The 60,888-nt window shown below is 40.2% G+C and overlaps 1 protein-coding gene across 1 annotated transcript; it reads right to left on the minus strand.

The window, feature by feature from the left end:
- Nucleotides 1-607: 607 nt before the first annotated feature.
- LOC307021186 (uncharacterized protein) lies at nucleotides 608-51,480 on the minus strand. Its single transcript, XM_079653055.1, has 3 exons — nucleotides 51,351-51,480; nucleotides 47,696-47,732; nucleotides 608-2,175 (listed from the first exon to the last, which is right to left on the minus strand). Exons 2-3 carry the CDS (start codon nucleotides 47,726-47,728, stop codon nucleotides 721-723), a joined length of 1,488 nt encoding a protein of 495 aa, XP_079509181.1. The 5' UTR covers nucleotides 47,729-47,732; nucleotides 51,351-51,480; the 3' UTR covers nucleotides 608-720.
- Nucleotides 51,481-60,888: the final 9,408 nt, after the last annotated feature.

Genomic DNA, 60,888 nt, shown 5'->3' on the forward strand with positions numbered 1-60,888 from the left:
CATCTTATTTGTATCCACTCAAGCTTTTTTACCTGTGTTTACCTTAGTTTATGCTGTTGCCATCATTTATACTGAATCAATTAAATATTTTGCCAGAAGGGTCAAACTTTAGGAATACAGAGCAGTTCTTATCATACCATAACCATAGCCGTGGAGGCAGTGCAAACTAAAATATAATATTGGTGACAAAAAACACAGAGCCATCAGTGCAATTGTTACACTCTAATTTCATTGATATTGTAGGCGTTTTATATGTAAATACTTGTATGTACATATTGTGTTTATAATTGTACATAATTTAACTGTAACACTATGGTGTTTTCAATTGAATGCACTTTATACAATAAAGTGGTCAGTGCTAAAGTAACAGTGAGTCGTGAAATATGAATTATTAAATGCAATAATGGGGATTAATTTGTTTATCTAAATATAGGGACAAAGGTAGAGTGCCAGATTACTTGCACAGTACACAATGTTCAGATGACTTCGCCCAAAAACAAACATTTAAGTTGCTTGAGTCAGACTCAGAAATATTAAACCACTTTTAAAATCAGACTCTCAAGTCATAAGGAAATCCATAAAGATATCTCACTGAAGAAAAGACACATTTGAATGCAATAAGCTTTATTTCAATGAGACTATATAACTACAGCTGTCAGGAAATCAGGAGGAGGAAACAGCTAGCTTAGCTCTCATAGTTTTCCCACACTCTTAAAACCACTATGGTTTTTCTCCTGTGTGAACACGCAGATGTGATTTGAGAGCATCTGATCTAATGAACGTTTTTCCACACTCTTCACACCAGTACGGTTTCTCTCCCGTGTGAATACGGTGATGTATTTTGAGAGAACCTGATGAAGTGAAAGTTGTCCCACACTCTTCACAGCTGTAAGGTTTTTCTCCCTTGTGAATACGGTGATGTCTTTTGAGAGCACCTGATGAAGTGAAAGTTTTCCCACACTCTTCACAGCTGTAAGGTTTTTCTCCCGTGTGAATACGGTGATGTATTTTGAGATCACCTGATGAAGTGAAAGTTGTCCCACAGTCTTCACAGCTGTATGGTTTTTCTCCAGTGTGAATACGTTGATGTGTTTTGAGATTACTTGATTTAGTGAAAGTTGTCCCACACTCTTCACAGCTGTACGGTTTTTCTCCAGTGTGAATACGTTGATGTATTTTGAGAGCCCCTGGTGTGGTGAAAGTTGTCCCACACTCTTCACACCAGTACGGTTTCTCTCCCGTGTGAATACGGTGATGTATTTTGAGAGAACCTGATGAAGCGAAAGTTGTCCCACACTCTTCACAGCTGTAAGGTTTTTCTCCCGTGTGAATACGGTGATGTCTTTTGAGAGCACCTGATGAAGTGAAAGTTGTCCCACACTCTTCACAGCTGTAAGGTTTTTCTCCCGTGTGAATACGGTGATGTATTCTGAGATCACCTGATGAAGTGAAAGTTGTCCCACAGTCTTCACAGCAGTATGGTTTTTCTCCAGTGTGAATACGTTGATGTGTTTTGAGATTACTTGAATTAGCGAAACTTGTCCCACACTCTTCACAGCTGTACGGTTTTTCTCCAGTGTGAATACGTTGATGTATTTTGAGAGACCCTGGTGTGGCGAAAGTTGTCCCACACTCTTCACACCAGTACGGTTTCTCTCCCGTGTGAATACGGTGATGTATTTGGAGAGAACCTAATGAAGCGAAAGTTGTCCCACACTCTTCACAGCTGTAAGGTTTTTCTCCCGTGTGAATACGGTGATGTCTTTTGAGAGCACCTGATGAAGTGAAAGTTGTCCCACACTCTTCACAGCTGTAAGGTTTTTCTCCAGTGTGAATACGTTGATGTATTTTGAGAGCCCCTGCTGTGGTGAAAGTTGTCCCACACTCTTCACAGCTGTATGGTTTTTCTCCCGTGTGAATACGTTGATGTTTTTTGAGATGACTTGATGTAGTGAAAGTTGTCCCACACTCTTCACAGCTGTACGGTTTTTCTCCCCTGTGAATACGTTGATGTTTTTTGAGAGAATCTGATCGAGTGAAAGTTGTCCCACACTCTTCACAGTTGTACGGTTTTTCTCCTGTGTGAATATGCAGGTGGCGCTTTAAATTTAAAGATGTTGAAAAGGATTTGTCACATTGCTGACAGCTGTGACGTCTCTCTCTTCCTTTCGGTTTCTAGAACAGACGGACAGAAAAAGAGAGAAAGTCAATCTAAAAAGCATGAATACACAAGTTAACACAATAAAAACTCACTTAATATAAACCTTGAGTTAACAAAATACTACTTATCAACTGTTTGGGTTTATTATATTTGTATTATATTTGATACAGTAATACAGCAACATTCTAACCACAGTATATACCAGAGGTGGGGGACTCGAGTCACATGACTTGACTCGCATATTTTTTGACTTGCATTGATAAAAGACTCGACTTGTGTAGAGGTGTAGAGTTATTTGTTCAAGCACCGGATCGGCAAAACAGGAGAGTCTGTGAACCAGTCTGCCTTGACCTATGTAGTCATGTCTGTGACTCTCACAGTATCTGCTGCCCGGAGGTGTTTTATAGAAGGACAACCTCCTTCACTTCATGACATCTCTGCAGCACCAGGAGGAGTAACGTGTAACTCAGCAGAATCTGAGAAGAGCAGCACCAGCACCAGCTGCAAAGAGCTGTGCCTTTTACTGTTTACTTCACTGTTTACCTTCATTAGAACAGCTAAAGAGCGACCGCAGGCTGCTACGTTTTAACCACACGCACCTCTACACACACACACACATGCCCAATTATTCCCCCTATTACCTGTTTTATGATTTCAGAGTTTTATTTTCCACATTAACAACAAATAACTCTACACCCCTACACAAGTCAAGTCGAGTCTTTTATCAATGTTAGTCAAGCAAGTCTCAAGTAAAAAAATATGCGACTCGAGTCAAGTCATGTGACTGACTTAAATAGGGAAACTGGGGTTATTCATCAGGATTTCGTATGACTTGACTTGCTTGACTCTCACCCAAGTAACTTGGGACTTGCACATGTATGACTTACTCCCACCTCTGGTATACAGGAGACAGAGGGAGATGGCATCCTGTCACCGCGAGTCTCAGTATGCTCCGTTCGTCTTGTGTTTTGTTTTAGTTTTTTTGGTCTAATTATTGTCTAAACTTTGTCGTGTCTTTATAAAACGTTATTTTTGAGAGACCATGCTTTTGATCCTGTGGATTACATTTGCCTTCTGCAGACCATGTCTGGCCATACAACTTTCCAAGACACACCTGAGTTACAGCACGAACAGGTATGCTGCTGCAGCCGCGAGGCTATGCTAGAGCTGCAATGCGATCGGCCTCCTACAAATACACCAAGCCATCTGTGCTCTTCGTTATTGGATGACATCCCTCGGGAGCCGCTTAGAAACACCAGGAAAAAGAGACGAGGAAGGAGGGGAGGCGTTCAGAAGAGATTCAGCCGGTCACCACTTCCATCCATCATTCTCACAAACCTGCGCTCATTGAGCAACAACGCGGACCAGGGCTGAGAGGGCGTCCACCCTGAGAGCGCGGGGGGAGGGGGCTCCATCCCTTATAGGTACTATCTATTGCGTTCCAAGAATGCAGGGTTGCTAGTTGTTCCTAGAGTCTCTAAAAGTACAATGGGAGCCAGAGCCTTTTCTTATCAAGCTCCACATTTGTGGAATCAGCTTCCAGTTTGTGTGCGGGTGGCAGACAGCCTATCCGTTTTTAAGAGTACGCTTAAGACCTTCCTTTTTTATAAAGCTTATAGTGATAAAATAATCTAATAAGAGTGCATTGACGTAGATACGTTGTGCCTCTTCACCTATACATTTTAGTTCTTACTCTTTCACTTAAATCCTAAAAACGTAGTTCTTATATTTAAAACTTCATCCAAAAACCTTTCCCCTCTCTGACCTTTCGAGGTTTATTAGAGGGTAACAGGATGCAGAGAAGGCCTAGCCCGGCCCGGGAGTGTGGAATGTAGCCACTGACCTACTCCTTACCTCTAACCAATTCAGGTTCCAGTGGGTACCTTTCTCCCTGTGTGTGCCTTTCCCCCTCTGTTTCCTACTTCTTACTTGCTACCCTTTTCCCTCAACCTATCCTAAGGGAGTGCATGTATGTAGACACGTTAGTTTAGCTGCTATAGGCTTGGACTGTTGGTGGGGGGGGGGCACCTTACTCCGTCTTTCTGTTTGTACCTGTGTACTCTCATGTTCCGATTAACCCAGCTTCCCCCAAATATTTTTTTTGTGTCCATATATATGCCGGGATCCTGAGTCGAGGCTAATCATTTTGCTGTGGTCGTGTGTCCTGGATCCTGAGTTCTGGATCTGAGTCCTGGAATTCGAGCCGTGGCTGAACCTGTCTCTGCGGTCCTGCCAGACTCTCACCATACTACTTCCCTGATGGCTCCCACAGGATTGCTGACATCCTCGTGGACGTCAGCATTTCTAAACATTTGGTCTACCTAAGTTGTAGATGTATTATCTTTTTGATTTACACACGGTATCTATTGCACGTCTGTCCGTCCTGGGAGAGGGATCCCTACTCTGTTGCTCTCCCATGTTCCCCTTTAAACTGTGGGTTTTCTCTGGAAGTTTTTCCTTATACGATGTGAGGGTCTAAGGACAGAGGGTGTCGTGTTGTCATACTGATATTCTGTACAAACTGTGAAGACCACTGAGACAAATGTAACATTTGTGATATTGGGCTATATAAATAAACATTGATTGACTATCTCTTTACGTTAGTGATGGGAATTCCGGCTCTTTTTAGTGAGTCATTTTACCAGAGTTTACCAAGGAAACTTAGTTCACACGCGTGCTCCACTAGCACCCCCGCGCTCATCGCGTCCCAATCGCCTACGTTCCGTGTTGTCCTGTGGCAGGCACCGCCGATGTCGGGGAAACGATCTTCAATACTCCGAAAAGAATCCCACCAGACTACTTTGCATACTGTGAGTGCTCACAGCCTGGCCATAGAAACATGCAGGTACAGAGACAGAGACACAGACATGTGAGTGACAGAGAGATAGAGGGAGACAGGTGAGAGACAGAGAGAGAGAGACACAGCCTGGCCATAGAAACAGGGAGGTACAAGAAAACATGGCTGCCAAAAGATCAGCGATCATGCCAACAGTGAGGAGGAACTGCTGTGGAGACAGAGCAGCACTTCCTCACACAATGCCCAACCTTTGAACCTATACGGAAACAATTATTCCCAAAACTCAACCATAAGCATCCTCAAATATTTAAAAATGAAAAACAAAAAATACTCCAGGGGGGATATAAAGAGAGCTGCATTGTTGCAGGACAGTTTTTCTCTGCCTGCCACAGTTTGAGGGAATCGGACTGACCTGATACACCAGCTCTCACATTTATATATCTTATGTATATATATATATATATTTATATCATATTTTATTTTGTATTAATGTATTATATTAATTAAATGAATCTGTATTCCTCGTAAAAAACAAAAAAAACATGTTCTTAGCAGTTTGTTTATAACTGTTTATTTGTGTGTATTTTTGTATAGATGTTGCAACTATACAGAGCATGCTAATAAAGCTATTGAATTGACTTCCCTTTGTACATGTAGCTGTGGCTGACAACAAATAATGTTATTATTACGGCTGCTGCCTTCCTGGTCCTCTTAACTGTGTTAATCTGTGTGATATGTAAATGAGCTGTGCGGTTGCCCTAACGTCATTGGCTGCCATCTCCTGGTCCGCCCCATGAAGATTGAGATTGGAGCACGCCGGGCCCGACGCACTCCAATCGCAGCGCACAGCCGGCGCACACCTGCTGGAGATGACTACAAAGCCTGGGGACATTTTTTTTTAAAGAAAAATGTACTTGTCCACATTGCTTGCCGAAAGGGCAGATCTGTTGGCACTAACAATGTCTCCTGCTGTGGAGAACACCCTCTCGCTAGGGACAGAGGTAGCAGATACAGCCAGGTAGCGCTTTGCTAACATGGCAACATAAGGATATTTGGCGTTTGTAATAGCTTTGGCTCGGTCTGAACTTTTTGCGAGTGGTGGAGGCTTAAATGGTAGTGGGAGTTGGGTTTGCACTTCAGTCTTTTTTCTTTTGGTACCGATTATATTCACGTTCGGGTGATGCCTTTTCAAATGAGTGCAAGTTTGATGTGTTGCCTGCCGCGTAACCAATTTTAGTTGAACAATGCCGACAAACAGCTTTGGTTCGGTCCACCTGTCTTTGTCCGTTATCCTTGTACGTAACTGCGAAACCAAAATGTTCTGAAACCGGAGACTTCAATGATGCTGGAGAATTTTCGAGCTCAACTTTATCTGCGTTCGCCATTTCGACAGTTCCTCACATTACTGACTACTAGGGATGCACGATATTGTTTTTTTGAAACCGATACCGATAACTTCCGGCTTCTCAAGACCGATACCGATAACCGATAATAATATAATATATATATATATATATTAAATGTACCTGTAGTTTTTGCACACCTGGTGGTAAAAAAAAGACTAGTAGTGAGCAAATGACATGAGCATTACACTATGAACAAAACAAAGCCAAGACTCTTCAAAGTGACCATATTTATTTTCCCAAATAAATATAATTGAGTCAATCAGCCTCGTCGATAGGTAAAAGCCCCGGTGCCTTTGCAGCTGGCTTTGGATTCGCCGCTAGTTTAGCAGCGCAGGCGTCTTCGTACGCTTTTAACACACCATCGTAGCGATGGCGATGTTTCAGGTGACTAATCAGGTTGGAAGTATTATAGCTCGTTGCCTTTTTCCCTCCTCGTGGAACTTCTGCATTGCATTTGTTAATACAAATAGCAAAATAACTATCTAACTCTGAAACTTTGAAAGAGTCCCATACTACCGACGACATGTTTGTTTACTGTCCTGGCTTCACAGCCGCACACCATTTACGTCACAGCCAGGCATGAGTTAGGGAGCGCTGGATTTGTGAAAAACTCCCCTCCTCCTAAACCACTAATACCAGAGTACTGGCAAAAAGGGAGGAGCCGAGTGAAAAACAAGCACCCCTCATCCCAATCCACCCACACCGCAGTATTTTTTTTTATTTTTTTTTATCCAAAAAAGATATTTTATATTATCGGGGCTATTAATACTTTTATCGGGTTTATCCGGATGACGTCATAATTCCTAATATCGGACCGATAATTATCGGCCCGATAATTATCGTTTATCACTACTGACTACATTTGAACGCATCCCTGCTCTCATAGTATACCTCTCGTCCAATGAAATGACTTGCTCGCTCTATGACGCGTTGAACCCAATTTGAGCAAATTACTCTGAATGCTGCGACGCAGCACCTGAGATTACAACCAAAAAGTTTTTCACGTTCTAAAATGTTTACGTTTAACGTTATATTCGTTCGGTACACTTGTGTACCGAACCGAAGGGCCCGTACCGAATAATTTCAGTACGGGTACGTGTACCGTTACATCCCTAATACATATGTATATATACACCTTTGTATTTAAGTATTCTCACTTATTAGAGTCCTCCCTTTGTTTGGTTGCACATTTAAACTTGCGCCCTTGTGGCCACTTTTGGTTGTTATTTAAACCGGTGTTTTTGTGGCACTTTGTTTGTTTCAGGCTGCTTGCCTGCCATTTTGTCTACCTGTTATACATTAAAACTATTCATAACTGGTGTTTGTTGCATTTCCTCATCCCTAGTGGGGACGTAACAGTTATTATGAATACATGTGCCTCAGAGTCCTGCATGAACTGTGCAGACTGTATTTTAACATTGGTCATACGGTGGTATTGGAGAACCAACTATTTTCTCAGGTGGTACTTGGTGTAACGGCCCGTCTACACTACAGGAATCAAAAAATCTTGAAGCTGGGCGTGTCTGAAGCTTGGCGATTTCTCACGCCCAAGGCGACCAACAACCATTCAGGAATCTCCCGCCCGCCCCCGGCATACAAAGCGAAAAAAAAGCCTGCTTCTTCTCCACTATTGCCAAAATGGATGCCGGTTTTGTAGCAAGGGTAGCGTTGGTTTATGCAATGTCTCGCAGGAGGCCACGTATTGTGCGTCGCTATTGGGTACATCCGATACTCAGAAAACGTCTGCAACGGGAGGAATACAACGTTCTTGTCCAAGAGCTCCGCCTGGATGGTGTACTGTTTCAGCAGTACTTCAGGATGAGCAAAGACGTGTTCAACGAGTTGCTCGGAAAAGTGGGTCCACTGATTGCAAAGGCAGACACCCGTATGCGTTTGTCAATCCGACCTGCAGAGCGACTCGCCATCTGCCTACGGTACGTTTTGTGTATTTCTACTTCTTTAATATGACTCTGTATATAAAGAGAGAGAATGCATGCAATGGATGAATGATGAATGAAGTCTGTGATTTAGTTCAGATGAATGACATTAATTAAGATAGCTAGGTAAACACAGTATTGCTCCCCTGTGTGTGTGTGTGTGTGTGTGTGTGTGTGTGTGTGTGTGTGTGTGTGTGTGTGTGTGTGGTCTCTGTGTGTGTGTGTCTGGGGTATATGTGTGTGTGTGTCTGTGTGTCTGTGGTGTGTTTGTGTGTGTGTCTGTGGTCTGTGTGTGTGTCTGTGGTCTGTGTGTGTGTCTGTGGTCTGTGTGTGTGTCTGTGTGTGTGTGTGTCTGTGGTGTGTGTGTGTGTGTGTCTGGGGTGTGTGTCTGTGTGGGGGGGGATCTGTGTCTGCGTGGCGTATGACTTTTTTTTTTTTTAAATCATGTATATTACTTTTTTCTCAGGTACCTGGCAACCGGTGACTCGTACAGGACCATAGCATTCAGCTATCGGGTCGGGCATGCAACAGTGGCTGTCATCGTGAAGGAGGTTGCGAGTGCCATCTGGACCGCGCTGGTCGAGGAGACCATGCCGGTACCACAGACGGAGGACTGGAGAGCCATCGCTGCTGGGTTCCAGGAGCGCTGGAACTTTCCGAATTGCGTTGGTGCCATTGATGGGAAGCACGTGGTGATCCAGGCTCCGGCAAATTCTGCGTCCCTCTACTTCAACTACAAGTCCACCCACTCCTTGGTACTACTGGCTGTAGTGGATGCCCAGTACCTCTTCAGGGTAGTGGATGTCGGAGGTTTTGGAAGGAGCAGCGACGGTGGGAGCCTGCAAAATTCCGCTTTTGGAGAGGGCCTCCGAGATGGCAGTCTGCAGCTACCACCTGACAGCGTCATCCCAGGAGCAGAGCGGCTGGGCCTTCTTCCCCATGTGTTTGTTGGGGATGAGGCTTTTCCGCTGCTGGACAACCTGCTGCGTCCATTCCCTGGACGTCAGCTCACGCGTGAAAGGAGGCTGTTCAATTACCGCCTCAGCCGGGCCAGGTTGGTTGTTGAATGTGTGTTTGGCGTCCTCGCATCACAGTGGAGAATGTTCCGGCGTGTCATCAGCACCAGCCCGGAGGTAACAGCCCGGAGGTAACAGAGAGGTGTGTGAAGGCCACCTGTGTGTTGCACAACTTCCTCCGCAGGAAGACAATAGGAAGGCCATGACGCACACCTGTCGTCCCTGTCGTCGCAGAGTCGAGTGATGACGCTCCAACCTTGCGCGATGCACCTAGGATGGGCTCAAACGACGCCACACGCCGATCCATCCAACTGTGGGAGACCTTCTGCTCCTATTTGAATGAGGAGGGTGTAGTGTCATGGAAGCATAAAGTGGTGTAGGGTCACCATGGCTCCTCCAAACCAAAAGCTCTTTTAAGAGCTACCCATTTTCTTTAAAGAGCAAATATTCCAAATGAGCCATTTTAAAGTCAAAAATTCCTAATAAACATGTTTCTTGAATTGATATTATTATATTATGATATGACTAACAACCTTTTTCTTTCAGCCCTGTTTTTACTGATAAACCACTCATAATTTCAATAGGTTTTCACATGAACAATTACAGAAGAAAGCACATTATATATACCGACATACATGAAGCTTCTGGTATGTTGCAACTGACAAACCACATGAACAAGTGAAGACACAGTATAGCCATAACATACTTTAATGTTTTATATGGTAATGTTGTGAGTGAAGTGTGTGTGATGAGTGATGAGTGTAAAAAAATGTAATGTTGTATGTGTGAAAAAATTATTAAATTATAAATTGTCCTGGTCCACGTAAAAAATTAACTGGTGTATCCCGAGGCGGACTCTTGCCCTCTGTCCCCTTGTCATCAGCCTCATGGTGGGCAAGAGGCTCTTAAAAAACTGCAAGTCCTCGTCCTCCTCCACCACTGGTGGGGTTGGCTGGGCAATTGCTGGGTAATTGCTGACAGCAGACAGCAGACTTCGTTCGAACGAGGACATCTCCCTCCTCCGTTTTTTGCCCCGGACCTCAGCATTCTCCTCCTGGCTGGCTGCTGCTGGCTGACTGGCGGGCTGACTGGCGGGCTGACTGGTGGACTGGCTGGCTGGCTCACTCTCTACCTGGCTCTCTTCCTCTGCCACCAGGGTGGATGGAGGCAGGGTCTGCCGGGGGACATTGCTGGACGTCGCACGGTCTATGAGGAATGGGGTTAAAAACCCCATCACTGCCATGAAACGCCAGGGCTTGTACCCCCCTGCAGACCCTGCCCCGCTTCTTTTTGCCTCCTTTTCCATATTCTTCTCCTTGCGGAACCTGTCCCTCAGAGTCTTCCATCTCTTTTTGCACACATCCTCTAATAAAATGAAATAAAATAATAAAGTTAATAAATAATAGTTAATTTCTTGAATTTACTAAATTATTCCTCCAATAATGAATGCTATTTTTATGCTACATGCTGGCTAAATATACTGTCTATGCTTGATAGCTGTGCATGTATTATATGTTATGTTATATATTATGCTTATACTTATTATATTATATATTATATTTTTATTTTTTTATTATTATATTAATATATATTATATGTTATGCTACATTACTAGCTGTCCATTCAATGTTAAAACGAAGTAAACTGGATATAAACTCCCCAAACAGTTGAAAACCTACCAGTTTCACCAACTGTCTCTGCCACCTCCCGCCATGCCTGGTTCCTCCGGTTTAGGTCCCGGTAGGTGAACAGAGTACAGTCATACAGGACTGGGACACTTGCCACGGCAATGATTAATTTATCCTCCATTTTATGACATATGGAAAACAGTCAAGACCTGCGGTATCAGCATACACGCGGTTTGATTGGCTAGCGCTTGTACTGGCGGGAATTGCATAAACGGGATTTGATTGGCTGATGCCAAGCATCGAGCCTCAAAAGTTGAACTCAAAAGTTGAACATTGAACATTGTTCAAAAGTTGAACATTGTTCAACTTTTGATGTTGAACATTGTTCAACTTTTGATGCCGATAGATGTTCGTGATGCTTGCAAAGCCATGCCATGCTCCCCACAATGCAGTTCGGCGAAGATTAAAAATCTTCTACGTCACCCCATTCAAGTGAATGGGCGAAGCGTTGAAAGCATTTTTCGATGCCTGTAGTGTAGACGGGCCGTAAAAAGGTTGAGAACTACTGGCCGAGAGAATTTGGGTGTATTTTACTGTTTCTTGTTCACGTGCCTCCCAGCAGCAGAGCGTCACTGGCGGCCGGCTCCATTGCTGACTGTGTTCACGAGCTGCAACTCAGCCACCCCGATGCACCAGCAATAGTGCTCGGGGACATGAAGCAATGTCGCTTGGAGACTTTGTTACCTGGTTTCAAGCAGTATGTTAGGGATACCAGCAGGAAAGACAATATCCTGGACAAATGCTTTGTTAACGATAAAGGAGCCTATGTGTCTACATACAGACCACCAATACTGAACTCAAGATCATAATGTTGTGAATATGATACCAGTGTATAAGACCAAACTGAAGGGAAGTCAACCAGAAAAGAAAGTAATAAGGACATGGACAAATGAAAGTAGGGAACAGTTGAAAGCCTGTTTTGATTGGACAGATTGGGACATTTTTCAGAAAGGTTCACAAGATGAAATAACTACTGTTACCAAAGACTATATTAACTTCTGTGTTCCCACTAAAGAAATACAAATCTATCCAAGTAATAAATCATATGTGACTAAGGACATTAACAAAAAGTTATAAAAACCAGGAAAATAGCTTTCAAAAACAAAGAGTATGGAGCACTTAGACAGACAGAGAGAGAACTGAAAGTCAAATTGAGGGAATCAAAACAGGCACACAGAGAGCTTTTGGGAAATTCTTTTAAAGCCAAAGACCCCAAAAAAGTGTTGGACACCATGACAGGAATGACCTCTTCAGCTAAACCTATTGTGACGGACAAGACATACTTGATCCATACCAATTTGCCTATAAGCAAGGGGGTGGTACTGTTGCTACTCTGGTTCATACTAAACATTTAGATAAACGTCACACCTATGCAAGAGCCCTCTTCCTAGAATTCTCAGCAGCATTCAACACAATACAAGCAGACATCTTGGTGTCAAAAATGGCCAAAATGGAAGTAAATCCATACCTGATTTACTGGTATGCCGCTTTCCTCACCAGTAGAGAGCAACTTGTGAAGGTTAACAAAACCCTGTCATCTGCCATCACAACCAATCTAGGGGCCCCCAGGGCTGTGGGAGTTCAGCTGTGCCCTTTACTAGCTTCTTTTAGCTTTTTTTGATGACTTTACTGAACTGCTGTCTATATTGTGTATTCACTTTGACCGTCAAGTCATTGTTTGTGATTTTAACATCCATGTTGACAACCCCCAGGACAGAGGGGCTAAAGAACTGTTTTGGTTTCTTGATAACTATGGACTGACTCAGCATGTGACGAGCCCACGCACAATAAGGGGCACACTCTGGACTTAATGATCTCAAAGGGTCTAAATATCTCTGAGGTTGTGGTGACTGATGTTGCACTCTCTGATCATTCCTTTGAGAGCTCTATTTCTGTCCACACAAATGTTCAAAAAGAGGTAACCACAAAGCGATATTTAACTGAAAACACTAGGGAAATGTTTACTCAGAAAGTTTCTTCCACACTTGCCCCTGCTAACATCTCAGTAAATGAGCTAGTAAAAAAAAAAAAAAAGTTATAGATGCCATTGCTCCAACTAAGGTAAAGGAAGTGACTGGCAAGAAAAGATCTCCATGGAGAAAGGCCATGACCGTGAGAACAGAAAAAAGAGAGCCAATCCTCTCAGTAAACACAGAGCTGAATCCAGATCAGATGCACGCTGAAGGCTCTTTGAGCAGCTCTCACTGATCCTGCTGTTATGTTACATGTTTGTTGTTTGTTTCTCATGTATTGGGTTTGTCTTATTTGTCTATGTTGATGTTACACATGGAGCTGCTGTGACGCAAGTCACATTTCAGACTTGATCTTACAATTAAAGTATTATCGTATTGTATACAACAACGTTCTAACCTATATCTAACCATATTGTGCATTCATATTGTATATTTCAAAACAGGTTGTGATCTTTCATTTGGGGGTAACAGTGTTAGGCATTTGTGAGGTGCAACAACATTAACATGAACCTTTCTGTTGGTCGCTTGTTAGCAAACCCTCCACGCGATAGAGCGAACAGGTACAGCAAGCGAGGGATCATTGTAAATCGATTGCAGATGGCGTCGTGCTCGCGGACGGATACAAACAAAATAATAATGAATGGGTCGTGAAATATACTTTGGTGGCCGTTAAACCTGGGCGGCCCAAGTAAAGTCTATGTGTGGGAAACCCTGGACTTGAATTTTTAATTGAGCCGTCCCTTATAGAGATACTATATCTTCACGCATTAGTGATGGGAATTCCGGCTCTTTTGGACGCCCTCGGCTCGAGTTCAGGGCGTTCCGAGCTGAATAAGGGCGTCAAATGACAGCAAGACGCCCGCCTGGCGGAAACGCTGGAGTTAGGAATATATTGTGAATGTGTCACATTGTTGTCATCCTAATTTGTTTGCCAATTGCTATTGTGCTATCTGTTTGTTTATAAAAAAAATAAAATGAAAAAGTTTTTTAGAAAAAAGGAATATATTGTGATGAAGTGCACACTGACCTGAGCTTCAGGGGCCTCCTTGTACTCCTCCATGCTGCTGAAAATGATAGAAAGGTCAGATAGTTATTAACGATAAAAAGTTATTATTATTAAATCATTATTAATATAATACAAATATTTTGATATAATTCTTCATAATCTGTGTAGCAACTTACATTCTAATTTACAGCTCACAGTTTGTTCACTTTAATTAAAATGACTTTTTTCACATAGAAAGTGACATTAATGGTTGTTTGAACCACGGTTATAACGCCATCTGTGTCATTAACTATCACTAAGTTAACACAGAAAGCAAACATTAGCTAGTGAGACTGTTTAATGTACTCCATGTATACAGTATTTTCTGCATATTGTGTATTCTTTAGATACTCTAGTGCAGGGGTAACTACAATTCAACGAGGTCCAGTTAGAGAAAATGTCCCCGTGCAAGGTCCGGAACTTCAAAATGTCTAACTTGCTTTATGAATTAGTGTGATATATATTGAATTAGCCTGTAGCTTTATCAACGTCTGCATGTAATCAGCAACTGACTGCCAATCAAATAAAGAAAGTAAAATTCAAAAACCACAATATTTATTGTAAATTAACATTGACCTAAACAGATATACAGTAAATAGTGTGGATATGTGTAATCAGGGTATATGCAGGAATCCTGAAGTCAAATTTAATACCTTTTTTAAGACCCTTTCCATACGTTTTAAGACCTCATCGCAACTTCGAGTTCAAACCGGTTACATTGGTAACACACTTTACCTCACATTTACTATATTGATTGTAAGATAGCAAAACTAAACAGAGTGCAGACAGACTACTGAAGCCTCCTCTCCACATGAACTTCAACCTCTCTGTGAAGGTCAGGTTTAATGCAGTATGCTGCTTTTTTGCTTCTGTAGACTCTGTGCTCTTTCATTCCAGTAAAACTCCTCAGAAACCATTAGAAACCAGTATTTGACCAATAAACAAAACAATTGACAAAACTTTGAACTATGAAATATATTAAACTTTGGTGAGCTTCAGCGGGGTAATGCCATATAGGAGCTCCCTCACAAATACCCAGGGGTTAAATTGGCCCTGCACATAGGACGATGCTCTGACGTCATCACCCTCACACATCAAAACAATAAATTAAATAGTCAGGCTGGAAAACAGAGCTCTCTCTCTCTCATATATTTATATATATAAATATATATATATATATATTATATATATATATATATATTTATATTTATAATTATATATATATATATTGAGCACACATTATCTCACAAGCAAAAAAAAACTCCTTAAAACAACAGTCAAGTGTACAGTGCAGTCCACTGTCAAAGACCCAGATGCCTCAACAGGCCATATCCAAATCTGTTTTTCTAAGTTTTCGAGCAAGGAACACCAACATGTTTGCATTGTCGGGCGGGGCGGTGGCTCTCCATCTCCAGTTGCCGTGTTTGCTCCCAGCTGGGAAAAGGGAATGGGGTGGTTGTGTTTTAGGTGGTTTAAAATGCGTGGTATTGCCTGCTTTTGTCGCTACCTTTTTTAAACCAATGCGACACACCGCCCGGCTCATTCAAGTCCGTAGGTTCGCCTCGTTGATTTGGTTTGAATCCAAAATACTGCCACACCGGAGAATCGAGATGTGTCGTTAGGTTTTGTAACCAATTCCATTTCACTTTAAATTCCCCGCGAGTAAGTCACACGTTGTCTCCCGCTTGTCGCTATATTATTAATTTGGCTGCTACGCTGCTGCACGTGCACGCGGAGTGTCCTGACCTGGCTGCTGTGTGTCAGCCCCGCCCCTCACAGCGCGCCTGGCAGCCACAGCGCTCCAGGCTAAAATGCTGGTCACATCTTTATGTAAACGGCAATTTATCGAGCTCAGAAAAGTTATCGAGTCCATTTGTATTTATCGTACGATAAGTCAATTTATCGATTATCGGGACAGGCCTACAACTGGCTACAAGAACTGGCGCCATGCTCTTATAGGCTACGTGATAAGGGACTGGGAAGGCATGAATCAAGCAAAGAGCACATAGATCTCTTAATTTTGCTCTCAAAGTGCACCAGATTGATGCTTTTAACTTCAATATTTTAAAAAAATCTTCCCGGGGGAGCATGCCCCCTCTCTAATCTCAGATGCACCCTGAGTCATTTTGTTCTGGAACCGGGCCTGGAGAGATTGAACAAAGAAAGAGTAGAGGACAGAGAGAGTAATGAACAGGAAGAGAGGCTGCAGGTTATGGAAAGGAGAGAGACATGGAAAATGAATGTTGACAATGTTTTGTGATCATGTTAGCCTCTTCTGCATGTCCAGATCATTAATAGTAACAATCAACTGATTCTTATGTATTACACTTTAAAAAATAATTTATGCTGCAGCCCACTGACATGGTTTGAAATCAATATATTATCCAATTTGTGACCCGTGACCCATGAAAAAGTTCATGCTGGACTCAAACCCGAGCCCCAACAGTAAAAATTAATCCTGCCCTGCGCGTTACGAGTGCGCCACAAATTATCACGTCTTAATAAGTCACCACAGCTCATTTTGTTACATTAACATTGTCAACAAGTTCTAGAAAAATGCAACCCGACATCATATTGATAATAATATATGATACAAATGTAAGACTGACAACAATAATAGTTAGTAAAGGATTTATTGATGTGAATGTTTTGAACAGTGAACACTTAACACAGAAATCGTAACAGTTTAACATGTGCGGGTCACAGTTTAATCTAGGCGGGTCACATTTTAACCTGGGCGGGTCCCAGTTCCCTGGGAGGATCGGTTTAACACAGATGAAGACTTCTCCATTCAACACGTCCTAACAGATCACCAGAGAACAATAAATCAAGTCGCTGTGTTGATGCCTGTTAGATCACATTACATTACCTTGCATTTAGCTGACGCTTTTATCCAAAGCGATTTACAATAAGTATTCACTGTTCAAAACATTCACATCAATAAATCCTTTACTAACTATTATTGTTGTCAGTCTTACATTTGTATCATATATTATTATCAATATGATGTCGGGTATCGCCATCGTAATCAAAACCTCACACACTGGTACTGGATGTGCATCAACGTGTTCCTAAGAAGCCAAATATACCAAAAGATGTATGTAAACGACAGAAGAAAGCGATCGAAATGTGTATTTCAGTCGAAAGCCACGCACCTCACTGAAACGAGTTGATCGGGAAACAAGTTGATCGGGAAATAAGTTAATCCGGAACACCGGTGTTACAGTATAAGTTGAGTCATGACAACTGGCGACATTCTATTATTTTCGTCATAGGAATCCGGGGCGTGTACATTGAGGACCCATTGTTGACTTACCAGGAAAGAAACATCGTTTGTCGTTTACGTTCATTTTTTGCCATATCTGCCTTCCTAAGATCACTTTGCTGCACATTCAGTACTCGTATGTGAGGTTGTGGGTGAGAGGCCGATATCGTGACGCTTACAGGGAGGTATCGAACATTACAAAGTAGGTGACTGTGTGGATGCCTGTTCAAAACATTGCAAACTTCAATAAATCATTTAAATTATATATTTGTGTCCGACTTTCATTTGTTCATTGTTCTTAATGTGATGTATAGTAGCTTTGATAGCTGTCCATACCTTCAGACAGCCTAAAAGTAAAACACAAGTTGTTTATTCACAGCCCGAACGCTCATCGAGATGACTGGATCAGTCATGACAACTTGTGATCAGCTCCGATTAAATTGTGATATCAATTCTGTAGCTAACCTCCAGGGAGCACGTTTATTTTATGAAATAAACGTTAAACGTATAGGCTTAAAGGCATAATAGAACTACCGTATTATATGTATTCAACTTGTGCCCCGCTGGACTTACTTTTCTGTGGTTTACCGTTACTGTGACATATCAGTATAGCCACGGAAGATAGTTTGTGTGTTTAATTCCCATGCATCAAGGTTATTTTCATGTATGTAATTGTTTTTCCTGCACAGTGTAGAGTCTTGTTGTGATGAGAGGGATACAGGTATTTCATAAAATAAACGTGCTCCCTGGAGGTTAGCTACAGAATTGATATCACAATTTAATCGGAGCTGATCACAAGTTTCATGACTGATCCAGTCATCTCGATGAGCGTTCGGGCTGTGAATAAACAACTTGTGTTTTACTTTTAGGCTGTCTGAAGGTATGGACAGCTATCAAAGCTACTATACATCACATTAAGAACGATGAACAAATAAAAGTCGGACACAAATATATAATTTAAATGATTTATTGAAGTTTGCAATGTTTTGAACAGGCATCCACACAGTCACCTACTTTGTAATGTTCGATACCTCCCTGTAAGCGTCACGATATCGGACTCTCACCCAGAACCTCACATACGAGTACTGAATGTGCAGCAAAGTGATCTTAGGAAGGCAGATATAGCAAAAGATGAACGTAAACGACAAACGATGTTTCTTTCCTGGTAAGTCAACAATGGGTCCTCAATGTACACGCCCCGGATTCCTATGACGAAAATAATAGAATGTCGCCAGTTGTCATGACTCAACTTATACTGTAACACCGGCCCTGGTTGTAGCCCCCTTGCCAGCGATTGTCTCTCTAGTTTAGCACACTCAGCCCAACTCAGCCCTGTGTCTTGGCCCCGATAGAACCACGATTTTGTCGGGCCAGAAAAAGTGGACGCGCCAGTCAACAACAACACTGACTGACCTAAAGTCTTACTTTGTAACAATTACACGGATACAATAGTTTAACTCACCTTGAATTATAGTGGTAGTCTCTCGAAACGTAGGTTTCAATCAGTCTTTCTTGGATGCAACAGCCTCTGATGATCCGAGATGAAAAGTGGTAGTTTTTTTGCGCGCTTCAGCCGGACAGTGAAAATGAGTGCACCGCTCTAATGGGTCCGACTAGAATGACGAATAACGTTAGTTCCGCCTATTCCTTCTTCTTCTTTATTGTTTATTGGCGGTTGGCAAACTAACTTGTAGGTGCATTACCGCAGCCAACTGGACTGGAGTGTGGACAAGAGGCTATGCAGAAAGCAATAAACAAAAGAAATCAAATAAAATAAAGAACCAAACTTCTAGATTATTTGAAATGTATCAATTCTCTTAGAAACGTAATAATCTCACAATACATATTGCCTGATGTTTTCCCTAACAGCCCTGATAGCGACAAGTCATGGAATTTTGCTTTCTTCAGTGTCTGGAAAAGCACATTTCTCTGAGTACTATATTTCCTGCAAAGCAGTAAAACATACTCAACAGTTTCTGGCTGGCTACAGTGTATACACTTTACGGCTATTGGGCCAACTCCACCAATCAGGAGGAGACAGCCACGGACATTGCCGTTCGAAAGCGCTGGAGATGCTGTAGCACGGGCGTCCCCCCCCCCAACTTTTTCAAATGATTAGTTTAGACCCCCCCCCCCCCACTTTTACCATGTGGAAAGTCCGTGAATCGGTCTATCCACTCGCCGCACTTTGTAGAGCAATGTGTCAGTGCTTCACTATCAAATCCATTCCACTTGCTTATTGAGAGAATGCCCAAATCAATGAAACTCCGTAACATGTTCTCCAGTAGGGCCTGGCTCATTTCGTGGCATCTGCAGGCAGTGGCAAGTACTTCCGGCATCTGCCACAGAGGCCGCTACTCCGTGGTATCTGTGGCAAGTATATGCCACAAATGTGGTATCTGTGGCAAGTATACAGTATGCCACAGATGCCACAACTTGCCGTGGAAAGTATATGCCACAACCATGCCACAACTTGCCGTGGCAAGTATATGCCACAACTTATATATGCCACGACTTGTCGTGGCAAGTATAGACAAGTTTACGCGCCAAAACACGGGTAGCGCCATAACCCTACACAAATGCACTTCATTTCCGCCGGAATTCTTTTGCACAGCGTCTGTCGGTGTAAACCGGTGTAAACAGTCAGACGGGCACTGGTGTAAACACAGCGATTTCGATGCTAACAGTGATGCTAGCTTGGGAACACGATTCTACTTCTTTGACTGGAGATGGCGTTACTCTCCCCCACCCGAATTCAGTGCAAAACTGGGAGGATAACATGACGACGTGGCCCAGCATAACGTACAGCAAAATTTGCTCCTACTTCGTTCAATCCATGGCAATAGATGGAAAAGCAATGGACAGTCTGAAGGCATATCATAAGGCTGCGCACATTCTACTTTGCCCACATGCTCCCGAAAATTGTTGACGATTTTGTTGAGGGAAGGTTACAGTTCTGCAGTAAATATCTCAGCATTTTAAAACCAAAATAAACTGCCTTATTTAGGTCATGCCCACAGGAGCCAACAGTTGTCTGTTGTTTACATAATGCACAATTTACATGATCTCTTTATGCTGTGCAATATATCATATGTGCCTGTACTGTTTGAGTGAAAATAAAGTTTGATGTAATTTAATTTCATTATTGCACTGTTATTGCATTATTGCATTTCATATGTTCCTTAGAGTGCTACAATTTCTTTTAACACAGTTCATCATTCATATTAAGCTCATACTGTACATAAATAACACTGAATTAATTAATTGTTGAGAGGAAACTAAAGAAATGGCTTCAACAAGAAAGATCACATGTTTAATCCTAACAGGTATTACAAATTAAAATATAAAAGCAGCCCACACAATTACATCACTATGAAAATATTCATATATAATATTAAAAAATACAATGCATGCAGTATTTGTTGTGTTTATCTGTATTTAATGAACAACATGGCTGGGTGCTGGGTGCTGGTTTGTGGTCGTAGCACTCTCTATCTAACCACTCGTTCAGGTGCTTTCTCGAGTGATTGCAACCAACTACCGCACACGTAGTTCCCGAACCACTTTTCTTCATGTTGTAATTGTTATATCCTCTTTGTCCCTGCGATATCAGTGCTTTGTCGGCACAACGGAGCTAGCTAGCAAAACAAACCCAGTCCGCCAAAACGGAAGTGCATTACATCGAAGGGAGGAGTTCAGGATGTAGAGCGGAAACGGCTCAATAACTTGTGTATATGCTACAACTTGCGTGGCAAGTAAATGCCACAAGTTAAGAGTTAAGAGAAGGTTTACGGTAGCTGCCACTCGCCTTCCGTGGCAAATGCTGATATTTAAACCCGTATTTATCGCGTAAAATGTCGCTGTTTTGGCATGACTTTATCGGACTGATCTGTACACAGGACTGAGGTGCGATCTCTATTTTTCAAAAAGAGAATAAATTATCATTTATATTCAATTTTACTTGGAATAGCCTACGTTGTTTGTTAAAATAAACAAACGTGCTATATCTATGATAGTAGGCTAAACATAGGCCTATATTGTAATAAAAAAAGAAATATTGACAAGTGAGCGTTGCAACGCAAGCCCTTGGCAATTGTCGCTTCTTGAGGGGAGTTTCCACTGCTTGCTACAATAACCAGGTGTATTGTTACTAGTAAAGACAAATAATTAAAAAATAAATATCTGTATTGACACAGCAACGTGTACAATGGTGTTATTAGACTTGGCTACAGACTTAGGGCAGCACCATGAGAATGATAAATACTTAAATAAACATGAAGAATGTTCTCTTAAGCATGATACTCCAAGCAATCCTCATTTAACCGTATAAAGTTGATTTAATATGTTGAGGAAAGAGGGTTACAATGTAATATAATTACACCCTTGTTAAAACTTTTTTTGTGCATCAGTAAAAAGGTTATATGTCATGCATGCAAATATCAAATCATTGTGTTGCTAATTAACATAAACAGATTTTGATATGATACGTTGTATTTACTTTATTTATCTAAAATGTTGAAATCTTTGCGTTACAGCAGTGATAAGGGATAGGAAACATAAAATAATAATAATAAAAAGAAACAGGAAATAATTTACACATTATTAGTAGATATTTATCTACAGAGTATCTAAAGAATAAACAATATAGCCTACTGAATATGTAAGAATACACTATAATAAATCATCTTATTAAAACCAATAGAAACATATATTTGTCTTTCTTAACCCTTTCATGCATGAATTATGAAATCCTCACTCAGGATTTTTTTACCAGGTGTTTTTATTGCTCTTGGGGCATGAAAAACAAGATTTTAACTTTAGTTTATTTTTATCTAGTTTTTTCAAATTTAGAACATTTAAAAATACATTTAAAAAAAGAATTTTAAGGATGATGTTTTATAATAATATATCTTGAGTATTATCATAAAAATAGCACGTTTATTTATTTTAACAAACCACGTTCTCCAAGTAAATTCTATAGAACATATAATGTTTAATCTTTTTGAAAAATATGATCGGACCATCAGTAACAGATCATCAGTCTTGTGTACAGATCAGTCCGATAAAGTCATGCCAAAACAGCGACATTTAAATATCAGCATTTGCCACGGAAGGCGAGTGGCAGCTACCGTAAACCTTCTCTTAACTCTTAACTTGTGGCATTTACTTGCCACAGCAAGTTGTGGCATACTTGCCACAGCAAGTTGTGGCATATATAAGTTGTGGCATATACTTGCCACGGCAAGTTGTGGCATGGTTGTGGCATATACTTGCCACGGCAAGTTGTGGGATCTGTGGCATATACTTGTCACAGATACCACATCTGTGGCATATACTTGCCACAGATACCACGGAGTAGCGGCCTCTGTGGCAGATGCCGGAAGTACTTGCCACTGCCCGCAGATGCCACGAAATGCGCTTGCTGTCTCTCATGTTTTCACTGCTACTTTGTAACAAGGCAGATTCTCCCATAGCGCGCCGCGCATGTTCAAGGAGTGTTGTCATAGTTGGACACCTCAGATCAGTTGTATGAAGCGATGCCCTAGCGGAGGTAAGGCACACACACCAAATGTTCAGGTCATTGTTAATACAGCGAAAATCAAAGCTGACGATCTCTTGGTTTGATATGTTTTCTCCCCCAGACAACATGGACATAAGAACATTTTTTTCAAAGAAGAGGAAAGTAAATCATCAGCTGGTAGCAGTTAATCAGTTAACAGTGATGGCGGCGGCGTCTCACTTCTGGAGAGGAGTTTCGTCTTTATGCCATTATAGAGAGATACAAATACTGAATAGTTTAGATGAGAAAAGGCCTCGAAATGCCAGGTTACTAGTATTTATCATGTAAACAGGGAACATGAATAACCCGATCTCTGTGCTCATGTAAACACCATGATGTAGGCTACTGTAGAGACGCAGTCAGTGTGTTTTACTGGAGCCTCAGTTCGATAAGAGATTATTTTTCTGAGTTCTTTAACTTAGGTACTCTCTCTCAAAATGGTAATGTACATTATGTTTTAATTATACTTCTTATCATTCAGAAGATTTTTGTGTGTGTTTATGTTTTACTGAGTGCTTATAGGCAATTTCCATCCCAGTATTCAGTTAACTATTTATTTTCTGTGCACATTACATAGACTAGCTAATATTCTACCTACTGCTTGGGACTTTGAGTCTTCAAAATGTCCAATGTCACAGACTGGGACTTACTTTAGAGCGAGTTGTATTTACATTCAGTATGACTTGTTATGATTCAATGTGAAAGAGTAGCCTATACTGCTCAATAAATAATGATCAGTTCACCACCATCTAGGCGCTTGAGAGTGAGTCAGAGGCAGAACAAAGGGACACTTGAGAGAGGTTCATTGCTGAGGTGAATGATGAAAGGGAAATGACAGTATAGAGTAAATTGTGATGTGGACTCTCATCCCAGAATTTTAAGGAAATCAGTGGGGATATTGAACAGGAAACATTTCAGTCAAGGGGCATCATATGACCAATATAGACAGAAGAGCAACATTTAAGTCAATGATACCATTCCTAGGTGAATTTAACATCTGTGTGGACTCAGATCAGTCTCAATATTAATAAATGCTCACAGAAGGATTCACAAATGTATTTTTGCGATTTATATATAAATGACTCTCCACAACAATATCTCTCAATGCACTCACAAATATTTATTGTTGTATATAAATGTACAAAAAATGGGCATTTAAACTGCTTTTTATTAATTCAAAGACGGCTCTGAATTAATAATCAAATATGTTTCCTTTCTTTACTTGAAGTATTATTTGAATTATTTGAAGGATTAAAGTAACGTGTTATGGCAGGAAAGTTCAATCTGGTATATTCATTTTAATGTCACCTCATATATAGAATGTGTGTTAAACTTGTGATTTCTGCATTGAGTGACTTCTGCCTAGCAGATACCAAGAAGAGGCCCCTAGGGTCTCTCTGTTAATTATCAATAGTCCTTGCAATCAACAGGGGAATTCCCGGATACATTTTCAGATATAAGGCAGTTAACAGCTTATCAATAAAATGTATTCATTCCTAGTAAGCTGACTTTGGGGTGAAGGGAAGTTCAGGGAAGCCATTAAGCGATAAGAACAATTAAACTTCTGTTAATCAACCAAAACTCATGACTGTCAGGGGACAGGACATTCGGACCTATAACAAGGGTCACTTCATAGAGAATATGTGTGTGTATTCCTTGATCATATGTCCTGTATAATCATTTATCAACTATTCCTGTATTGGTGTTTTATTTGATTCCTCTGTTTTTATTCTTTCATGTGTGGGTACTAGATGGCTACAAACATTGTGGAGAAATTAGCTTAAACATGTTTTAGGGGGGGGGGGGGACAGCCGCATAGCTCCTCCTGGGGTTTTTGGATATAAGCCTATGTTTTCTTTAGACCAGTCTCTTCTTTTCTTCAAACTGACCAGATCCGTAAGATTGGAGGAAGAGCAGGAAGTACTTCCTTTGTATCTGTATTGTTACTTTTTATCATTAAAACAAGATTATTGTTTAACTTGCATTCTGGTGTTTCTTAATCCCTTCCTTTTTTACGAATTTACCCAGCTTACCAAACGACACGTGGAGACGAGGTTGGTTTTAAACATCCTCCGATCTCCAACATACTACTGGATGAAATTACAAAATGTACCCATCATTTTCCTCATGCTAGTATAGCCACATAAAAGTATCAAACCACCTGTTAAAATGCACCAGAATACAGGAAATCTATTTATTTTTTTCGTGGGGGGGATCCCCAAACCCCCCGTTAAAAATGTCCCCCCCCACATTCAGGATGCTTTCTACGCCCATGCGCTGTAGTACATATGCCAGGCCTGTAGATGGTGCTGTTCTCACAGAATCAGCCCATGAAAAGACAGTGTTAAATTGAGCGAAATGAGGAATGGCTAAAATGCATGATCTGTTTGGTATTTTGAAAAAGAAAAAGTATAAATATGCCTTATATAGGTAATATAATATACACTATATTATTCAAATATAGCATGATAGGTCCACTTTAAAGTATGATTGAGACCTGTATGACCTATTCTCATCCGAGAAATTACATTTTCCTCCCTTCTTTTAAACCCCACCTTCCTTCCATCCCCCACATACCTTTGAATTGTGTAAAGATGTCTTCCTGTATAGGGGTGCGCAACAACTAATCGACTTAATCGGTTAAAATCGATGACCAAATTAGTTGCCAACTAATTCAGTCGTCGATTCGTTGGTGACGTCATCACGTGTGTTTTACGCGCCGTTAAGCTCCAACGTTATCGGTCTTTTTATCGGTATTGGAGACATTTAAAAAATATGTCATATGTATTATTGCTACATAATCCGTGTATCTACCGTCCAATAGTTTTTCTTTATTAAACACGTAAACGGAAGAGCGTTTTTACCTTACTAAATGGTCTAATGGTCATTGGAGCGATGGGCGGGGCGAAACTCACGGAAGTGATTTCAAAACAAAAGCGGTGATAATAACATAAACAAAGGGAAACAAGGTGAATTTAGCGATCACAACGAAAACGGCCAAGACACATATTGAGCCCAGAAAATGGATGTTACTAAGGGCTGTAAATATAATAAGCCTCTGTCTAAAATGGGACAACATTGTTCGGAGATTCAAACTACACAGCGATTCTGCACCGCGGTCAACTCAGCCGCCTCTCGCGTTTGTTTTTTCAAATCAGCTGCTCTTCATTATTCCTGCTATATTTGACGAGTGATACAAATATGTTTTACCACAAGTTCTTAAGAAAACTGACACTGTTGGACTCGGTTCTAGTTTGACTTCTACCAGAAATAAAATGAAGTACTTTTGCTGTGTACTTTGTGAGTAATCCTCTGTCAGAGTCCCCTCCATAGTAGCCTACATAATGCATGTTTTTCTGCTATCTGTGATGAATGATAAAAATATAATTTTACCATAAGTTCTTAATGAAATTGATACTGTTTGACTTTGTATTAGTTAGCCTACTACTTACAATACATTGAAGTACTTTTACTGTGTATTTTCTGAGAAATACTCTGCTGAGAACAAAATCAAGCCACTTCTGCTAAGTTTGAAGAGGGAATTATTTTTTGTTGCCATTATTTCTTCGTGAGATTGATCCTGTGGGACTCAGTACTAGTGAAACTACCCCCACAAGTACTCTTCCGTTTACGTGTTTAATAAAGAAAAACAATTGGACGGTAGATACAGTACACGGATTCTGACCTTACAGACTTTTTTTTATTAGGTTTTCTCGTTATCCGTCTTTTGATTCAGACAACACAAACGGGAAAAAAGGCTGGTATTTCCGTTTTTTGGCTTTTGGTTTAAACGAAAAATCAAACTGACAAAACGTACACGGACCCACCCCCCCTTCTGGGCTATATAAAAATCGCTGGCCCGCGATAGTGTCTATTGGATACATTTCGGCCCTTGGACAAATGTAGTTGGTGATCCCTGCAATATGGCGTACCGAGTACAGGTAATTAACGTCTTGTGGTTTTAGATATAATTACATACTATTTAGGTTCTCGGTTGTTTGTCGATTTGGCTGTTTAGCGCAGTGTAATTGTCTTTATTTAGCTAATTTGTATTTTAAATATTCAATTTAAAGGAATGGAATATATAAATAATATATATGTGTATGCAGTCTATTACTGCTTGTTGACTATTTCCAATATTAAACTCACTTAAATTGTATTCTATTTTATTCACCTATAGACTAACAAAACAACACTCCGAGATGGAGCATGCCCAGAGCTAAACAAATTGGACTCGGACACTCTCCAGTGTCCATTTTGTGAAAGGACCGGGTCATACCCTGCCCTGATGGCTCATTTGCAGAGCCACCAGAGGTCAATTGTAAAATATGGAGGTAAGTCCATCTATAATTCTATATCCCACAAAGCCCTGCCAACAATCCTTCCAACAAACTTGGCATCATTACAGTCATCAGAAGATATGCCAAGGCACTTGGTTCCACAAGAGAACTATTGCCACAAGTGTCCAGGCAATGTTCCTCTTTCTGAACCGATTGCCATCTCTAAAAAAGCCAAGATTGTCACAGTCACTGGAATTGTGGAGAGGGTAAGTTGCATTTCATGACAGTAAGTTATTGCTGAAGTGTTTAGTTCCATGCATGACCAATATGTGGTTTGTCATTCAGTAACCATCATAATACTGACACAAGTTCATCATCCTTTTTTACAGGCATTACAACATATTGTAAAACAGGTGTTCTTTGTGGCACATTTTACCGATACCAGGAGTGGACAAGGGGGCTGCATCATTTGAATGATCATGTCATTTTGACACATAATTTCTGCCTATTTTTCAGGAACTCTATACAGGTAGCCTACTACAAGTTTGATATGTTGTCGATTTTGAAGGAAATTAAAATACTGTATTGAGTTGGTTTCTTCTGTTTTGGAAGCCTTGTATTTCTTTTTGGTCTTGTTAGAAATACCCCATGGTGAAACTGTTCTAGCAGCAGTTCAAGAAGCTTAGTTTGCTATTTAGGCTGCTACATGTATTAAGATGGTTTGCTCTATCACAATGTACACATACAACCTAAATGTTCATCTGTTTATTGTTGTTCTTGCCTTTATAATCAAGCATGTTGATTGTATATTGCTATATCTTGACATTATGTTCATTTTATCATACTTGCCACATTTATTTTAATTGATGCGATTCCTTCAAAGGTTTTGTAATAGACCCCATAGTACTCTTAATTTATAAAGTAATAATAATACATGTGAATTATTGAGCTCATTAGTGGCCTAATTTGTTCTTAAAAAGTCAATGATCATTGATAAGGGGTGTCCAGGCCATATCAATGATACACCAAACTACAGGCTAATGTGAGATTCAGAAATTAGTTTTAAAAATCATGTTTTCATCTTATAGTGGGCCTACCTTACATTAACCCAGCTAATAAAACGGGTCCTCCTGAGCTACTTTTACTCCTCTTTTTTTGTTTTTTTGCACTGTATATATTTAGCACATTTGAACATTATTACATGCTTACCTTTAACCTTTGTGTGCTCAATGTTTACTAAAAGAAAAATGTATTCCATTTAATAATTTATTTTTATTTATGCATATTTTACTAATCACTCCCCTTTTAAACTTTTTTTTACTGTCCTATAATAGCACACATTGGAATGATTTCTTATACTTTATTTTTTACACCTAGGCTATATTAAATAGATAAATGTGTGCTCTCTGGCTCCCTCGCTCTGTCTCGCTCGCTCATAGAGGCTGTGTGTTCCTCCGTGGCGATGAGGGCTTGCGTTATAATAAACATAGGCCTATTTGTAAAGTGGGGGGACACAAACGGGATTTCGAAAAGTGTCACGGTTTAACTCCTTGTGAAGTGGTGAGGTGCCGCTCCACATTGCTTTTCTTCCCGACTGCAACGCTGTAAATGATTTTGGTTTCAGTTGTGTGTGTGTGAGCAGGCTCGGATTGGCCATCGGGAGATTCGGGACTTTTCCCGATGGGCCGCTGCCTTTGGTGGGCCGCTGGCTCTGACATAGGTGGGCCGTGGACTTTCACAGCGCCGCTGCGCCGGTACCGCACCCGCTGCAGCAAACACCCGCCGTTGCGAGGCTCCGGGGGATCCGGCGCTATGAAAGTCCACCGCCGTTTCGAGTCTCCGGCTGTAACAGTCCACTAACGCCCGCGAGGACCCAGGTTCGATTCCGGCCTGAGGTCCAAAAAATTAATTAAAAACAAAACAAAACAACGTTTATCGCGGCCATTCGCGACCCACCTATCACATCTCTGCGCCCCACCAGTGGGGGCGCCCCACACTTTGAGAAAAGCTGCGTTAACCTGTTTGAAACCTTAATGATCCCATGTGATTATGTATATCTTAAAACCTTTAATAACTACATGTGTAGCAGTTAGACAAACATAATTAATAGATCTCATTAATACGAATTTTATATGTACAGAAAAAAAAAAAAAGTTTACTAAGCCAATTTATTAATTAGACAAAATGATTTGTGCTTAAAGTCATATACTGTTGTGTCTCGGATAGACTAGTTTATAAATTAATTTGCCTAATAGTTGCTTAAAACGTTACAATAACATTTGCAATTCGTTTTTATTCTGCCATGTACGGTATCAATGTCTCTCAGCCACCGTAGTGTCGTGTTAGGTGGGCTTGTCGTGTAGGGGCCTTGTCGTGTAGTTCGTGTACTTGCTGCGGCTGCAGCTAGACCATATTGCTAGAGAGAGGTAAGGAACAATTAAGCTCCTCTCTCTCCCTTTTCTTCTTCGTTCAAAACAAATTCAATGTGCAAACCGCCACCTACTGTCCAATAGTGTTTTTTGTTTTGTTTTTCCTCTTAAACTGCAGAAACAGCAATAAACAACATTTGCATTAGAGGCATTTTATTATTTAGGTGAAACGTTTGTGCGTAAAGTTTTAAAAGATGCAGATAGTCTCTCCTTCATTGTGGCCCAATGATTATCGTTTCATGTGTTTTATAGATCTAATCTCATCCACCATCTTTGTTTGTGACGTAAAGGGTGAAAGTCACGTTTCTGAATCGGACACTGAGTGGATGTAGTCAGCCACTCGTAGTCTGATTCAGAGGGTTCCCTGTCAGTAATTTCCTATCTCTATCTTATTAATAATGATTATTACTATGTATTTATTTCAACAAGGACCATGCATGCATAGGTGTGTGTTGTACAGTGTGTGTAACATAGTAATCTCTAAAACTCTTCCAAATGGACCCAGTTAATACATTAGAAAGCACAATACTAGTATAGTAACACATTTTTATTAACATTTATAAAAATCAAAAAATTCTCTCTCTCTCTCTCTCTCTCTCTCTCTCTCTCTCTCTCTCTCTCTCTCTCTCTCTCTCTCTCTCTCTCTCTCTCTCTCTCTCTCTCTCTCTCTCTCTCTCTCTCTCTCTCTCTCTCTCTCTCTCTCTCTCTCTCTCTCTCTCTCTCTCTCTCTCTCTCTCTCTCTAAATAATTAAAGAGGACTTTTTTTCCCCCTCCACATTTAGGTGGAGTCCATCCCCTGTAAAATAATTTATAATAATCTGTCTTTGATTGAGAAACAGTTTCCCGGTAGGGAGGTGAATTGTGTCCCTCTTCCTCCGACACAATTCGTTGAACCTGCGGTTGGTGTCCCGCACCGTACCCATCGTCCTTTGGTTGTCCACCGGCCTGGGGAGAATGGAGCAGACGGCCACATAGAGAGGCTCTGCATGGCCGCGCTGGATCCGGTCAATGAGGGCCTCCATTTGTCCCACGATGGCTGCTAGGGACAGTCCGGAGGCCACCTCATCGGTTCCGATGTGCACGACCACCAGCGCCTCCCCGATCAAATTGCCAGGCGTGCTGCTCCAGGCTCCCCAGGAGGAATGTTCCTGGGTGGACATATGCAGCAGTCAGGTGTGGTATCTGCTCTTCAACACCCTGGCACATGGAGGCTGTGAGCAGGTACACTGGAAGCCCTACAAACACAGAACAACCGTGACTAAATAGCGTACACACAAAAACCAGAGCTTCCCTTAGAAAGGTTTTGTAGCCGGTTAACATCGACAAAATGAGAAAAAAGTGCAGGTCAAACATCTATGGTATTTATAGAGTTTTAAAATAAATTGATAACGACTCTATATTAAACAACCTAATTATGCTACATTATTAACTACATGATTCAAAAGTGTACAGTAACTTTGGATTATAAACAGAGCCTGTGTTTTCCTCTCTCCTGACAGCCCGTCAGTATCTCATGCAGCTCGCTGATCCAGAGTAATGACTGAGCCGACAGTGAAGAATAAACATATTTATAATTAGTTTAGCTAGTTCCAGAGGTAGATAGAATAGCTAAGTGTGTTACTTCTAACTTAAACAATATTAAAGCAGCCTACCTTTTCTCACAGCGAAGGTCTTCTCTGCTGCAGTGTAACGCACAAGTTCATCTGAAAAGATCATTTTCAACCATCAGTTTAATAAATTCAATCATATTCTAACAGGCAGCGCTAAAGCAAGCACACAGTGAATGAATAACAGTCGCATTAATCTAAATTCGGCCATTTACCATGGGAATCAATTTTTTCTCTGTCGCTCTTGTCTTTTTGAAGAATATGAGGCAGAAGATGCAAGTCCTGTTTAAATACTGCATCATTTTCAAATCGAGCACATCAGCCAACAAGTATTACAAAAAAAAAGCTTTTTTTTTTTAAACAACCACGAAGACAAACAGCCAATAAAAAACGGCTATTAAAACTGTGTTTTTTTCAAACTACTGTTCAAATCTATAGGCCTTTACCAGCCCTGAGCAGTTTACAACGCATCAAAAAGAAATACTGACGTTAATAAAATAAAATGTCAAAGCAATTTATTAATGAAAATGCAATAGTTCCTTAAGTTTATATGTAGGCAGATTTTTGAAGCAGTTATTGGAAGTTTTGGGCGAAAGACTGGCGTTTGAACGCTTCATAGCTTCACCTCCTGTGCACGTTAGTTCTGTCCCTCATTTCTGTCATCGCATCAAACGAGTAAGCTGCTCTTCTTGACTTTAGCTTCACAGCCTCTTCTTGTGCTTAGTTATGTATATTTAGCATGAATATGATAATGTTTATTTTGGCGCTATTGTCATGTTTAAGCAGTTAAACCTGAAAGCTATTCCAGCAATGTGAAATATAGCTTTCCAGAAAGCTAAACGAGGAAGTGTTTTAGCTTTGTACTTTCACGATTGGTTGCTAATACAAAGGAAATGACCATATTTGGATTTGCAGTTCTTTTTAATGAAATAAGTAAAAGATTCAAGCTCAATTATTTATAGGCAAATATCCCCTATTATCGTGTTTATAAGTCTCTAGTGAGTGACATATATAATTAGCTGAGGTTGTGCTGATTTCTGGGATGTGTAAAACTTGATTAAACCGCAAAGAAATGAAAATTTATAAGGCAAAACACAAACATATACAAACACGGAAATGTTATTTTTTAAAATCTTTTTTGTTGTTTTTCTTACTTTTTCTCTTTTTTACCTGTTTTTTTTATGCACCTTACACACCAAGGCAAATTCCTTGTATGTGTAAACATGCTTCTTATCTATTAAGTTGAATCTGTGCTCGTTTCCTCAGCCTGCATCAGTGAATATGAGCCTCAGAGACATCTACTCCCCCTCTTCTATGACTCTGACCCCTCGTTCAGGCGGCGGTCCTTTAGCTTTAATGTCTTTGCTCTTCACTGCTTTTCCTTTCTTCACTTCTTTCTCCAGCTTCACTTCTTTCTCCAGCTTCACTTCTATCTTCACCAGCTTCTCCTTCTTGCTCTTCACACCCTCCTAATCGTCGTCTTCGTCCTCTGAGCTGGAGAAGTTGTAGAAGCGCTTCAGGCCCTCGGTGGAGGTTTGGTTGATGGGTCGGCCTCTCTTGTCCACCGTGTATTTCTCGGATATCTCCCAAAACCTGGAGTCCTTCTGAACCCGGAGGAAACGCTCATCGCCGCCCTTCTTATTGGACGACATGGTGGCAAACTGTACGTGTCACCTGACCAATAGAGAAAGGACATATTGTTGGCACTACGCTTCTTTCTTATATCATGTGTATGAGCGTCTTTATCACAGGAGATTGTGTGTATTTAGTGCACCAAACGTTCAAGCTTATGATTATATAGCTGTACATTTAAGAATGATAGCATGTTTTATTACACATATCCTGAAGAGGTTATTGGAAAAAAGTATTGATTTTGGTTTAGGTATTGGTGAAAGCTAGACAACAGTGATTCAAGAACTGAAAATATATGTATGTATGATTCTATAAACCTTGTTATAACACAAGCTAGCTAGTATTGATTATCCTCTACAGACTGATAAAGTACTGAAGATTATTGAGACAATCAATTAACTGTTTACGTTACTCCAGAACAACTGACAAAGTTTCTTAAACCTATGTTTTGCAGCTTTTAAAAATTGTACTGTTTTTAGAATTTGGTTTGTAAATAATTAAGCAGTCTCACTTGTCATATGAGTTTTAAACACCCCTTTTTACATTTAACAAAATTAATTATTACTTGAAGACAATAAGGGGGATATATTCAGATTAACCTAAATATAAGTAGCAATACCATAGTGTAAAAACGGTTTGTTACAGGTGAAATCCTACATTCAAATATACTTTAAATAACTGAAGTAAGAGTACTTGTTTTGCCCAAATCAGTATCATATATAATAGTATGCATGCAACACTAGTAAAGAACACATTCATTACTAAAGTGTATTACTTAACTAAATGTATTTAAACCACTTATAACGGTTAAAACAGTCATTAGTACTGAAGCTGTGACTGGATCACTAAGTGAGCATGTAATGACCAACAGAAACCCAGTCTTTTCACTGTGAGAAATATAGAGCAGTTTTGACTTCTGCTATCTAAAAAAGAAATGTTAAAACTGAGATAAATGTCAGAAATCCTGCGCTTTGCTTCAGTTTCAACGACTCTGAAGTTGGCGTCCGATTCAGCAGTTAAGGGGAAAGCTAAGGGACATTTAATTTACAGCGCTGAGCGAACAATCCTCCGTGTTTGAACCTCTTAAATCGCTGCATAGACGATTTATTTGGACTGGATTATCCCAGAGAGTCTAAAGATTCTTTATAACACAGTTTCAGATTTGTGAAACCTTTATTCTATTTGTGAAAATACATAAACGTCAGATTTTGCTGCTTTGTTTACATCTAGACCACATTAGACCAGGTCCTGATCTAAAACCTCTATACCTACACTCATCAAATCTTGACTGGATTATCCCAGAGAAACTCAAAATTCTCAAAAAAAAACAGCAAAATCTCCCTTTTTTGTATTTTTACAAATAGAATTAAGGTTTCACAAATCTCAAACTGTGTTATAAAGAATCTTTAGAGTCTCTGGGATAATCCAGTCCAGATTTGATGAGTCTAGGTATAGAGGTTTTAGATCAGGACCTGGTCTAATGTGGTTAAGATGCGAAAAAAGCAGCAACATCTTCCTTTCCTCACAGTATCAACACCAATTTGGCTGACTTTTATATTTGATCCAATTGGTATATAGGTTATATTTTCACCATAATGGTGCACAGCTGATAGAAAGGGATTTTTTTGTAGTTTTTAAAGATATTATTTACTGAACTACTTTTCCAACTCCTCATGCTGTTGACTGTTACAGGCCTATACAGGTTCATGGTACAATGCATAAGCTTCAAATCGAGAGACTGAAACTGTATATTCCTTTACCATTCTGTTTTAATTTCACAATAAAGTTAATAGTCATATTATGTTTGATATGTTTTATTAACTACACCACTGGTTTTTTAACCCGCACCGCCTAGTGGTTAAAGCACGTTATTGAATTTTGTTGTTGAATACGTTTTATTTGATGAAAACATTAAAATATTAAGAGTAGCCTACATACAACATTGAAAATATCAAGAAAATACTGTAGTGATCTCTACAATAAAACAGTTTAGTGCAGGACACCCAAAGATATTAACAGGAGGATGTGCAAAACAGACAAACTAATAAGGCTTTATTTATACATTAAAGATTACTTTAAGTTAAGGTCTTATTTTGAATAAGAAAAAAACTTTGGGGTTATCCAAAGATAAATATGAAGTCTGACAAAGTACTTAACGTCCAATATATTACACCTTCCCTGAATTTGACTCAGGTGTAACTAAAGTCTGATTTAAGGGTTGTTTATATTTCACATCATTAATCAGAATCTGCAAAGTAACTAAAATAAATGTAGTGGAGTAAAAATACCAGGTTAACCTCTGAATTGTAGTGGAGTAGAACAAAGTAGTATGCTGCTGTAACAAAAACATTTCCCAACTTGGGATCAATAAAGTACATCTTATCTTAAGATGATCGATGGCTACTGCCTTATTTGCAAAATTTGCCTCTGAACCTTGACAAGTGCATGTTTCAGGCTTATCAATGAACAACAGAAGGGGTCACAGACATAAGACCAGCTGTTAAATAAAGTTCTTCTGACCTTAGGTGTCATGTGGGTATATTAATTCACCCATTTAATAATTATATGTATTACATTTGATACCACTGTGTTTCGTATCCCCTAAACCTCCAGGGTGTATACAGTTTAATATGGGCAACTTCTAATTGTGGGAAATACGAAAACGTCTTATAAAGAGACGTGCCATAGAACATGTTGCGAAACACACAATAGCCAGCATTTGTAGTTCGGGCGGGGGGGTGGGCGCATGTGATATGCCGCAGACTGTACTTAATGTTACTCTGATCCGGTTACTTATGTTGTGACAGATATTTAAGTAAGCTTTCTTAACGCTAATGTTATAATAGTCAGATTGCTCTGAAGATCGGAGGTGATATTCTATTAATGTTCACATTATTATACTATTATGTTAAGAAAGCTTAATTAAATATCTGCCACAACGTAAGTAACCGGATCAAAGTAACATTACGTAGCCTACGGTCCGCGGCACTGTGAGTGCAGACGTCGATGTGTCCCATTATCATTCATATCACATCATAATGTATCATATATTTCCTCATCTGAGTCAGCCGAGCCGTATCTGGCCGTGCAACACTCACAGTGTCACATACTGTACTGTATGCAGAAGTATTATTTTAAGCAACACATTAAGTTGACGAAACACTCGAGTCAAATGTAATTTAAGTCAGATCGTGTCTTAGACGGGGCAGTGATATCATAAACCTGTTAATGTACGCATTCAAACATTTTTTCTTTTACCAGCTGTATTCACCTTGCAGGTGCAGCTATGTGGCTTTGATCCTGGATAAAGTGTTTAAGTCATGGATGTTTAAAGTTTAACTTCTTCATATTTGACTAATATTATAGTTGACTTTTCATTCAGGAAGTATGACGCTGCGCTGTCAGTACGCTTGTCCATGTTTGTGATTGGTCGAATGCTCCAAATACCACCCCTTTTATGTGAATGCGCACCTAACTAGATAGGATACTGCTGGCTTGAGCAAACGAGTTGATAGCCAGCGTTGTAGTACAGTTTAGCGAGAGCGGCTTTGTTTTGGATTAAGTCAACCGGATAACTCAAAACATATCCAGGATAGGTTGAACTAGATTCGTAGTATACCCCCCAGGTTAGCCGCACAGCATAAGTTACCATGGAGATCTAGCCTGCTAAAAAGAGAACCAGCTTCGTAGGACCGGAAACCCAGAGTTTTCCATGTTAGCCGGCTAAGCGAAAATCCTGCTTCGTAGTATACCCCAGTTCTTCTTCTGCAGTGGAGTGAGATCTCGTTGTTGTTGACTTGCATAACGACAAATGTTAGTTTACAAGAAGTCATTGATAACCTAACATTTGATTCATACCTGCTGACGACAAATACATCCTGGGGTCTAAAATAGTGAATGTGTTGCATGCATCTGATTCGTATCCACTTGAGCTTTTTTACCTGTGTTTACCTTAGTTTAACTTCAAGCTGTTGCCATCATTTATACTGAATCAATTAAATATTTTGCAAGAAAGGTCAAACTTTAGGAATACAGAGCAGTTCTTATCATGCCATAACCAAAGCCGTGGAGGCAATGCAAACTAAAATATAATATTGGTGACAAAAAACACACAGAGCCATTAGTGCAATTGTTACATTCTAATTTCTCTGATATTGTAGCCGTTGATTATCTATTTATTATATGTAAATACTTTTATGTACATAAATTGTGTTTATAATTGTAAATAATTTAACTGTAACACTATGGTGTTTTCAATTGAATGCACTTTATACAAAAAAGTGGTCAGTGCTACAGTAACAGTGAGTCGTGAAATATGAATTATTAAATGCAATTATGGTGATTCATTTGTTTATCTAAATATAGGGACAAAGGTAGAGTGCCAGATTACTTGCACACTACAAAATGTTCAGATGACTTCGCCCAAAAGCAAACATTTATATTGCTTTAGTCAGACTGAGAAATATTAAACCACTTTTAAAATCAGACTCTCAAGTCATAAGGAAATCCATAAAGATATCTCACTGAAGAAAAGACACATTTGAATGAAATAAGCTTTATTTCAATGAGACTATATAACTACAGCTCTCAGGACATCAGGAGGAGGAAACAGCTAGCTTAGCTCTCATAGTTTTCCCACACTCTTAAAACCACTATGGTTTTTCTCCAGTGTGAATACGGTGATGTGTTTTGAGATTAGTTGATGTAGTGAAAGTTTTCCCACACTCTTCACACCAGTACGGTTTCTCTCCCGTGTGAATACGGTGATGTGATTCTCGAGCACCTGATGCAGCGAAAGTTTTCCCACACTCTTCACAGCTGTACGGTTTTTCTCCCGTGTGAATACGTTGATGTATTTTGAGAGTACTTGATCTAGTGAAAGTTGTACTGCACTCTTCACAGCTGTACGGTTTTTCTCCAGTGTGAATACGGTGATGTTTTGTGAGAGCACCTGATGAAGTGAAAGTTGTCCCACACTCTTCACAGCTGTACGGTTTTTCTCCAGTGTGAATACGTTGATGTGTTTTGAGAGTACTTGATGTAGTGAAAGTTGTCCCACACTCTTCACAGCTGTACGGTTTTTCTCCAGTGTGAATACGTTGATGTGTTTTGAGATTACTTGATCTAGTGAAAGTTGTCCCACACTCTTTACAGCTGTACGGTTTTTCTCCCCTGTGAATACGTTGATGTGTTTTGAGATTACTTGATCTAATGAAAGTTGTCCCACACTCTTCACAGCTGTACAGTTTCCCTTCCTTGTGAATACGGTGATGTGTTTTGAGATTACTTGATGTACCGAAAGTTTTCCCACACTCTTCACAGCTGTACGGTTTTTCTCCCCTGTGAATACGTTGATGTGTTTTGAGAGCATCTGCTCTAGTGAAAGTTGTTCCACACTCTTCACAGCTGTACGGTTTTTCTCCTGTGTGAGTATCCAGGTGGCGCTTTAAATTTAAAGATCTTGAAAAGGATTTGTCACATTGCTGACAGCTGTGACGTCTCTCTCTTCCTTTCGGTTTCTAGAACAGACGGACAGAAAAAGAGAGAAAGTCAATCTAAAAAGCATGAATACACAAGTTAACACAATAAAAACTCACTTAATATAAACCTTGAGTTAACAAAATACTACTTATCAACTGTTTGGTAGTGCTGTAGCGATGCGTCGACTTCAAAATATCGTCTACGACATATTTCCTCGTCGACGCATCGCCACACACACGTGGGTCACCGAAAACGACAACAAGCAGTTCGCAATCGCACTTTAAACACTATGGAGACTGAAACGGCTACCACCTCCTCCTCACAGGATTGCGCACGAAGCCCTGCAAAAAGCCCCAAAACAAAAACATCTCGCCCTAGGTCTTTCAAATTGAATTTATTGAAATCTCCAATATCAACGTAAGAGCTTGTTCGGGGGGTGCTAACACTTAACCATAAACTTTATCGTTTACTTTCTCTGTCTTTATATGTAGATATTACTTTTCTCCGTTAATCTCCGTCACGTTGTTTCCATAGCAACAACAACTTCCTGTCAACAGCGCTACCTCTCCTTCAAAATAAAAGCATATTCATAAATAGGAACAGCCCTAGTGTGTTGTGCAGCTTGAGTTCTGTGCACTTCGGTAGTGCTAACTATCTTATAGCTCTCCGTGCGGTTTGTTCGTGCTTGGTTGGTTAGTTAGTAGTTAATGTTAGCTACCTAGCTAGCGGTGCCAGCTGTGTGTTAGTTAACGTTTGTGAGCATTTAATGTTGGATGGAATGGTAGCTAGTTTACGTCTGCATAACACCGCTATCTAGCCGCTACTAACCCGGAACCAACAAACTGCACAGAGAGCTAACTCATGTTGTGGTCGTTTACGAGTCAAACATAACATTCGACTAACGTTAGTCAGCTTATAGTATCAATATATGTCAACTAACGGAGCCAAGCAATGTCCAGGCCAGGGCTGCACGTAAGCTGGTGCGCAGTTGTCATGAATTAAGTCATGTTTTTTGGTATTTATTTGAGATACATTATGTTTTTATAAATCGAACAACAGAAAAATAATCGTTAGATTAGTCGACTAATCGATGAAATAATTGCCCGATTAATCGTTTTCAAAATAATAGTTTCCCCCCAGCACTACTGTTTGGGTTTATTATATTTGCATTATATTTGATACAGTAATACAGCAACATTCTAACCACAGTATTGTACCAGAGGTGGGGGACTCGAGTCACATGACTTGACTCGCATATTTTTTGACTTGAGACTTGCATTGATAAAAGACTCGACTTGTGTAGAGGTGTAGAGTTATTTGTTCAAGCAGCAGATCGGCAAAACAGGAGAGTCTGTAACCAGTCTGCCTTGACCTATGTAGTCATGTCTGTGACTCTCACAGTATCTGCTGCCCGGAGGTGTTTTATAGAAGGAAAACCTCCTTCACTTCATGACATCTCTGCAGCACCAGGAGGAGTAACGTGTAACTCAGCAGAATCTGAGAAGAGCAGCACCAGCTGCAAAGAGCTGTGCCTTTCACTGTTTACCTTCATTAGAACAGCTAAAGAGCGACCGCAGTCTGCTACGTTTTAACCACACACACCTCTACACACACACACCTGCCCAATTATTCCCCCTATTACCTGTTTTATGATTTCAGAGTTTTATTTTCCACATTAACAAATAACTCTACACCCCTACACAAGTCAAGTCGAGTCTTTTATCAATGTTAGTCAAGCAAGTCTCAAGTCAAAAAATATGCGACTCAAGTCATGTGACTGATTTAAATGCAGAAACTCGGGTTATTCATCAGGATTTCGCATGACTTGACTTGCTTGACTCTCACCCAAGTAACTTGGGACTTGCACATGTATGACTTACTCCCACCTCTGGTATACAGGAGACAGAGGGAGATGGCATCCTGTCACCGCGAGTCTCAGTATGCTCCGTTCGTCTTGTTTTAGTTTTTTTGGTCTAATTATTGTCTAAACTTTGTCGTGTCTTTATGAAACGTCATTTTGAGAGACCATGCTTTTGATCCTGTGGCTTACATTTGCCTTCTGCAGACCATGTCTGGTCATACAACTTTCCAAGACACACCTGAGTTACAGCACGAACAGGTACGCTGCTACAGCCGCGAGGCTATGCTAGAGCTGCAAAGCGATCGGCCTCCTACGAATACACCAAGCCATCTGTGCTCTTCGTTATTGGATGACATTCCTCGGGAGCCGCTTAGAAACACCAGGAAATAGAGACGAGGAAGGAGGGGAGGGGTTCAGAAGAGATTCAGCCGGTCACCACTTCCATCCATCATTCTCACAAACCTGCGCTCATTGAGCAACGTGGACCAGGGCTGAGAGGGCGTCCACCCTGAGAGCGCGGGGGGAGGGGGCTCCATCCCTTATAGGTACTATCTATTGCGTTCCAAGAATGCAGGGTTGTTAGTTGTTCCTAGAGTCTCTAAAAGTACAATGGGAGCCAGAGCCTTTTCTTATCAAGCTCCACATTTGTGGAATCAGCTTCCAGTTTGTGTGTGGGCGGCAGACAGCCTATCCGTTTTTAAGAGTACGCTTAAGACCTTCCTTTTTGATAAAGCTTATAGTGATAAAATCATCGAATAAGAGTGCATTGACGTAGATACGTTGTGCCTCTTCACCTATACATTTTAGTTCTTACTCTTTCACTTAAATCCTAAAAACGTAGTTCTTATATTTAAAACTTCATCCAAAAACCTTTCCCCTCTCTGACCTTTCGAGGTTTATTAGAGGGTAACAGGATGCAGAGAAGGCCTAGCCTGGCCCGGGAGTGTGGAATGTAGCCACTGACCTACTCCTTACCTCTATCCAATTCAGGTTCCAGTGGGGACCTTTCTCCCTGTGTGTGCCTCTCCTCCTCTGTTTCCTACTTCTTACTTGCTACCCTTTTCCCTCAACCTATCCTAAGGGAGTGCATGTATGTAGACACGTTAGTTTAGCTGCTATAGGCTTGGACTGTTGGGGGGGGGCACCTTACTCCTTCTTTCAGCCTGTTTGTACCTGTGTACTCTCATGTTCCGATTAACCCAGCTTCCCCCAAAATCTTCTTTTTGTGTCCATATATATACCGGGATCCTGAGTCGAGGCTAATCATGTTGCTGTGGTCGTGTGTCCTGGATCCTGAGTACTGGATCTGAGTCCTGGACTTTGAGCCGTGGCTGAACCTGTCTCTGCGGTCCTGCCAGACTCTCACCATACTACTTCCATGATGGCTCCCACAGGATTGCTGACATCCTCGTGGATTCGTCTTCTTGTTGTGGACACGTGCATTTCTAAACATTTGGTCTACCTATGTTGTAGATGTATTATCTTTTCGATTTACACACGGCATCTATTGCACGTCTGTCCGTCCTGGGAGAGGGATCCCTCCTCTGTTGCTCTCCCATGTTCCCCTTTAAACTGTGGGTTTTCTCTGGAAGTTTTTCCTTGTACGATGTGAGGGTCTAAGGACAGAGGGTTTTGTGTTGTCATACTGATATTCTGTACAAACTGTGAAGACCACTGAGACAAATGTAACATTTGTGATATTGGGCTATATAAATAAACATTGATTGACTATCTCTTTACGTTAGTGATGGGAATTCCGGCTCTTTTTAGTGAGTCATTTTACCACAATTTACCACGGAACCTCAGTTCACACGCGAGCTCCAATAGCACCCCCGCGCTCATCGCGTCCCAATCACGCACGTTCCGTGTTGTCCTGTGGCAGGCGCCACCGATGTCGGGGAAACGATCTTCAATACTCCGAAAAGAATCCCACCAGACTACTTTGCATACTGTGAGTGCTCACAGCCTGGCCATAGAAACATGCAGGTACAGAGACAGAGACACAGACAGGGGAGAGGCGGAGAGAGAGAGAGAGAGACACAGCCTGGCCATAGAAACAGGCAGGTACAAGAAAACATGGCTGCCAAAAGAGAAGCGATCATGCCAACAGTGAGGAGGAACGGCTGTGGAGACAGAGCAGCACTTCCTCACACAATGCCCAACTTTTGAACCTATACGGAAACAATTATTCCCAAAACTCAACCATAAGCATCCTCAAATATTTAAAAATGAAAAAAAAAAAATACTCCAGGGGGGGTATAAAGAGAGCTGCATTGTTGCAGGACAGTTTGTCTCTGCCTGCCACAGTTTGAGGGAATCGGACTGACCTGATACACACGCTCTCACATCATATATATATATATATATATATATATATATATATATATATATATATATATATATATATATATATATATATATCAGTGTGAGAAAAAGTTTTTAGAGAGTACTTGTCCATGGACAAGTGAGTTTGGCAATTTACTTGTCCGAATACATTTTTCACTTGTCCAGAATGGACAAAAATTGGGGCCACTGGAATCTTCTTCTTCGCCATCGTATTTTACATTTTCACACATAGGGTTGGGTATCGTTTGGATTCGAACAATTCCGGTTCTGCTTTTCGATTCTGGTTATTTTCGGTTCTTTGAGAGGGTAAAAATAAGTCCCATGATAAAGTGGGAGAAAAATATATTTATGAAAACATTAAGTCAAATCTGTATTCCTATTTACAAATCACTTCATACTGTTTAATTTATTATGGTTATTGAATACAATTATATAAAAATAATCTCTGCATTGTTTAGTTAGTTCTAAGTGGTGCAGTTTGAGAATGTACAATTGGCCCAGTCTCCTCTGATGTTACACTGCAACCTGCCTGATACCTGCCTATGTAGAAAAGCGCTAGGCCTTAAATATAACGATAATAGGCTAATAATAATAGCTTATAATAATAAGTAATAATTAATTATTCGCTTTTCTACAACTCAAAGACGCTTGCACGCTTACACATGTCCTTATGCATATGTATTACATGCTGCATCTGCCCAGCTGCTCACTGTTTGTAAAAGTAAATAAATAGTATTTTCATTTCAATAATGTAGTTTCTATACCCTGCTTCATAAACAACACTGACATCCCTTTGCTCCTCCGAGTCTGGGGGTCCGGGGATGTGAGGACAGCGCGAGGACACAGGGAGGCTGCTTCACTTCATAAAGGAAATGGCGGTCAATATTAACAACACATGAGCTAAAACGCTTAATAACCTTCATTACGTGTCAGAGAAAGAACATAAGAAAGTTTGAAAAAGATGAGGCTGTTAAACGGGCAGCGGATCCGCTGTGTGTAGAAAGAGAGAGAGACGCTGAGCTGCACCATGCAGCGAACAGCTGATCCGGAGCATAGAGAGAGAGCTGTGGTCCGCGGGGCTCGGCCTCGCCTCCTATCCTCACAACTCTTATTAATCCCGGTACCGGACAATTGTTATTTGTTCCTACTCGGAACAGAGTTTTGCTTCCCAACCCTGCCACTGTGCTACACTTCCAGCGCTGCCCCGCCCCGCCCCCGTCTGTACAGAAAGCGGCGAGATGCATTTCCTTAGGAATCGACAAGCAGAACCGAAACTAACATTTCTAAACGAACAATGGCGGACACTGACAATTTGCGAATGAGTTCTGCCTTTTGTAAACTGAATTTATCAATAAATCAGGGCGAAAAACGTCACTTGTCCGCCGGACAAGTCAATTGAAATATCTACTTGTCCGATATTGTAAATAACACGTCCCGGACGGTGGGACGTGTACTTTTTCGCACACTGAATATATATATCATATTTTATCTTGTATTAATGTATTATATTAATTAAATGAATCTGTATTCCTCGTAAAAAACATGTTCTTAGCAGTTTGTTTATAACTGTTTATTTGTGTGTATTTTTGTATAGATGTTGCAACTATACAGAGCTTTGGCAATACTGTATGTAATTATGGTCATGCTAATAAAGCTATTGAATTGACTGCCCTTTGTACATGTAGCTGTGGCTGACAACAAATAATGTTATTGTTACGGTTGCTGCCTTCCTGGTCCTCTTAACTGTGTTAACTGTGTGATATATAAATGAGCTGTGCGGTTGCCCTGACGTCATTGGCTGCCATCTCCTGGTCTGCCCCCTGAAGATTGTGATTGGAGCATTCCGGGCCCGACGCACTCCAATCGCAGTGCACAGCCGGCGCACACCTGCTGGGGATGACTATAAAGCCTGGGGACAATTATCACTCTGGAGGCTCTGTTGAGTGAACAGACGCCTCTCGCTACTTGCTCTTCGTTCTGTGGTTAACTTGTGTGGTCTGTGTTTGGTAGTGTTGATATGATTAGATGTGACTAGAGTATCTTAGCCTCTACGTTGACTGTAGTTGTTTAGTTTAGCTGTGATTTCTTACAGTCTCCTTTTCTTTAGTTTGCACCACTGCAATAGTGAGGGTTCTCCTGTTGAGTTGGGTATATATACAGTTGCAAGAAAAAGTATGTGAACCCTTTGGAACTACCTGGATTTCTGCATAAATTGGTCATAAAATGTGTTCTGATCTTCATCTAAGTCACAACAATAGACAAATACAGTCTGCTTAAGCTAAAACCACACAAACAATTATATGTTTTTATTGAACACACCATGTAAACATTCACAGTGCAGGGTGGAAAAAGTATGTGAACCCTTGGATTTAATAACTGGTTGACCCTCCTTTGGCAGCAATAACCTCAACCAAACGTTTCCTATAGTTGCATATCAGACCTGCACAACGGTCAGGAGGAATTTTGGACCATTCCTCTTTACAAAACTGTTTCAGTTCAGCAATATTCTTGGGATGTCTGGTGTGAATCGCTCTCTTGAGGTCATGCCACAGCATCGCAATTGGGTTGAGGTCAGGACTCTGACTGGGCCACTCCAGAAGGCCTATTTTCTTCTGTTGAAGCCATTCTGTTGTTGATTTACTTCTGTGCTTTGGGTCGTTGTCCTGTTGCATCACCCATCTTCTGTTGAGCTTCAGTTGGTGGACAGATGGCCTTAAGTTCTCCAGCAAAATGTCTTGATAAACTTGAGAATTCATTTTTCCGTCGATGATGGCAATCTGTCCAGGCCCTGAGGCAGCAAAGCAGCCCCAAACCATGATGCTCCCTCCACCATACTTCACAGTTGGGATGAGGTTTTGATGTTGGTGTGCTGTGCCATTTTTTCTCCACACATAGCGTTGTGTGTTCCTTCCAAACAACTCAACTTTGGTTTCATCTCTCCACAGAATATTTTGCCAGTAGTGCTGTGGAACATCCAGGTGCTCTTTTGCAAACTTCAAACATGCAGATCAGAACACAATTTATGACCAACTTATGCAGAAATCCAGGTAATTCCAAAGGGTTCACATACTTTTTCTTGCAACTCTACATATGTCTATACATATGTATATATACAGTATATATACACCTTTGTATTTAAGTAGGCTCACTTATTAGAGTCCTCCCTTTGTTTGGTTGCCCATTTAACAGTGATGCAAACACAGGTATGGTGAAAAAAGAGAGAACTATTCGAAGCAGAAAAGAAACAGCGTAATATACCATCTGACAAAGGCCTGTGCTATAATCCTTCAATTAACTGGCTGTTCTTTATAATTTACTCAGATCAATAGGAGACGGAGATGTTAAGTTATAAATCAAGGGTTTTTATTATTATTTACAGCAGGGGTGGGGAACCTTTTTCCTTTAAATTTGTACAACATCCTCCGAGGGCCGTACAAATTATTGAACTAAACCTCTGTTAAAAAAAATAAAATCACAGCCCATTCATTTAGCCTTTCTTTCATGCCGTGCAAAGAAAAAGCAACCTCTTAATCCAGATATCTCACCATGACTCATGTTTGACGCATGCATGCATTCACGTGCACGGTTGTGGCATGACCACCAGAACAGAAAGATATGGACACAAGATGCGTGCAAATGTATTTAGTATCCTATCCATGTGAACATGATTTAAGTGGGGGGGGACCTAACCTCCTCTAGGGGGGTCGGGGGCATGCTCCCCCGGGAAGATTTTTTTTTAAATATTGAAGTTAAAAGCATCAATCTGGTGCACTTTGAGAGCAACGTGAGGAGATCTATGGATACATCTCTCAACACCCATTTGAAACAGAACTGTAAGCAGATTTTTCTTTTTGGGATATTTTACAAATCACTCCCCTTTTAAACTCTATTCTTGTTCTTTTTAACAACTTTTTTGTTACCGTCATATAGTATTTTATACCTGCTAATAATTTAGTCTCTAATGTCTCATTAATAACTATAATGATGATATCAAGGTGTGCGTTAACCTCACTGAGCTGAGGTTATTTGAGCCTCTCACGAGAGAGCTCTCTTCCACCTGGTTGTAGAAAAGCTCTTTAAATTCGTTAGCATAGCTAGCTAACCAGATGCTAATAACAACAGATCGCCACTATGCTTACAACTAAAGACACAACCTCGCAAACACTGCGGCATGTTTACGACTCCTTATGGGTACTGCAATATTTGAAGAGCTGGAGCGGCGTTCCGATGCTCTCCGTTACTCCTTTCAGACGAGACATAACCACGTGAAGACACGTTACGCTCGTGTTGTGTTTAATGAACCTGTCCTTGGCCAGGAAAAACAGGCACTCGCTTGTTTAATTATTTTGCGATCTAGATTTCTTCTTCTTTTTTGAAGTGAGAAGTTGTCCGTCAGTCGGACGGACGGACTGACGGACCCCCCCCCAAAACGAAAACTCTTCGGTTCTCCACGAATTACACAAGTCACCCAAATCAGCGTTAAAAAAGCGGGAGGCGCCGAAAAGCGACTAATTTGCATCACTGATTTAAACTTGCGCCCACTTTTGGTTGTTATTTAAACCGGTGTTTTTGTGGCACTTTGTTTGTTTCAGGCTGCTTGCCTGCCATTTTGTCTACCTGTTATACATTAAAACTATTCATAATTATTACCAATTCCAACTGGTGTGTGTTGCATTTCCTCATCCCTAGTGGGGACGTAACAGTTGTTATGAATACATGTGCCTCCGAGTCCTGCATGAACTGTGCATAGACTGTATTTTAACATTGGTCATACGGTGGTATTGGAGGTGGTGATGGGAATTCCGGCTCTTTTTAGTGAGTCGGATCATTTGGCTCGGCTCACTAAGAAGAGTCGGCTCTTTCGGCTCCCAAACGGCTCTTCATGTTACCACAGTTTACCAGAGCCTCAGTTTCTCTAGTTCACGCGCGTGCTCCACTAGCACACCCCTGTCAAGGCTCGCCGGCAGTACACTTTCCGTCACAGAAACACGCTTTGTTGGCGGCGAAAATAATCCCACCAGACTCCTTTGCCCCTCCAACAGAGGGATGTCCTTGTCCTTTTCGTCATTTCAAGCAATAACAACTCTTTTGGACACCCTTGTCTCGAGTTCAGGGCGTTCCGTGCTGAATAAGGGCTTCAAATCACGGCAAGACGCCCGCCTGGCGGAAACGCTGGAATTAGGAATATATTGTGATGAAGTGCACACTGACCTGAGCTCCAGGGGTCTCCTTGTACTCCTCCATGCTGCTGAAAATGATAGAAAGGTCAGATAGTTATTAACGATAACAAGTTATTATTATTAAATCATTATTAATATAATACAAATATTTTGATATAATTCTTCATAATCTGTGTAGCAACTTACATTCTAACTTACAGCTCAGTTTGTTCACTTTTATTTCATTAAAATGACTTTATTCACATAGAAAGTGACATTAAATGGTTGTTTGAACCACGGTTATAACGCCATCTGTGTCATTAACTATCACTAAGTTAACACAGAAAGCAAACATTAGCTAGTGAGACTGTTTAATGTACTCCATGTATACAGTATTTTCTGCATATTGTGTATTCTTGAGATACTCTAGTGCAGGGGTAACTACAACTCAACAAGGTCCAGTTTGAGAAAATGTCCCCGTGCAAGGTCCGGAACTTCAAAATGTCTAACTTGCTTTATGAATTAGTGTGATATTGAAGTAGCCTGTAGCTTTATCAACGTCTGCATGTATCAACAACTGACTGCCAATCAAATAAACAAAGTACAATTCAAAAACAACAATATTTATTGTAAATTAACATTGACCTGAACAGATATACAGTAAATAGTGTGGATAACGGATATGTGTAATGTTCCTCTCGGGCTGCATTTGAAAAATAAAATAGAGAAAATAAATAAAATAGCTTTTGAAAATATGTGCATCTTAAAAGTGCTTAATTTTAGATAAATAAAATAAAGTTTAGCAGCAGCTTGAGATTCCCTTTTTCTTTGTTAACCGTTTCACATCATGACTTAACAGTTTCAGCCGATTGTAGAACAATATCAGTCTTTACACATCATAACAATTGAACAGTTTGAAGTTTCTCTTTCTTTCCCTCTTATATTGCAGTCCCTCACTCACTTTTTTTTTTGTATTCAGTGCGAGAATTGAGCTGGAGCTTGTCCTGCCAGGAGTTTGAAAATCTGGGCTGAAATGGTGTCAGGGCCATTCTCATAGTAGTCTGTTCTTATTTCGGCATCATTTTGAAACGTGTATAAAAATTAAATCACGGTCAAATATGTTCATCTTGTTGTAGTTGTAGCCAGGTCCATATCCACCATTGAGGTCACCGAGGTCCGGACCTCGGTAATATTTTCTGAGCTGTGTATAACAAAACTTGTGAAATAATTGCACTAAACGGGGTTCTTTGTAGTACTTCCATTTACTGCCGATGGGGGCGCTGCATAATTACGTAGCCTCGGTTAAAGCAAACAGAAGAAGACGACATGTATCAACAAACTACCGCAGCCCGGGCTTGTATCGGAGCATGGGAGGAGTGATGAGGTATCTAGAGATCTGAGTCCAGCGGGCTGCTCTACGTTAGTCAGTGGACGTCCGACAACATGCACACTAACTTATATTGCAGCTATAGGCTATACTTTGGTTTAAATTGCGTGAATAAACTAGCTAGAGAGCTAAAGTTAATTACATTCATCCAATTTCAGAAGGATTACCTTTTAACAAACGTTGTAACGCTTTTCTTTCATTTCAATTTGAGTAAAACACTGAAAATATAACCTTGTATTGTTTTCTTTTTACACTGACTCAGATATAATGAAAAGACTACGTCAGTCGAGGCTCAGCTTTGGTAAGGAAGAGACAGGACAGGCAGAGAAAGAGAGAGAGAGAGACAGAGAGAAAGTGATGGAAATCAGGGAGGAACTGCAGGTAGTCACACAAAATAATGTAGGCTTAATAACCCCATCTATCTATCTATCTATCTATAACAATAGTCTTGTTTTACAATAGGCATCATTTTTAAAACAACATGCATCTATTGCAGTTATGATGTCATAATAACATACAATTGTATAAAACACCATTTGCTTACATCTTTGTTCTCTTTTGAGAATCGAACAAAACAGATTAAAATAAAGAAATAATGCAAACAAACAAGTGAAATTAACTAAATGGCTGAATTGCTTTTAATTCACTGGCAGGAGCGACAAGTGAGGAGGAGAATCAGGCCCGGTTCTACGGGGGTGCATAAGGTTGCATTGCACCCTCAGTCGAGTCGTTATGCACCCTCATTTGAAAAAGTGAAAAGTGAAAAAAAAAAAAGTGAAAAATATTACATATATAATAACAATAATAAGAAGAATATAGTTGGAATAAAATAAATTGTAATTGTGGTTAAATAACATTGTCTGCTGCATTTATTTGGTCAATTTAAACGGTAAGTAACGTTATTATGTCAGGTGCGCGTGACCTGTGCCGCTGCGCATTCATCATCTGCAAGGTGCTTACAGAGCAGTCAATGATGGACATCAGAACATGGTTAAAACAACCAGCCCTTATCGCCAGTAACACTGCATCTACTGCAGGTAATAACAGTTCAGAATCATGGGGACATTACGTTACCCGCGGCCACTGTCGTGGACACCAACGCCCGACTCGCCGGCTTTGCCCGCCTCGCCCACGGAGGCGGAGCAGCGGCAGCCGTCTTCGTTGCCCCAAACACCGCCACCCCTCAGTGGCCCGCAAGTGCCAGAGGACCTCGGCAAAACAGAGCCTGCACAGGTATATTTAAAAAGTACTCAACTCGCCTGTACAGTGGGGTAAGGCGCTCATTTTGCAGCTCATGGTTTCAAAACACAGATTGGCTGGAATATTCATTTAAAGAGATGCCATCTTCTGCTATGCATGTAGACATTTCGGTTCAAGTAAGTCAGGTGCCTTCACCACAACTGGCTACAACAACTGGCGCCATGCTCTTATAGGCTATGTGATAAAGGACTGGGAAGGCATGAATCAAGCAAAGAGCACATAGATCCATAGATCTCTTTTGCTCTCAAAGTGCACCAGATTGATGCTTTTAACTTCAATATTTTAAAAAAAATCTTCCCAGGGGAGCATGCCCCCGGACCCCCTTAGAGGAAGTGAGGACCCCCCCAGAGGGTGTTAGGTCCACTCCCCACTTATAGCACTTTACCACTGCACCCTCTCTAATCTCAGATGCACACTGAGTCATTTTGTTCTGGAACCGGGCCTGGAGAGATTGAACAAAGAAAGAGTAGAGGACAGAGAGAGTAATGAACAGGAAGAGAGGCTGCAGGTTATGGAAAGGAGAGAGACATGGAAAATGAATGTTGACAATGTTTTTGTGATCATGTTAGCCTCTTCTGCATGTTCAGATCATTAATAGTAACAATCAACTGATTGTTATGTATTACACTTTAAAAAATAATTTATGCTGCAGCCCACTGACATGGTTTGAAATCATTATATTATCCAATTTGTGACCCCCCACAGGACTTAAAAAACACCTAACTAGATCATGAAAATCCCAAAAATCTCGGGGGGTATCCCCCGAACCTTCCTAGCATGTTTGGACCTCGGTATTTAGGAAATCCTGGATACGGCCCTGGTGGTAGCTCCCTTGCCAGCGATTCTCTCTCTAGTTTAGCAAACTCAGCCCTGTGTGTTGGCCCCGATAGAACCACGATTTTGACGGGCTAGAAAAATTGGAAACGCAACCAAAAACGGGCCCGGCACGACACGGCACGCTTAAACCGCGCCATGGTGGAAATGCGCCAGTCAACAACAACACTGACTGACCTAAAGTCTTACCTTGTAACAATTACACGGATACAATAGTTTAACTCACCTTGAATTATCGTGGTAGTCTCTCGAAACGTAGGTTTCAATCAGTCTTTCTTGGATGCAACAGCCTCTGATGATCCGAGATGAAAAGTGTTTCGTGCGGCTCAGCCGGATAGTGAAAGTGAGTGCACCGCTCTAATGGGTCCGACTAGAATGACGAATAACGTTAGTTCCGCCTATTCCTTCTTCTTCTTCTTTAGTGTTTATTGGCGGTTGGCAAACCAACTTGTAGGTGCATTACCGCCACCAACTGGACTGGAAACTGGACAAGAGACTGCAGAAAACAATAAACAAAAGAAATAAAATAAAGAACCAAAACTCTAGATTATTTTAAATGTATCAATTCTCTTAGAAACGTAATAATCTCACAATACATATTGCCTGATGTTTTCCCTAACAGCCCTGATAGCGACAAGGCATAGAATGTTGCTTTCTTCAGTGTCTGGAAAAGCACATTTCTCTGAGTACTATATTTCCTACAAAGCAGTAAAACATACTCAACAGTTTCTGGCTGGCTACAGTGTATACACTTTCCAGTTGGATGCTTTCCTATTATACTTAAAGGTGACCTATCATGCAAAATGCACTTTTGTACGTCTTTTATACATCAATATGTGTCCCCGGTGTTCCAGGGAACTCACCAAGTGTCAGAAAACACAACCCTCTCTATTTTCCTGCATACCCAAATCTCTTAAAAAGGGGCTGCAACGGATCTGATAGACTGATCCAGATTTGAACACTTCTATGACGTCACAGAAGTGGCGCTACGGCTATTGGGCCAACTCCACAAATCAGGAGGAGACAGCCACGGACATTGCCGTTCGAAAGCGCTGGAGACGCTGTACTGTAGTACATATGCCAGGCCTGTAGATGGTGCTGTTCTCACAGAATCAGCCCATGAAAAGACTGTTAAATTGAGCGAAATGAGGAATGGCTAAAATGCATGATCTGTTTGGTATTTTGAAAAAGAAAAAGTATAAATATGCCTTATATTAGGTATGGTCCTACACTATATTATTCAAATATAGCATGATAGGTCCACTTTAAAGTATGATTGAGACCTGTATGACCTATTCTCATGCGAGAAATTACATTTTCCTCCCTTCTTTTAAACCCCACCTTCCTTCCATCCCCCACATACCTTTGAATTGTGTAAAGATGTCTTCCTGTATAGGGGTGCAACAACTAATCGACTTAATTGGTTAAAATCGATGACCAAATTAGTTTCCGACTAATTCAGTCGTCGATTCGTTGGTGACGTCATCACGTGTGTTTTACGCGCCGTTAAGCTCCAACGTTATCGGTCTTTTTATCGGTACTGGAGACATTTAAAAAATATGTCATATGTATTATTGTTACATAATCCATGTATCTACCGTCCAATAGTTTTTCTTTATTAAACACGTAAACGGAAGACCGTTTGAGAGGCCTTTTTGCTTTTTACCTTACAAATGGTCTAATGGTCATTGGAGCGATGGGCGGGGCGAAACTCACGGAAGTGATTTCAAAACAAAAGCGGTGATAATATTATATAAACAAAGGGAAACAAGGTGAATTTAGCGATCACAACGAAAACGGCCAAGACACATATTGAGCCCAGAAAATGGATGTTACTAAGGGATGTAAATATAATAAGCCTCTGTCTAAAATGAACAACATTGTTAAGATGTTCTAGGAATTATTTTACAAGATAAAAATATTCTCCTTTAGCAAACATACTATAATTGTTAGTCTTATATTCATATTTCTAACATCATATTTTGGAGAAATACTGTTTTCTCTCCACTCTTTGGGTTGTTTTAAAGCACTGATATCATGTGTGGCTCTGAGACTGTACGACCTTGCAGCTGCCTCCTCTAATGATAACACAAGACAGGTTGTTGTTCTATTCTGAGGAGGCATGGGACTTATTTGTTCAGGTTGTTGATCTTTATGAGGAGACAGGCACATATTTGTTGTCTCCTACATTATCTCACAACTGCTGAAAGTCCAGAAGACGTCACAGATGACCCATCGCAGATGACCCGACTTTTCGACACCGGCGGGTGATATTAGCGCCACCTCGATTTACGACTTTGTTGTTATCTCCTGTGTTTTGGACTATATAAGCCTGATGTTTTTTGCTGTTCCTTTGAGTAACATACCCCATGTGTGTGAGTTAAGCCATATTCTTTGTATGTGATTTAACTCTGCTCCTTCTTGCAAGAATAAATTAGTTACCTGATCATTGATTCTCAACCTGGTGACGAGTGATATTTTTCTAACAATATGTCATTTCATTTCAAGCCTTTATTTAACCAGGCGAATCCCATTGAGATCATCAATCATCTATTTTTCAAGAGAGACCTGCTGCTAGTCAGTTACACATGACAACAGAAAACAACAGAAAACAAAAAGGACATCATACAACATATTCACAGTGCTACATTTACATACCTATCGACAATGATAGGTACCAACAGTATCAAATTGCATAGCATCTATCCGAGCTTTAAAATCATGCAGTGGAACCAAATTGCTCAGTTTCAAGTCCTAGCACAAAACCACATCATGAGATCTCAGGCAATAGCTACCTGCAACTCTCTGTGAGATCAGAGAGCAGATATATGATGGTAATTTACCTAACATGGCTTTATAGATGAACATGTACCAATGACTGAGCCTACAGTGATGAGTAAGTACTTTACAATTAGTAACAAATCTCAGTGCACTGTGATAGGCGGCATCAAACTTTTCCTTGATGTAATTTGGTTTTTATTGGTGCTTTTTTCGTTTTGAAGGAAATTAAAATACTGTATGGAGTTGGTTTCTTCTGTTTTGGAAGCCTTGTATATCTTTTTGGTCTTGTTAGAAATACCCCATGGTGAAACTGTTCTAGCAGCACTTCAAGAAGCTTAGTTTGCTATTTAGGCTGCTACATGTATTAAGATGGTTTGCTCTATCACAATGTACACATACAACCTAAATGTTCATCTGTTTATTGTTCTTCTTGCCTTTATAATCAACCATGTTGATTGTATATTGCTATATCTTGACATTATGTTCATTTTATCATACTTGCCATACATTTATTTTAATTGATGCGATTCCTTCAAAGGTTTTGTAATATACCCCTAGTACTCTTAATTTATAAAGTAATAATAATACATGTGAATTATTGAGCTCATTAGTGGCCTAATTTGTTCTAAAAAAGTAAATGATCATTGATAAGGGGTGTCCAGGCCATATCAATGATATACCAAACTACAGGCTAATGTGAGATTCAGAAATTAGTTTTAAAAATCATGTTTTCATCTTATAGTGGGCCTACCTTATGAACCTGTTTGAAACCTTAAAGACCCCATTTGATTATGTATATCTTAAAACCTTTAACAACCACATGTGTAGCAGTTAGACAAACATAATTAATAGATCTCATTAATAGCCTACGAATTGTACATGTAGGCCTACTAAAAAAAAAAAAAAGTTTACTAAGCCAATGTATTAGACAAAGTGTGCTTAAAGTCATACTGTTGTGTCTCGGATAGACTAGGTTATTAATTAATTTGCCTAATAGTTGCTTAAAACGCTACAATAACATTTGTACAAAAAAAATATGGCTTGTAACGTCCCATCAACGGCTACAACGGTTTCAGCTGGATTCGTTTTTAAATGTACTCACCCAAATACTAAACGACATGAAAGAAAAGTAAACCTATTTAATTTGTGTATTTAAATAAACGGGCAATTGGAGATGTCTTCTCAATTACATGTAAAATAATATGAAGTGAAAATATTTCTAAACTTATCCAGATGCGCGGGGAGAATGAAGCCCTCTTCACGGGGGCCTGTTGCGACCTCGGGATAATAATTTAAACATATGATATAACACCACAATAAGTACAGCTAGATCTGACTCCATATTGAACAGTTTTGAAAACAGTTTTGAAAACAGTTTTGAAAACAGTTTGAAAACAGTTTGAAAATATTTTGCCGAGTGTCAGAAATTATTACCGACACTTGTGACTGCAGCTGGTTGCTAGGTGACGGGGGCGGCAAAATGTAGGGGTAACTGCCGGTGACGTACAAGGACATGCTCCGTAGACCGTCTCATTTCGCAGTCCGCGGAGGACCCAGCCTCTGAATTGGGACACAGCTAGTTCCCGCCCTTGTTAGTAAGGAAAGCGAAGTGGGACCAAGAAGGAAAAACACGCACGGAGAAATCTTATGGCTCTGCTGGCTCTGGGGTTAAACCATAGACTGTATATATAAAACCTATGGTTAAACACTTTAAAAACTGAGGCGAAGTCTCGCCCATCTACGAGAGGCGAAGTCCCTCATAATCATCCCTCCCTCATAATTATTTCGATAATTATCTTTATTTTATTAATAACACATTTTATATATATTTAATATGTTGGCTTACTCTTTTTATTATTTGCTTTCTATATCAGGGTGTCCGCGAGTTCTTAAAAAGTATTAAAAGTTGATACATAAATTTAGCGAAAATTAAGGCTATTAAAAAGTATTAAACTGCATTTTCCAAGGTATTACATTTTGTAGCTTGTTTTCAATAAGTATAAATTGTCCAAAGAGGTTGTATTCTACAGTGTGCCTGAATGTAATCATTGCGTAGGTGTGCATTGTGATTCTGTGTAGTTTATTTATGGCATCCCGTTGGATTTGACGTCATCTGAACAGGACATCGCAAGCTCACTGCTTGATAGCGCGCAAAGGTCCGTTTACGCCGGTTGTTAGGGATTCTCTGAAATCGGTGCACTTTGTGTCCCACAGGTTAACCTCAAAGATTTTCATATAAAGTAAACCACAAAATGCATTTTAAAACAGGAAATGGAAAGATCCACGTGTCTTTGCATTAAAACACACAAACATATTAAAAAAATTATGTTTTGAAAAATGTTATGGCTTGCTGAGACGTAGAGTTCAGCCAAATGTGCATGTCCCAACTGAGCAAAGTAACTTTTTCATTTAATATAAAACAAATAAAAATAGTCAATAACCACAAGTTTTTTCTGCTAATATAATCATTTTCCTGTTTACTTTAACCTGAATAAAAAAAAATTGAGAAAAAAACATGAATTATCTATAGAATAGCACTATTTAATCACGTCCCCCAGTTTTGTTCAACCCCATAACAGCATACCAATCCCCCCCTTTAAAAAAAGAATGGTACAGTCCAACTTCCTCACCACCCAGGAAGTGACATCACTCAACATTTTCCTGCTGAAACTTTAAAGAGAGGTAAGTGTGAGCATACTTTCTTAGCTATATTTCATTGTTTTTATTGTCAGAGTGACATCGTAAAGCTCAACCTTTCAACACTGTTACGTACATAAATCATATTTACTACTGTTTGAGAAAAAGTAAACAATTACCTTGGGAAAATATATTAATTTCTTGTTTTCCTCATGCCATGGGGTGCTCCATAACCTAGCTAATGTTGACTTATGGCTACATTAAGCTAAAATCTTCAACCCCGTAACATTCAACCCTGTAACAAAAAACACTGTTACGGGGTTGAATCACTGTTACGGGGTTGAATTATTAGGGTTGAAGGTTGGACTGTTCTCTAGATGCTATTTCATGTTATTTCATATTATTTTCATATCAGATGGCTAAATCAAATGCAGAGAGGCAAAGAGAGTACAGGGCGAGAAGAAATGCAGATTCACAGAGAAGGGAAGAATACCTCAGGAAAGAGCGTGAGCGATGGAACAGAGATACAGAAGAAGGGAAAAAGAAATCGATCAATGACCTGAGTAAGAGGGCTCAAAGGTGTAAGCGGAAGGAGTGGCGGAAGGCTAAAGAAAGACAGAAAAGGAAAGCTGAGATTGAAAACACCATTCCACCAGTCCCAGGAACCATGCAAATCCATCAGGTCATCACTCTTGCTCGAGGGGAGATAACATCGCGAGATGTCAGCTGCATGTGCTCCACCTATGGGAAGCTAGTATGTGAATGCTGGAATACAAAGCATTTCAGCTTTTTCAGGAAAGTCCCAGCTACCGTGTCAGCTACCGTGTCGCCAGCTACTGTGTCACAAGGGCAGAAAGAAATCAATTGGGATAACCCAGAGGTAATAGGGAAGTGGTGTCTGCTCACTTATGAGAAAGCATTGTATCCGGGACAAATCCTTGCCACAGATGAAATTGACGTTCAAGTCAAATGCATGCACCATGCTGGAATGACCAAAAACAGGTTCTTTTGGCCTCTACAAGAGGATGTACTGTGGTATCCGTTTGATGATGTACTTGAGCTCATCCCGCCTCCTCAACCTGTGACAGGACGTGATTCACGTCACATGCAAATTAAGAATGAGATCTGGGACAGACTGACAAACTAATGGATGAAAGAACCAAAAAAGCAGGAACAACAGATCAGATAAGAGACCATCCATATTCACTCATAAAACGTATTAGTTCAGAGTTTAGTGAACACTCAATTTTCCGATTTTAGAGCAGACAGCAATGTACGTTTTTACTGCTGATACATGATGAAATGAGAGATTAATTCTATTAAAGCCTGTGAAGAACATATTAAATGATTTTAATGTTAATGTTTATATTTAGAGTGTAACTCGTGTTGTGATGTCAATTGTTACATTGTGAAACCAATTCCAGTGAGATTTTGTATACAGCATTCAGCCTCTTAATTTTTCTTCTCATACTGTTGTACAGATCCGTTCAATCTAAATGTGATGTTATTTTACATGCCTTATGATATGTTTCCTTCCTCATGTTTGTTTTAATGAATTAATTTAAGTACATTTCAAGTTGATTAAATGTTGTCATTCATTCAACCCTGTTAATTGCCATTCATTCAACCCTGTTACAGTGTGTTCAACCCGTTACAGTGACACATTTTCATAAATGTTTTGATAATAATAACACATATTAGATTAATGTTTGTTAAACTGTATACAAGATTTAGAGGACAAGTAGAAAATACATGAAAGCCTAATCTAATGTTAATGTTAAAGTATATTTTCATGATTTATGAAGACCGCTTTTACGTTAAGGTGCCATTTCCTACTTGACAGTCAAATTATTATTATTTAGAATAAAATAAAATATACTTCCAATAAGTTATTTTACACAAGGGACAGGTGATTACCAAGGCACTGGAAGAATTGGTTTGAATATGTTTTAGAATTATAATCATACAGGTATCAAAATGTCCTGTTACGGGGTTGAATTAAAAACAACCTAAGTGACAAAGAAATTCCTAATAATGTTTGGGATTTCATGCCTAAGGTGGGAAAAGGTATTTTCTCAGAAGTTCAAATAGTCCTTCATCAGATGCAATGTTCAGAAACAGAATTTTTTGTGATATATTTTTCATATCCAGAGAACCCAATGTGCACCGAATTCAGAGAATCACCCAACATCGTTATGGGGAAATGCAAGTTTGCGTCCAAATGGTTGGAAGATAAGGAGGAAGGACAATCAATACTGTATAGTAAATGTGAGGTAAAGTGTGTCGCCAATGTAACCGGTTAAAACTCCAAGTGAGGATGGAGGTCTTAAAATGTATGGAAAGGGTCTTAAAAAAGGTCTTTAAAAGGTATTACATTTGACTTCAGGATTCCTGCATACCCTTTATCTGCTATTTCACTTTTGGTGTGACGCTGTAAATGTCCCCGCTGCGAGCTTAATGAAGGATTTCAGAATCTGCTCAGGATGAAGTATAGTTGCATTAAATAGAAATACTAATTTCTAACTAATAAATAAGTATCTGAATGTTTTACTTCATCATAAGTGTGCTGGGTAGCCTTCTTTAGCTTAGCACAAAGCCTTGAAGCAGAAGCTAGCAAACTGCTTGCTTTGCTTCATCTAAAATAAAACAGCAATGTTTTTGCTTCCTTATTGCATGTGTTTATGTGTGTGTGTTTGAATTTGTTTCAGAGATGTACGGCTGCAAGGAAGGGTTGGTGCCGGCCACCTTCGAGATCCTACATGATCGGCTGGAAGCCTCACGAGTCTCAAGTAACTCAGGTGTTCACAAGAGGAACACACACACAGTGCTCCTAAAGGTTGTTGTTTATAGTGTATTTGTCTTTATTTGTATGCACTAGGGATGCACCATTCTTATACATAGTAATATCGATCGGACGCTGGCCAAAATCACAGGGCATTGTCATTTAAGTATATGCTACTTTGAGTTATGTAATATTTTACACTGGCATCATAATTTCTTCGTTATTATAAATACTCTGATTTAAACTTTTACACATGGTTGCAGTTTAGATGTATTTTTAAATTCTTAAATGTTGCTATAAAAGGAAGCAGCTGCTGACTTATTGAAACAGATGTTCTATGATTAAAGATGACTCGTTACAAACAGCACCAATGGTTCACACTTCCTGTCTCCTAACTGGTTGTGGTTTATATTTGTATTGAACCTATATTTAGTGCTAACATATTTACACAGACAACAAAGATGTTTACCTTTACAAATATAAGAAAGCTAGGGCGTTTGCAGACGTTGTTAGCTTCACTTTTTGACACAATTAGCCTTCTATTAAAGCTCTATCACCAGATCTTGCAAGAGTGTGCTGCTGATACAGAAAAATCCGGCAAATCTGTCTTTAACTTTAACAAAGTACAATGTTTTCTAACTTGTCTGTCCGAAAACTACCATTTTAGTTTGTTTAGTTAGCTTGGGAGAAATAGAGACATTTCTTTTGGTGGCTCTGGTGTGAAATAATTGGTTATAATCTATGTTCAAGTTTATTTATTCATTTATTCAACAGGGACAGTGCACATTCATCAACATTTCTGTAAATGCGCCAAGAGGCACATTTTCATCCGTAGTCCCTGGACAGATTTAGTTTGGTCACCTTAAAGAAACATTTCATTTTAAACAAGTAAATACAATCAAATAAAGAACATGCAACATACAGTACTGGCAATGTACGTTAATGCTGTAAATGGAGCTGCTGTGAGTCTCCTGTTGAGTCACAGCCATTGAGAAACCCAAGTTACTAGGAAAGAGGAAATTGAGTCAGTGTGGCGTCTCTTTTCCAAAACGTCTCCAGTAATACAAACCTTAGTCATGTAGTGGAGTGTCTATTTCTTCCTAAAGAGGAGAATATGATGTATTCCACAGTTGGTGCATGATGTTTTTTTTTTAGATATAGGTTACACAGATTGCCTCCATCCATTTAAGAGCTTATTTTTTAAGGGGAAGGAATTAGTATCAGCCTCGAGCACATGTGTCAAACTCAAGGCCCGGGGGCCAAATCAGGCCCTTGGTGAATTTAATTTCGGCCCGCAGGATAATTTCTAATTACTATTAGATCTGGTCCGCACACCTTCACTCCATCCTGAGGGTTTCCTCAGCTCAGAGCCTGAGCCCAAACATTGATGAACTTGTACCCAAGATGAGATGCCAAGTATCTGCTTGAACTAGCATCACACAGCAGCAAACTGAGTTTAAATATTTCCTTCTGCCTTTTTTTTCTCACGACAACAGGGCATGTTTGTTTTTTTCTTTGAGGGAAATAGTTTTTTTGAAGCTGTTGTTGGCCTGTGGAAAAATGT

This window comes from Notothenia rossii, assembly GCF_949606895.1.
Source record: "Notothenia rossii genome assembly, chromosome: 1".
NCBI lineage: Eukaryota > Metazoa > Chordata > Actinopteri > Perciformes > Nototheniidae > Notothenia > Notothenia rossii.

What these genes read in the sequence shown, in the direction of transcription:
- LOC307021186 (XM_079653055.1), bottom strand. Translation starts at nt 47,728, where the DNA reads ATGGAGGAGTACAAGGAGACCCCTGGAGCTCAG. An exon ending in AGGAGACCCCTGGAGCTCAG is followed by an intron (nt 2,176 to 47,695) that starts GTCAGTGTGCAC and finishes CGTCTGTTCTAG; the next exon opens with AAACCGAAAGGAAGAGAGAG.